This window comes from Arachis ipaensis, chromosome B7 (assembly GCF_059453495.1).
Source record: "Arachis ipaensis isolate K30076 ecotype BB chromosome B7, ASM5945349v1, whole genome shotgun sequence".
Classification (NCBI taxonomy): Eukaryota; Viridiplantae; Streptophyta; class Magnoliopsida; order Fabales; family Fabaceae; genus Arachis; species Arachis ipaensis.
Window position 1 is genome coordinate 82272672 of NC_142442.1, and position 72089 is coordinate 82344760.

General features: G+C 38.0%; 2 protein-coding genes across 2 annotated transcripts; both read left to right on the forward strand.

The window, feature by feature from the left end:
• The first annotated feature begins 3967 nt into the window (after window positions 1-3967).
• Window positions 3968-16074, forward strand: LOC148553170 (uncharacterized). The gene is made up of 6 exons (XM_088494777.1): window positions 3968-8073; window positions 8180-8320; window positions 11547-15569; window positions 15637-15699; window positions 15787-15801; window positions 15985-16074. Exons 3-6 carry the CDS (start codon window positions 15501-15503, stop codon window positions 16072-16074), a joined length of 237 nt encoding a protein of 78 aa, XP_088350903.1. The 5' UTR covers window positions 3968-8073; window positions 8180-8320; window positions 11547-15500.
• A 1169-nt stretch (window positions 16075-17243) lies between these two features.
• On the forward strand, window positions 17244-34746 carry LOC107646741 (uncharacterized). Its single transcript, XM_088494778.1, has 18 exons — window positions 17244-17303; window positions 17395-17497; window positions 28556-28925; window positions 29229-29289; window positions 29396-29518; window positions 29597-29705; window positions 29795-29938; window positions 30034-30266; window positions 30337-30511; window positions 30787-30848; window positions 30928-30984; window positions 31107-31232; window positions 31608-31690; window positions 32721-32831; window positions 32923-32968; window positions 33824-33909; window positions 33984-34066; window positions 34402-34746. Exons 1-7 carry the CDS (start codon window positions 17244-17246, stop codon window positions 29803-29805), a joined length of 837 nt encoding a protein of 278 aa, XP_088350904.1. The 3' UTR covers window positions 29806-29938; window positions 30034-30266; window positions 30337-30511; window positions 30787-30848; window positions 30928-30984; window positions 31107-31232; window positions 31608-31690; window positions 32721-32831; window positions 32923-32968; window positions 33824-33909; window positions 33984-34066; window positions 34402-34746.
• Window positions 34747-72089: the final 37343 nt, after the last annotated feature.

The window sequence follows — 72089 nt, forward strand, 5'->3', positions numbered from 1 at the left end:
GTGATCCTCAGTTCGTGGGCGTCCCCGAGATCATTTCACAAACAAAACAGAGATCTTCAGTTCGTGGGTTATACCCGAGATCAATACACAATAACATAGCGATCTTCAGTTCGTGGGTTATACTCGAGATCAATACACAGCAAACAATGATCTTCAGTTCATGGGCTATACCCGAGATCAACATACAACAATTCATGGGTTATTCCCGTAATCAATGATTATCAGTCCGTGGGTTTTTCCCGCATATAAAACAAATAACAATCTATAGGTTTCCCCGAGATCAATGATCATTCAGTTCGTGGGTACTTCCCGATTTTAACCAATTATCAATTCGTGGGCTTTTCCCCGTAGTTAAACAACTAACAGTTCGTGGGGTTTTTCCGCCTTTTATCACTTTTCATTATCCTTTCTAAAACGCAACAATTCACATATCAATTCGTCATTCTCTTTTTCCCTTTGAGTTCTTAATATTTTTCTTTAAACCTTTCTTAACTTTCTCAGGCATTTATCCATAAAAATCTTAACCATCAAGCCAGTCATAATCTCTACTTTAGCAATCTTGACTCAAGCCAACTTTAAAGCTATTTTTCAATTTGGTTCTCTATCGAAAGACTCAAGAAAAATCATTTATTTTAAATTCATTAAACACTTTTCAAAACATAACCTCTCTTTGAAAATAATCGAATAGAACTCTTTCTCAAGTTCACTAACTTCACAAAGATTCAAAAATCATCTCTCTTACTATTCAAATTCAAATATTATTATTTCACCAAATTTCTAAAAAGGTAATCCTTTATTTCAAGTCCAAAACATAACTCTTTCTATATTGAATCAAATTCAAAACATAATTTCTTTCTTAAATAATTCAAGTTCGAAACATAATTCCTTTCCTTGGTAAATTGAACTCAAAATATTTTAATTCTTTTCTAAACTAAATAAAGCTCAAGTAATATAATTTTCCACATTCAAAGCTTCTAAAATAACTTTTCAAATGAAACCTCAGGTTTTTATAAAATTTTGGCAGCACCTCCCCTAAAACTCGGACTTAACCACCCTTACGGGTTCCCTCTTTCTCAACAAGTCTCCCCCTTTCCTCAACAACTACCAAATAAGAGGTTCTCAAATCAGTCAGAAAATTCACAATTTATAATAGCCAACAGTTCGGTCATAACCCACAATTCCCACATAACCCCTCAATTCAACTTTCACCTCATCAATTCGTAACTAACTTTCACTTATCATAGGATTCTTTCAAAATTAAACTCAATAAACTAGTATTCCAAGAAACTTGGTGTTGAGGTAATTTGGTCACAATAAAAACTTGTACCATCTCTCTTAAAATTCTGTTATTGTTTCCTAAGAAAATGCAGAAAAATAGCAGCAAGTAGTAAGTTTGATAAATTCCTTAAAAATCCAGTTTTCACCCAATGCCTTTCAAAACTCACGACCTCAAACAAGACTCTTTTAGCTTTTTATTGAATCAAATTCCAGATTAATACCATGTCATATGAAAAAGTTATAAAGTGAGAAACACAGCCAGGCCTTTTAGAATTCGGTTTCCAAAATCCAGTGAGTTATCCATACTCTTTTCAACATATCTACTTGGTTAAATAGGATATTGACATGAAATTTAAAATAAAGATTGTGGACACAGGAAGCTTGAAAATGCCGTTGGTTTCAGCTCAAATACTTACCAGAATTGAAAGTTAAGTGAGTTGGAAGTTGGTGCTTCTGCAGTAAAGAAACAGAATTTTCTGCAGAAACCATCAATCTTCAAAAATTCATTTCTCTCAAAATACTCATCAATAAATACTGAATTTTTCATGAGATGCTCAAAACACAGTAAAGTTTCATGCAAAAATAGTTTCATTCAAGTACATGACCTGGGATGCTCCCAGAAATTGATTCTTTCTACTGTCATGTATGCAGAAATTCTGCCTTAAGCATTTTCAACAACCTTACTTATCAAAAACCACATTTGAACTTATAACCCTTCCAAAATCACACGTTTAACCTCTTTCCAGTTATTCAAAATTGTCTTCATTGTCAACACAGTCCAAGAATCCAGAATCAATAATTCACACGATGTCAAGTACTTAAGCATCATCAAACCTTTTTCTTTTCTACACTATGCCAAGCATAATTTTTCATGTACACTCATCATCATTCAAACACACAATAACTCATCAATTCACACCAGCAAGCTCAGCAACAAAAGTAACACCATTTATTCTATCCCTTACACATTCAGTACGCACAATCATCAAATCAATCACCAACTACAGTTATAATTCAACTCAATTCCATCCATATCAGAGAAAACAATATCAATTACAACTTCAAACACTCACAACAAAGCCCAAAGACATTCGCAGCCTTAACCTGAATTCAATAATCCAATTGAAGCACTAATAAAACATCATCAAACTTACTACAAATTTCACAACCTCAAACCAAACTTATTTCTATCAATTAGTCTCTCATAACAACAAAACTAATTACATTCACAGCAATAATCAAAACTCAATTCATCAGTTATCCATACCACAGCTTTTCAATAATTAACTCGGCATATTTCAATTTAATAAATTATACTAAATTAATCATTAAACACAGCAGCATCTAAATTCAATCACAGCTCAAAATCATCACAACAATTAACTAACTTCAAACCCATTTCAAGCCATTCATGTCAACTAAGATATTATTAACCATTGTTAACTTTGTATAACTATGCTTCATTGCATACTCTGAGTATCTGTCATGCTTTGTGACTTGTTCTGGTAACAAGAGTTTGTGTTTTATATGCATGATTGTTTGATGATTAACGCTGTTAGTTTACCATTTCATACTTCATGGTATTAGGTCTGGCCAACTTAATACTAATGATTTATGTATATGGGAACACTAATAGTTTATCATAGACGAAATAGAAGTTATAAGTGATGCGATTAACGGGGTTTGGGTGCGATAGAATTTATGAAGTTAGTTTCGATTCAACGTATAATCTTTATTCGTGCCACATGAACTCGTGCCATCTTTTTCTTAGTTGCTTTCATTAGAATTCTCTAGTTTGAATTTCCTCCTTAGAATGTGGTTTGATTCTTTCCCAACCATACCTTGTCATTCTTGTATACCTTTGCTTGCTTATAATCTACTTGTTTACCTGATTCTTCTTGAATCTTCATTTTTGCTCATGCCTATACTTTGTCCATATATTCTGCTTTCTTTGATTTCAGTTTGAACTTATTTTATTTTAGCAATTTTCGAGGGCGAAAATTTTTCGAAGGTGGGTAGAATGTAACAACCCTAGTTTTTGAAAATCAAATAAATAGTTATTTGTGATTTATTTTATTTGTTGATAATTTTATTTTAAGAAAATTATTTTACTAAAGGTAATTAAATGGAGTTTCATGATAATTGGAGTTTAAATTAATTAGAATTTTTATATAATCTTTATTAGATATTTGGTATAATTGAAATTATAATTTTGATAATTGAAAAATAAGAAGATTTGTATAATTTAATTTAAATAAATTCTATTTTGAATGAATTATGTTATTAATTTGAACTCCTAGAAAATGATTATATTGATATTTATAAATACTTTAAGTTTAAGTCAATTAATGTTTGTGTACAATTTTTATTATAATTCATTATTTTATAAATTGAAATTAAAGTTTCAGAGATAGAAAAATAATAGAGATTTGTATGATTTAATCTAGAAAATTGATATTTGAATTTAAATTGTACTTTACAAAATATAATTAACTTGTTCATTTTATAATGTAAATTAGAAATAATTGATTAAACTTAGCCATATGTTGATAAATAATGTTTCTAAATATTTTTGATAAAGTATATTTGATTTTAAAATTACTCTACCTTTAATTTTATCAAAATATCTATTCATACTTATCTTTATTATTTTATAAAATCCTAATTTCTAACCCTAATTCCCAAATTGAATCAGAAACCTAATTTTCCAAATTGGAAATCCTAACCCTAGAGACCCCATCCCTCACCCACGGAAACCTCACAGCAAGAAAAAGGGGGAAAATGGAAATAGGGGAAGATGGGAATCAGAGAGGAAGGGACGGCGCTGGCTGGGGGGCCTCGCCGCCGTCGCCGTCGAGCTGAGGGAAAGAGAGGGAGCTTCACCACACCGTCATCCAACCGGTCGAGTCTGCTGCCTCACCGCCGCCTCCTCCATCGCGCGCTACTGCCGGCCTGGAACCGCTACCACCGCGCCTTGCTGTCACGATCTAACCACGTCGCCGCCGACCCGTGATGCTGCCTCCAGAACCACGCGGACAGAGGGAGGAGAGAGAGAGAGTTCGCGTCGGAGGAGAGAAGGAGCTCGTGCCTCACCGCGGTCACCCATGGAGCCACGAGCTGCGCCGATCGCCGCCGCGTCGCGTCGGAGAGGAAGCCCGAGACTGAGCGCCGCTGGGAGAGAGGAAGACGCGGGCTGGAGGAGCTGCATCCAGTCGCCGCTGACGCGCCACTGACCACCGCCGTTTCGCCGTCGCCGATGTCGCCGCTACATCGCCGGACATCATCGCTGGAGGACCGAATGGAGAAGCTCACCAGTTCTGCTTCTGCTTCTAGTTTCTGGAATCTGAGAAGAAGCCACTGCCACCGCTGGAACTGTTGGTTTTGTTGCTCTGCCCTTGCTCTAGATCCATTCTGATCCGTTACCATCGCCGTTTGGCTGACACTGAAGCTTCCCACTGCCAATGGAGCTGCCCGGAAACCCTGCTGTTGCTGCTCCGATAATTTATTGTAAGCTATCTGTAGTTTCAATTTTATTGAACTCATTTCCATTTCTGACTCCATTGAATTTGAACTCTATTTTGTTGCCACCGTGGTTACTACTGCGAGAGTGAAGAATGAATCGGAAATAATGCTGCTGCCGTTGATCGGAGATGCCAAACTGTTGCTGCTACTACTTTGAGATGATATGGCTGCTATTAAGGTTGTTGTTCATGAGTGCAGCATTCCCAATTTCTATGGATTTCGACACTTTGAGGTAGGGGATTTAACGTTTTTAATTTAGAATGCTTACAAAGTTATTTGGATAAGTGCAAATGGTTAACAATGGTTAAGAATCTCTTAGTTGACATGAATGACTTGAAATAGGTTTGAAGTTAGTTAATTGTTGTGATGATTTTGAGCTGTGATTGAATTTAGATGCTGCTGTGTTTAATGATTAATTTAGTATAATTTATTAAATTGAAATATGCCAAGTTAATTATTGAAAAGCTGTGGTATGGATAACTGATGAATTGAGTTTTGATTATTGCTGTGAATGTAATTAGTTTTGTTGTTATGAGAGACTAATTGATAGAAATAAGCTTGGTTTGAGGTTGTGAAATTTGTAGTAAGTTTGATGATGTTTTATTAGTGCTTCAATTGGATTATTGAATTCAGGTTAAGGCTGCGAATGTCTTTGGGCTTTGTTGTGAGTGTTTGAAGTTGTAATTGATATTGTTTTCTCTGATATGGATGGAATTGAGTTGAATTATAACTGTAGTTGGTGATTGATTTGATGATTGTGCTTACTGAATGTGTAAGGAATAGAATAAATGGTGTTACTTTTGTTGCTGAGCTTGCTGGTGTGAATTGATGAGTTATTGTGTGTTTGAATGATGATGAGTGTACATGGAAAATTATGCTTGGCATAGTGTAGAAAAGAAAAGGTTTGATGATGCTTAAGTACTTGACATCGTGTGAATTATTGATTCTGGGTTCTTGGGCTGTGTTGGCAATGAAGACAATTTTGAATAACTGGAAAGAGGTTAAACGTGTGATTTTGGAAGGGTTATAAGTTCAAATGTGGTTTTTGATAAGTAAGGTTGTTGAAAATGCTTAAGGCAGAATTTCTGCATACATGACAGTAGAAAGAATCAATTTCTGGGAGCATCCCAGGTCATATACTTGAATGAAACTATTTTTGCATGAAACTTTACTGTGTTTTGAGCATCTCATAAAAAATTCAGAATTTATTGATGAGTATTTTGAGAGAAATGAACTTTTTGAAGATTGATGGTTTCTGCAGAAAATTCTGTTTCTTTACTGCAGAAGCACCAACTTCCAACTCACTTAACTTTCAATTCTGGTAAGTATTTGAGCTGAAACTAACGGCATTTTCAAGCTTCCTGTGTCCACAATCTTCATTTTAAATTTCATGTCAATATCCTATTTAACCAAGTAGATATGTTGAAAAGAGTATGGATAACTCACTGGATTTTGGAAACCGAATTCTAAAAGGCCTGGCTGTGTTTCTCACTTTATAACTTTTTCATATCACATGGTATTAATCTGGAATTTGATTCAATAAAAAGCTAAAAGAGTCTTGTTTGAGGTCGTGAATTTTGAAAGGCATTGGGTGAAAACTGGATTTTTAAGGAATTTATCAAACTTACTACTTGCTGCTGTTTTTCTGCATTTTCTTAGGAAACAATAACAGAATTTTAAGAGAGATGGTACAAGTTTTTATTGTGACCAAATTACCTCAACACCAAGTTTCTTGGAATACTAGTTTATTGAGTTTAATTTTGAAAGAATCCTATGATAAGTGAAAGTTAGTTACGAATTGATGAGGTGAAAGTTGAATTGAGGGGTTATGTGGGAATTGTGGGTTATGACCGAACTGTTGGCTATTGTAAATTGTGAATTTTCTGACTGATTTGAGAACCTCTTATTTGGTAGTTGTTGAGGAAAGGGGGAGACTTGTTGAGAAAGAGGGAACCCGTAAGGGTGGTTAAGTCCGAGTTTTAGGGGAGGTGCTGTCGAAATTTTATAAAAACCTGAGGTTTCATTTGAAAAGTTATTTTAGATGCTTTGAATGTTGAAAATTATATTACTTGAGCTTTATTTAGTTTAGAAAAGAATTAAAATATTTTGAGTTCAATTTACCAAGGAAAGGAATTATGTTTCGAACTTGAATTATTTAAGAAAGAAATTATGTTTTGAATTTGATTCAATATAGAAAGAGTTATGTTTTGGGCTTGAAATAAAGGATTACCTTTTTAGAAATTTGGTGAAATAATAATATTTGAATTTGAATAGTAAGAGAGATGATTTTTGAATCTTTGTGAAGTTAGTGAACTTGAGAAAGAGTTCTATTCGATTATTTTCAAAGAGAGGTTATGTTTTGAAAAGTGTTTAATGAATTTAAAATAAATGATTTTTCTTGAGTCTTTCGATAGAGAACCAAATTGAAAAATAGTTTTAAAGTTGGCTTGAGTCAAGATTGCTAAAGTAGAGATTATGACTGGCTTGATGGTTAAGATTTTTATGGATAAATGCCTGAGAAAGTTAAGAAAGGTTTAAAGAAAAATGTTAAGAACTCAAAGGGAAAAAGAGAATGACGAATTGATATGTGAATTGTTGCGTTTTAGAAAGGATAATGAAAAGTGATAAAAGGCGAAAAAACCCCACGAACTGTTAGTTGTTTAACTACGGGGAAAAGCCCACGAATTGATAATTGGTTAAAATCGGGAAGTACCCACGAACTGAATGATCATTGATCTCGGGGAAACCTATAGATTGTTATTTGTTTTATATGCGGGAAAAACCCACGGACTGAGGGAAGGACAGAGGGAGGAGAGAGAGAGAGTTTGCGTCGGAGGAGAGAAGGAGCTCGTGCCTCACCGCGGTCACCCATGGAGCCACGAGCTGCGCCGATCGCCGCCGCGTCGCGTCGGAGAGGAAGCCCGAGACTGAGCGCCGCTGGGAGAGTGGAAGACGCGGGCTGGAGGAGCTGCATCCAGTAGCCGCTGACGCGCCACTGACCACCGCCGTTTCGCCGTCGCCGATGTCGCCGCTACATCGCCGGACATCATCGCTGGAGGACCGAATGGAGAAGCTCGCCAGTTCTACTTCTGCATCTAGTTTCTGGAATCTGAGAAGAAGCCACTGCCACTGCTGGAACTGTTGGTTTTGTTGCTCTGCCCTTGCTCTAGATCCATTCTGATCCGTTACCATCGCCGTTTGGCTGACACTGAAGCTTCCCACTGCCACTGGAGCTGCCTGGAAACCTTGTTGTTGCTGCTCCGATAATTTATTGTAAGCTATCTGTAGTTTTAATTTTATTGAACTCATTTCCATTTCCGACTCCATTGAATTTGAACTCTATTTTGTTGCCACCGTGGTTACTACTGCGAGAGTGAAGAATGAATCGGAAATAATGCTGCTGCCGTTGATCGGAGATGCCAAACTGTTGCTGCTACTACTTTGAGATGATATGGCTGCTATTAAGGTTGTTGTTCATGAGTGCAGCATTCCCAATTTCTATGGATTTCGACACTTTGAGGTAGGGGATTTAACGTTTTTAATTTAGAATGCTTACAAAGTTATTTGGATAAGTGCAAATGGTTAACAATGGTTAAGAATCTCTTAGTTGACATGAATGGCTTGAAATGGGTTTGAAGTTAGTTAATTGTTGTGATGATTTTGAGTTGTGATTGAATTTAGATGCTGCTGTGTTTAATGATTAATTTAGTATAATTTATTAAATTGAAATATGCCGAGTTAATTATTGAAAAGCTGTGGTATGGATAACTGATGAATTGAGTTTTGATTATTGCTGTGAATGTAATTAGTTTCGTTGTTATGAGAGACTAATTGATAGAAATAAGCTTGGTTTGAGGTTGTGAAATTTGGAGTAAGTTTGATGATGTTTTATTAGTGCTTCAATTGGATTATTGAATTCAGGTTTGGGCTTTGTTGTGAGTGTTTGAAGTTGTAATTGATATTGTTTTCTCTGATATGGATGGAATTGAGTTGAATTATAACTGTAGTTGGTGATTGATTTGATGATTGTGCGTACTGAATGTGTAAGGGATAGAATAAATGGTGTTACTTTTGTTGCTGAGCTTGCTGGTGTGAATTGATGAGTTATTGTGTGTTTGAATGATGATGAGTGTACATGAAAAATTATGCTTGGCATAGTGTAGAAAAGAAAAAGGTTTGATGATGCTTAAGTACTTGACATCGTGTGAATTATTGATTCTGGATTCTTGGACTGTGTTGACAATGAAGACAATTTTGAATAACTGGAAAGAGGTTAAACGTGTGATTTTGGAAGGGTTATAAGTTCAAATGTGGTTTTTGATAAGTAAGGTTGTTGAAAATGCTTAAGGCAGAATTTCTGCATACATGACAGTAGAAAGAATCAATTTCTGGGAGCATCCCAGGTCATGTACTTGAATGAAACTATTTTTGCATGAAACTTTACTGTGTTTTGAGCATCTCATGAAAAATTCAGTATTTATTGATGAGTATTTTGAGAGAAATGAATTTTTGAAGATTGATGGTTTCTGCAGAAAATTCTGTTTCTTTACTGCAGAAGCACCAACTTCCAACTCACTTAACTTTCAATTCTGGTAAGTATTTGAGCTGAAACCAACGGCATTTTCAAGCTTCCTGTGTCCACAATCTTTATTTTAAATTTCATGTCAATATCCTATTTAACCAAGTAGATATGTTGAAAAGAGTATGGATAACTCACTGGATTTTGGAAACCGAATTCTAAAAGGCCTGGCTGTGTTTCTCACTTTATAACTTTTTCATATGACATTGTATTAATCTGGAATTTGATTCAATAAAAAGCTAAAAGAGTCTTGTTTGAGGTCGTGAATTTTGAAAGGCATTGGGTGAAAACTTGATGCAGCTCCTCCAGCCCGTGTCTTCCTCTCTCCCAGCGGCGCTCAGTCTTGGGCTTCCTCTCCGACGCGACGCGGCGGCGATCGGCGCAGCTCGTGGCTCCATGGGTGACCGCAGTGAGGCACGAGCTCCTTCTCTCCTCCGACGAGAACTCTCTCTCTCTCTCCTCCCTCTGTCCTTCGCGCGGTTCTGGAGGCAGCGTCACGGGTCGGCGGCGACGTGGTTAGATCGTGACAGCAAGGCGCGGTGGTAGCGGTTCCAGGCCGGCAGTAGCGCGCGATGGAGGAGGCGGCGGTGAGGCAGCAGACTCGACCGGTTGGATGACGGCGCGGTGAAGCTCCCTCTCTTTCCCTCAGCTCGACGGCGACTGCGGCGAGGCCCCCCAGCCAGCGCCGTCCCTTCCTCTCTGATTCCCATCTTCCCCTATTTCCATTTTCCCCCTTTTTCTTGCTGAGGTTTCCGTGGGTGAGGGATGGGGTCTCTAGGGTTAGGATTTCCAATTTGGGAAATTAGGGTTTCTGATTCAATTTGGGAATTAGGGTTAGAAATTAGGATTTTATAAAATAATAAAGATAGGTATGAATAGATATTTTGATAAAATTGAAGGGTAGAGTAATTTTAAAATCAAATATACTCTATCAAAAATATTTAGGAACATTATTTATCAACATATGGCTAGGTTCAATCAATTATTTCTAATTTACATTATAAAATGAACAAGTTAATTATATTTTGTAAAGTACAATTTAAATTCAAATATCAATTTTTTAGATTAAATCATACAAATCTCTATTATTTTTCTATCTCTGAAACTTTAATTTCAATTTATAAAGTAATGAATTATAATAAAAATTGTACACAAACATTAATTGACTTAAACTTAAAGTATTTATAAATATCAATCTAATCATTTTTAATAAAATCATTTTCTAGGAGTTCAAATTAATAACATAATTCATTCAAAATAGAATTTATTTAAATTAAATTATACAAATCTTCTTATTTTTCAATTATCAAAATTATAATTTCAATTATACCAAATATCTAATAAAGATTATATAAAAATTCTAATTAATTTAAACTCCAATTATCATGAAACTCCATTTAATTACCTTTAGTAAAATAATTTTCTTAAAATAAAATTATCAACAAATAAAATAAATCACAAATAACTATTTATTTGATTTTCAAAAACTAGGGTTGTTACATCCCTAACCATGTGCTTGTGGCGTGAAGGTGTCAAGTGAAAACTTGAGACTGAGCGGTTAAAGTCAAGGTCCAAAGAAAAAAGAAGAGTGTGCTTAAGAACCCTGGACACCTCTAATTGGGGGCTCTAGCAAAGTTGAGTCACAATCTGAAAAGATTCATCCAATTATGTGTCTGTGGCATTTATGTATCCGGTGGTAATACTGAAAAACAAAGTGCTTAGGGCCACGGCCAAGACTCATAAAGTAGCTGTGTTCAAGAATCAATATACTGAACTAGGAGAATCAATATCACTATCTGAATTCTGAGTTCCTATAGATGCCAATCACTCTGAACTTCAATGGATAAAGTGAGATGCCAAAACTGTTCATAAGCAAAAAGCTACTAGTCCCGCTCATCTAATTAGAATCTGAGCTTCACTCAAAAACTCTGAGATATTATTGCTTCTTAAATTATTTTTATTCTATTTTATTTATCTAGTTGCTTGAGAACAAGCAACAGTTTAAGTTTGGTGTTGTGATGAGCGGATATTTTATACGCTTTTGGGGTTAATTTCATATAGTTTTTAGGGTGTTTTAGTTAGTTTTTAGTTTATTTTCAGTAGTTTCTAGGCAAAATTCATATTTCTAGACTTTACTATGGGTTTGTGTGTTTTTTTATGATTTCAGGTATTTTCTGGCTGAAATTGAGGGAGCTGAGCAAAAATCTGATTCAGGCTGAAAAAGGACTGCTGATGCTGTTGGATTCTGACCTCCCTGCACTCAAAGTGGATTTTCTGGAGCTACAGAACTTCAAATGGCGCGCTTCCAATTGCGTTAGAAAGTAGACATCCAGGGCTTTCCAGCAATATATAATAGTTCATACTTTGCTTAAGGATAGATGACGTAAACTGGCGTTCAACGCCAGTTTCATGTTGCTGTCTGGCGTCCAGCGCCAGAAACAAGTTACAAGTTGGAGTTCAACGCCAAAAAAGGATCCAAAGCTGGCGTTGAACGCCCAAAACAGCCCTATGCACGTGATTAGCTTAAGTCTCAGCCCCAGCACACACCAAGTGGGCCCCAGAAGTGGATTTCTCCACTATCTATCATAGTTTACTCATTTTCTGTAAACCTAGGTTACTAGTTGAGTATTTAAACAACTTTTAGATCTTTATTTCGGATCTCATGACATTTTAGATCTGAACTTTGTACCTTTTGACGGCATGAGTCTCTAAACTCCATTGTTGGGGGTGAGGAGCTCTGCTGTGCCTCGATGAATTAATGCCAGTATTTCTGTTTTCTATTCAATCACGCTTGTTCCTATCTAAGATGTTCATTTGCGCCTTATTATGATGAATGTGATGATCCGTGACACTCATCACCATTCTCAACCTATGAACATGTGCCTGACAACCACCTCCGTTCTACATTAGATCGAATGAGTATCTCTTAGATTCCTTAATCGGAATCTCCGTGGTATAAGTTAGAATCCATTGGCAGCATTCTTGAGAATCCGGAAAGTCTAAACCTTGTCTATGGTATTCCTAGTAGGATTTTGGGATTGGATGACTATGACGAGCTTCAAACTCGCGAGTGTTGGGCGTAGTGACAGACGCAAAAGGATAGTGAATCCTATTCTGGTATGATCGAGAACCTACAGATGATTAACCGTGCGGTGACAGCGCACCTGGACCATTTTCACTGAAAGGAAGGATGGTAGCCATTGACAACGGTGATCCTCCAACACACAGCTTGCCATAGGAGGGATGTGCGTGCGTGAAGAAGATAGGGAGAAAACAGAGATTTAAAAGGCAAAGCATCTCCAAAACTGCAACATATTCTCTTTTACTGCATAACAAGTAACCCTTAATTCATGCTCTCTTGTTCATTTGCAAGTCAATTGATAACCACTAATTAATATCCTGACTAAGAGTTGCAAGATAACCATAGTTTGCTTCAAGCCAACAATCTCCGTGGGATCGACCCTTACTCACGTAAGGTATTACTTGGACGACCCAGTGCACTTGCTGGTTAGTGGTACGAGTTGTAAAAAGTGTAATTTACAATTCGTGCACCACATGCTTTCTTCCTTTTTTGCTCCAAACTCTGCCAAATTGCTCCGAATCTCACCTAAAATCATAAAAATACTAAAACAACTCAAAGTAGCATCGAAAGAGAATTTTTGCACTAAAATCAAGTAAAACTAAATAAAATCTAACTAAAAACAACTAGAAAATGATAGGAAAAAAGGTATCAGATGCTCACGCATCATCCACCGGAGGCTTCTCGGGCGGGGCGTCAACGGAGGGCTGTGACTCCCCCTGGTCCTCGACAACGACCTAGCCATATCTCTCTCCGACGATAGCACTAGGACCCCCCAAGTGGGTCGCTGAGGAGTCCTCTTCACTGTCATCAGTAGAAAGGAAGTGGGACATCAAGTCCGTCATGGTAGTCTTTCCATCAGCCATGGAAACTATAGGGAATAAACACAAGTAAATATATCAGGAAACCAGGAATTCGAAACGAAGGCAAGATTAACCAAGGAAGTGGAAGAAAAACAGCTTATCTACATGGGCTTGACCAATATCCCGATCCCCCATCACCATATGAAGGTTAAAATTTCTAGTGCCAAAGATAGCCAACAAAATGTCGGATATTCGGCAGTCTTCTTCAGTCAACCCCTCATAAGTCACATTTATCATATAAGCAGAGCTAGCCCCAAAGCTCCAATAGGTCAGGATTCGTCGTTCCCCTTCCAGGGTTAGCCAGAAGGGATGATGGCCCTGAATTAGCCTAACTTTAAAGAAAGTGATTTTAAAGCCGTGAAAGGAGTCCTCGCAAAGTCCAAAGATCCTGCAGCCCTGAACGGCTCGAAAAGACATGTATCCCTTCTTTGTCTTACCCTCCCGAGAGGGGTTCGTTAGCAAGAAGAGATAGAGGAACACGTTGACGGAGGCCGGGAGCTCCAAATATTCGCAGACCAGCTCGAAACAGCGGATGGCGGTCCAGCTATTGAGATGAAGCTATGAAGGGGCGACATCGCAACGATTTAACAATGACATGACGAAGGGAGAGATGGAAGTCGGATACTAGCGTGGTGAACATCGGTTATACATCCACAACCAGTCGACTACTCGAGGTGTTGCCATATTTTTGTGGCAGACATGCTCCCTCTCGCCTGGGACAAAGACCTGGTAATTGGCTTCCTCTGGAACCCCCTCTGCACAGGGAACCAAAATCCCGAAGTGCCTATAGATCTTCTCGAGTAATCCGGGATGCCGTATCTTTTACATCTGTAGTGACCCAAATGTAGCGATCGACAACATTTGGAGCTGTCGGGCACTGAGCCATACCTACAGTAGGGGCAGCACTAAAGTCAACCCGGGAGGTCGAAAACTCAGTAAGAATGAAAGAAGAAAATGGAACTACATTTTACGCATTACTCCCTAATATTCGCACCAGTTTAAAGCCTAAATCCAAAAAGCAAATGCCTAATGGTATCCCTTAAAGACTATCTAATAGAAGCTATGCTAATCCAGGCAAAAATGCAAGCTACGTTAATCCAAGCAAACATGCAACGATTCACAAAGAAAGCGAGAGTGGCAGATATGAAAGCCAATGAAAAATGCTTACTAGAAGATGCAGGAAGTGTAGCAGGGAAGAGACAAATAGAAGACGCGCACACCTAATCTCACAGAAAAACCAAGAATGTAAAGGAAGAGGAGGGTTCTGACAAAAGTGTAGGGAAGAGAATACTGAAGGAAGAAAAGAAATGAGAAAGAGGGAGTTCTGGAAATAAAAAGAAGAAAGAAACGTAGAATAGTAACCGTCAGGGAGAGTGCGAAAAGGCAGGGGCATAGTGGTCTTCCCTGACTTTCAAATCAATCATAATGAGTATTAAATGTTCGACGCGAAAACCAAGGCAATGTTCCCAATAACGGACGGGGGAAACTTGCGCGTTAGGGGCACGGACTCCATCAATGGAGTCCCGAACCCAAGAGGATTCAATCGAGGAGAAAGGCGAGTAAATCAAAGGCGTCAACCACGAGTTTCTATTCTCACAGTTGATACGCTGGAGCACTGTTCCGAGCCAGCTCGCTAAAAATCCGGGTTCGGTTGCGAGCCACCGACCAGACGATTCCGTCGACCCAAACCAAGAGGAGACCTGCGCGGCACCTTCTTTTCCCTAGGAACCTGGACCGTGGATGGAAGCTTCTAGACGAGTGAGCCTGCTCACTAGAGATCTACTCAAATGAAGAGTATAAAAGGGAGGAACCTACTCCTCCCAAGAGTATGTCACCTTTTCTAACCCTAATTAACCGCCTCCTAGTACGGGCAATGACTTTGACATTGAAGTGTCCGGCCCACCCACCGCCCAATCAACTTTGCAGCCAGGCTCCGTCCTCCAGCTCGTGCTCAGGTCCCACTCCCCTTCGCACCTGCTCGGACACCACTTCAACACGACCGGTGAAGAACCCTAGCAGACGAACAATATTCATCCTCCACTTTGACGACCTGAAACTCAAGCGCTAGGATTTTTTATCCCGGCATCTAATCCAACCCGCCGATTTTCCACTCTAGCACCGTAATGGCTATTCCTTCTCCATTTTTTTTGGCTATCTGAGTTAATTGTAGTTTTGTAATATGATTCAGGTTTGCTTGTTGCCCCTCTTCCTTCTTCCCATCATCGACATACTCTTCTATTATGTCATGGTAAGTTCTTATTATCTCCCTCCTTGGCTTTTCCGAATTCCCAATTTGATTTAGCATTACAATATAGGAAATCTTTGTTCAGAAAGAAGGGTATGCCATGGCCCATGGAGCACACAGACATGATTCCGCGGTAATAATAAAATCAATTTTTCATTTACTGTTGAAAACTTCATGATTATCACTATTAGTGTATAAGCCATTCTACTGTTATGTGTAGAACCATGCTGGTTTATAGTTAACTGAATTCAGACATTAACAAGGTTGGAACTCCCCAGGATTTCAAATTTCCATAAATGAGATCATTTGTGCAAATCTGTGAGAGGGAAAACCTAGCTGAATTTGTTGCCATTGCAAACTCTTTCTCTTGGTTTCTGAAATGTAAACTTGATAAAATTTTCAGGGTAAAGTCTATTAGCTTTTCGGTTGGGAGTACAGGAAACCAGACAGGGCTTCACTGGCTTGTCCATATAACCCTATAGCCAAAACGGATGGTAAGGAAAAGTAATTGAATGTCTAATATTGTTTTCACAATTAATGAATATTAAGCATATTATGTTCATTTCAATAAAGTTTTTCTTTTTCAAATAAATCTTCCATTCTCAAGCTCTAAATTTATAAAAACCTCCAGGAAATGTAAGGTGTAGAATAGTATGTAACTTTACAAAACAAAGGGAGTCAGAATAGTACATGGGAGTGCTAGGCAAACAAATATCGTGAACCACAATATTCGTCGAAAGAGGGGGAAAAAATAAGAAAAGGAATAAAGAAAGAAATCAACTCAATGTTTTTAACTGTGAAAAGGAACTCTCACATTTGGAAAGATATGAACAGGAAGTGGTGGTAACAGGGGTATCACTAAACTCATCTAGAAGCAAAGTTGTATCAGCAGCAAACTATGATCTCCTCACTCCTGAGGACCTACTTTGATATCCTTTAATAATGTGAATAAGAATGGGCATGAATGGTTCCCATGCTTAACACCTTATTGTCTTATAAACCAAGTATTAGCCTCATCATTTACAACCACAGGAATATGGCACTTCAAACTTGAGAGGCATTATATCCTATCAATCGAGCACTTTCTTTGAGAAACCATGCCTTACATGCGCGCCTTTGCTCTATTTTATTGAATAGGCTTTGTACAATATCTTTGCAGGGTGGTTGTGTATTAAGAGATTACCAAAAAAATTTGCCAAGGGGAAACTTGTCCCATGCCATAATTGTTAATCACATATATCTGGTTTAACTAATCACAGCTCGTACCCGCTGCCGATCATCCTAAATCCTAAATTCTATACTCTAAATTGGTTTTACTTTGTTTCACTTTCAAAAATATTTTTTAGTTGAGTTTTGGATGCTTTTATTGTTTTTAGTTTTGAATGTTTCTTTTTAATAATCAATTGTTGGCTCCCCATACTTTCTCTACTATCACCCTTTAGACCCTAGATACAAGAGAATTTTGCCAGTTAATCTGCCTTTTGTTGTTTCACTTGTTTGTCCGAATAATGTATAGCTTAGTTTTTGTTCTGCTTATCCTGTATTTCATCAAATCGACACTTGAAAATTTTCTGTGTTCTCGGCTTCCCAGTTAAGCATGCCAATGTCCATTTCTGGAGTTGGAGTGTCTCTTTAGTTTTACTTCTCAGGTGTATCTGCTTCATAAGACCCTCGATGATGTGTTCTGCTTTGCATGTCTGCATTGTGTACTCCTGCATAATGTGTGCCTCAACACTTGTGACTCTTACAAAACCATGTTGATCGTTTGATGTTTCAAACTGCATTCATATATAAATACTAAGTAGCATAAATGCTAATTTTTTAGCAGGTTGAGGTAGATTCTATGCTTGGTCATGTAGAACCTGTTAAGCCTGGAGGAGCAGATGTCAAGAGGACTAATCTGAGAATATGGGAAAAGTATGATCCAAATGGTTTGTGTAATTGCGTCCACAAGTTCTATTACCATTATCACGACACTCCTTCCACTTCAAAATAAATATTAATTTGAACAAAGTGACACATTAAAATATCAGTGTACCCAGATAAGATCAATGATGTTTTAAAGTGTCATTTACATCTGAATTAACAGAGATTTTGAAACGAACGGAATAAAAATATATGAAGTGTCGGCTATAATGTTATTTGTAAATATGACATTATTGATGGGAATCCAAAGTTCTATGTATCTTGAAAATGAAAAACTTTGCCCTGTATGAAGTAAATAATGAATATGAATATGCAATCTCCAAAAAAGTTTCTGTGCAGAAAGTGCTGCATGAGAAGCAGCAATGTCAATCTTGTCTTGATGATAAAAGAGTATATATATGTGTGTGCGCGCGCGTGTTAAAGATTGAAGAGCAAGATGGAAATGAGGGCACGTGGATAATTAGAGTTGCGAAGTGATGTTGATGATCGATCATGTATGGTAGCAACAAGCGCTGCGCTGTCCTGAGAATTGAGATAGATGGTGGCCCCATTGAAGGGTTCTTTTCAGTTACCATTCCCTATTAATCTTGTGATGCCATGCATGTGATTTTCATGGGACCCTCTAACTTAAACTCGTGATTGATGTCATCATCACCAACAGCTATCTTAGCACACATAATCTAATGTTTGTGTTAATGTTAAATTTAAGCTTCTGAAGAAAATAGCCATTTCTTGCAGGTTGAATGCTCCCAGCTACTACAATGACCGAGTCAATGACCTGGTTGCCTCCCTCCTTGGCATGCAAATAGTTCTTTCTACAGTAAACCTTTTTTTCCCTTTTTTTTTAGAGATGGGACACAATATGATCTTCGTGAGGATCTCGATTCAATTTTTGGAAGGACACTGCTTGGGAAAACAATTTTGTTATGATTAAAGAAAAGTAGATAATTTAAGAGAAACTCTATGACCAAGCAAAATAGCTAACCAAGTCCAACCAAATTCTTAATGTGTTTTACATCCCGTACGTGCACTCTTTTGCCTTTTTTTCTTTTTACGTATGTCCATGCTCCTTTTTTCTCCTCCTCCTCCTCCTTTTTACTCATTGATAAACCACTATTTTATGATTTATATTGTGTTTAATTGAGTGATTTTTATCAAGCCATTACCTACTTATTAATATGAATTGCATGATTTTATAATTCCTTCCTAGTATTGTTTATGGTTGAAAACTTGCTTCCTAGAAACCTTTAATTAGTACATTTTAACTCTCCTTTATACCATTCGATGCTGTGATCCGTGTGTTAAGTGTTTCAGGCTTCATAAGGCAGGAATGACTCAGAGAATGGAGAGGAAGCTTGCAAAAATGGAAGGAACATAAGAAACTAAGGAGATGACCAGCGAACACTGACGCGAGCGCATGGCTCACGCGAGCGCGCGAAATGAAGAAATCGCAGCGACGCGATCGCGTGCCTGACACGAACGCGTGCCTGACGCGTACGCGTGGATTGAAGTCTACACGAATGACGCGAACGCGTGGACGACGCGCTCGCGTGACAAGGAAAATCGCTAAATGATGCGAACGCGTGGACGATGCGTACGCGTGACCTGCGCGATCTGCAGAAATAACAGAATATGCTGGAGGCGATTTCGGGCCGCGTTTTGACCCTGTTTTCGGCCCAGAAACACAGACTAAAGTTAGGGAACATGCAGAGACTCAACAGGCATCCACACACATTCAGATACATTGATATTAGGATTATTTTTAGTTTTAGATCTGAATCTAGATTAGCATTACATTGATAGTTTATGCTTTTGCTTTGGATTTTGGATGCTGAAGAGTCATTACCTCCGTTGAAGACATTACTTTAGTTTATTTCCCTATTCCTTTACTCTTTTCAGTTGATCATTGACCCTATTCAGATAAGTATGTTGCATTTTGAATTTATTAATATATAGAGTTACCTTTACGTTTAATTAATTATTAATTCTCTATTTTATTTTATTTAATTTACTATGTCTTCTTATATTTTTATGAGTATTATATCCATGTCAATGGAGTAGTTTTCTACTTGACATAGGGGTTGATTAAGATGAGACACTTGAGTTGGAAGGCTTAAGTGTCGGTTAAATTGAACGTTGTTGGCTAGTTCTGTATATACTAACGCTAGACCTTCCTAAGGGAGAGGATTAGGATTTGCGAATAAGGGTTAGCTTAATCACTTGACTTTCCTTTATTTAGTAAGGGTTAACTAAGTGAAGATAATAATTTTTTTTAATACTACACTTAAGAGACCCCAAAAGGATAGAACTTCCAATTAATCATTCCCCCAGTCAAGGCTTTTTATTTAGAATACCAATAATTATTCTTAGTTTATTTTTATTGCTCTAATTTATAATTATTCAATTGTTCATCATTATTCAACTTTCAAACTTTCGGAAAATTCCTAGTTAATAAAATAGCACCCTCTCCTGCAACTCATTGGGAGACAACCTGGGACTCATATTCCCAGTATTTTTATTTCTAAAATTTGTGACAACTTTTCTAAATTGATAAGGCGGACCTTAGCTGATTAAGAACTATACTCACAACGTATTCTATAAGTTATTTCTTAATTATCCGACTTCTGCCTGCTGTTCACTCATCTTTTTCTTTTATTATCGATTTTTCTTTTATTATCGATGTTGTCGTGACCACCACCACCTTCTTTTCGTCCTCCTCATTGTCCTTTATATTTCTCTTTTGTTATTTTCATCACCATCACCACACCTCTACCACCTCCCATCTCCTCCTCCTCTTTCTTTTTTCATTTGAATTTCTTTGATCTCCTACTTCTATTTTCTCCTTTTCCTCCTCCATCATCATCATTATTATCATCAACATTATCGTTATCGTTATTATCATCATCATTGTCGTCTTATTATATGTATAACAGTTCAAATCCAGAATACACCAAAATTCCTTAATGATAACGACACACAAACAAACTCAATTCAAAACAAGTTTAGACAAAAATGTACCTTATTTAAATCTAGAATGCACCAAAATTACTTAATGATGATGACACACAAACAAAATCAGTTCAAAACAAGCACAGATCAAGTGCATCCTATTTAAATCCAGAATTCACTGAAATTACTTAATGATAACTCAAAACTCCTCCTCCCCCTTCTCCTTCTTCTTAATTATCATCATCGCCTTTTTCTTCTTTTTTTGTTCATCTTCTCTTTCTTGTTTTACCTTCTCATGATTTTTTTTGTTTAACTTTTTTAACAAGAATAAAAACAAGAAAAAATAAATAAAGAAGAAGAAACACATAATGCTACAAAATCAATAGGAAGAGGAAGAACCCAGCAACATTTATTCAACTAAATAAGATTGCAATACAGTACATACATGTTCATTCAAGTCTAATATGGGAAGCAATGTTCCTAAAAGAAGAAATAAGAATAACAGAAAAAAAAAAGAAAGAAAGAAGAATAAAAAGCAGAAAACAATGTAGCATTAAAAAAAGATATTTTTGTACTTTTGTAGCAAAATTTTGGTGTTAATACTAGGAAATTTATGTGTTATTGTTAAGAAGTTTCGGTGTTATTTTTTCTGATAAATTCTGCATAATTTAAAGCTCTTCCTCTTCCTCTTCCTCTTCCTCACGACCTCATCTTCTGCTGTTGCTTCCTTTTTTCATCTTTTTTTCTTCATCATCTTCTTCTTATTTTATTTTCTCGTAATTCTTCTTGTTTCACTCTCTTAAGAGCAATAATAAAACTAAAAAAAAAAAAACAAGCAAAGAAGAATAAATAACTGCAATATCACATAAGAAAGAGGAGGAAAAGAAGAAACAAAAATAAAACGCAGCCACAGCAACAGCAATAGAAGAAGGAAGAGGAGGCACACAAAGAAACACGAAGAAGAACGGCGTGATTTCATGTGCATATTGTGTGAGTGAGTTTTGTTGGATTTGGATCAACTTGGTTGGACTTGATTGTCAAAAAGATTTGAATGTATAAATTTAAATTTGTTTTAATAAGGAAGACATATACTCTTAAAAACACCAAGGATTGAATTTAAACTATGCCTTTAGAACTGCATTACTTGGCTAAAATGGTACTAAGCTCATTATAAAGCTATGATGGACGGACACGGATACAGACACAGAACATGACACGCGGAACATGAATTTAAAATTCTTAAAAGATACAGGGACACATCATATATATAAATGTAATGTATTTTTTTAGATAAATTGTAATGATATTTTAGTATTTTATTGACATTAAAATATCAATTAATTTTTAATTATTTTTATTATTTTTTAATTATTTAAAGTATTTAAAATATTTTTTTGTTGTAATAATTAATAATATATGCTATTTCTAAATCCATTTTAAGAATACATGTTAAGAATAAGAATGGACATGCTGACATGTGATGGTATTTAGGTATGTCTGAGAGTGTCCGAAAAAGAATTTTTTATTTTTTATTAAGACATAGTTGGACACAGAAGACATGCATGTCGGACGAGTGTCGATAAGTGTCGTGTCCGAAATGTCTCCGACACGTGGATACGACAAATAAAAAAAGTGTCAGTGCTTCATAGTTATAGAACGATATAAAGTCACACGCTCTTCAAATAGTTCTATTCTTTTTTTTTTGACATGTTCAAATAGTTCTTTTCTACCCAGGTTTGTGTTTCGGATCTAATAATTACAACCCAGGAAGAATCTTGGGTCCCATTAAATAAGCCAACCCAAGTTTCGAAGGACAAACAAGGTGCATGGCTTAGTGCACTTGAGCAGTCACAAGATTGGGCTCTATGACCCGGGTTTGACTAAACTTGAAGAGCAAGTAATAACTCTCTCTCTCTCTCTCTCTCTCTCCCTCTCTCTCTCTCCACTATTTCAATTATCATCTTTATGGGAATAATCAACTCAGTATGGAGTAACTTCGCACTCAGTAAGGAAAGAAACTATTTACTAACTTCAGATAAGATCATTTCAATAGATGACTAAGTCATCATTTCTTTTTATAAATATCCAACACCTCAGGTATATTTCATCCATTCTACACTTATTTTGTTTAAATCCCAAAAACATAGTCAGGCCCAAAAGGAATAAAGCCCACTTAAGAGGTATGATCCTATCAACACCTACTCGACCTCATAAAGGTTGGACACGGCGACATGAGTCTAGCCCTACTTATCTTAATAAGTAACTAACTCCTAAGATATCTCCTATTAATCTAGAAGGGAGATCTCAACAACCTCCCTAACAAAAGGGAACAATTATCCATCATCAAAGGAGGAATTACTCTAAAAGATGGTTATTGACTCTATATCTATACTTATAAATACCCTGACATCCTCAGGTATTCTTAGAACCTAATCTACTAAAAACCCGCTTAAAACCCTTGCTAACTTAAGCATTAGAGTCCCTTGTAGGTACCACCCCCACCTCCTCACGAGGATCTCGGATGGCGGCATCTCGATACCAGCAGGCATCGGAAGTTGCCCCAAAAAAGAGTCTGGACCTCACGTCTAGGCCCAAAGCAACCCAGTTTCAAGTAACCCTCAAAACATTGGCGCCGTTGTCAGGGACCTGGAAGTCTACACCCAACTATGGCTGATGATCAACTGAAGATGATCATATGGCATCCAAATCTGAGCCAGAATATCACAATGACTACCGAGAACTTATGATGCTTCGGTGACAAGATAGGACAGATGGCCATAATAGAGAGCGGACTTCGCGAGACCCTCAACCTAGAAGGATAAACTCAAAAGTCTACTAACCCGAGGATGTGATAAATTGGAATTCAACAGAGCTCATGGGTCTGGTACATGGACATCATGGCTAACTAGAGCAACTCGAGCAAGAGATAGAGCGATAGAGAAAAGCTGAAAGAGACCTAAGAAGGGAGGTGCGTCGACGAAGAGAATTGGAAGAAAAGCTCTTGAAATTAGAAGCCGACCTTTGAGGTCGGGACAATCATGCAGATCGTGAAGAAACCCCTTTCGAAGGAGAAGATCCATTCATTTAAGAGATCATACGGGTTAGGGTTTCCCGAAACTTTAAAAGCTCCAACATGGACCTCTGTGATGGGATGACCAGCCCAAGACACCATTTAAGTAACTTCAAAAGTTAGATGTGTCGGGTTCTGGTAAAGTAACTAACATTTGAGCTTAGGCTAGTAGGACAGGTGATGCCAGGGCATCTTGGCTAGTTTCACAAGCTATTTTTGTATGTTTTAGGGTAGTTTCATGCAATTTCTTAGATAATAAGCAAGTATTTGGTTGAATATGCGTTCATACTTTGATTCAAGCAAACATTGTGAATTCTATACATTTTTCATGAGAATAGTGCAAGAGTTGAATGAAAGAATGAATAATGCATCATCTCATGATTAGAACAAGACTTTGATACACCTTGCTTGGTTGATTTTAGGTAACCAGAAGCAGAGACCCACGTTAGTGGTCACATTAGTGCCACTAACGTGGGAACTTACGTGGAAGAGTGGAAGGCTTGGAAAAGTTAGTGCAAAAGTGAACGCCACTAACTTCAGCGAAGGGCAAGGAGACCCACGTTAGTGCCACTAACGTGGGCACTAACGTAGAAGAGAAGGGCAGCTTCAAAAGTTGGTACAAAAGTTGGTCTCATTAACTTGTTCGAAGCAAGGAATACCCACGTTAGTGGCCACATTATTGCCACTAACGTGGGCATTAACGTAGAAGAAAGGGGCACAATGAAAAGTTAGTGGCACTAACTTGTTCGAAACTAAGGATGAAAAGTTAGTGCCACTAACTTGTTCAAAACCAAGGAGACCCACATTAGTGCTACTAACGTGAGCCACTAACATGGAGATGGGAGCTGCATGAAAAGTTAGTGGAAAAGTTAGTTCCACTAACTTTGGTAGGCCAAGAAAGCCCACGTTAGTGGCTACGTTAATGCCACTAATGTGGGGACTAACATGAGTACCGGCCAATCTCAACCCTTCCAGCAAGCTGAGCAAAGCCCAATGAGTTAGTTAACTGCTTCAACTGAGGCCAAGGGCCCACATCCAGAGACTTGCAAACTCAACTGAGGATCAAAGTAGTAGTATAAATAGAAGTAGTTTTTAACTAGAATGAGAATGAGCACCTGGGGGGATCCAGGACTGTAAACACTCTGTATTTTACATTTTCTATAATTTAGTTTACTTTTGGAATGCACTTTTCATTTTCAATTTCCATTCACAGAGATATGAACAACTAAATCCCTCTTCATTGGGTTAGGGAGCTCTGTTGTAATTTAATGGATCAATTGTAGTTTTCATTCTTCTTCTTCTTTCCATTCTCTTGATTTGCTTGAAAGCTTTCGATCTTCATCCAATTGAGCAACTGTCTTAGAAGAGAAATTGCTCATACTTGAATTTTCTCTGAACCTTGGAAGAGGAATGAGGAAATCATGCTAGAAATACTTTCTCATGTTGGACTGGGTTGGGGGTTGGATGGATACGGTGACATATAATCCCACCAATACTTTGATCTAGAAAAACATGTGGTATAATCAGTGATCGTACTTCATCTCTTTTCATAAGCAATTAGATCAAGGAATTGGGCAATTGTTCAAGTTTAGAGAGATTGAATTGCAAAGGAATTGGGATTCAATCACCTAAGATTGCCAAGAGATCAATGAATGCATGGACTGAGGAAGAGATGAGAATAAACTTGATCCGGAGAATGCAACATCTCCTAATCCCAATGAGCTCCCCCACTTCTGATCTTCCCCATTCTTTACATTCTGCTATTTACATTATTGTTTATCATTCCCATTCCTATTTAAGTTTCTGCAATTTACTTTTTACACTTTATATTCTGCAATTTACTTTCCATTATTTACATTTGTTGTTATTTACATTTCCCGCTATTTTACTTTCTGCAATTCTCAAACCAACTTTGCTTAGTTCAACTAGAAAACTCCTCTATTTAAAGTTGCTCAACCAATCAATCCCTGTGGGATTCGACCTCACTCTACTGTGAGTTTTTATTTGACGACAATTTGGTATACTTGCTGAAGAAAATTTGTTGAGAGACAGATTTCTGTACATCAACAGGCATGCATCATTTGCATTTGTGTGTATTGTTTGGGTGTGCATCTTGTATTTGGCTTGTCTATTTGAATAATTGTACCTATATGCTAACTAAACTATTTGCCTTAACTGTCATCTCCGTTTATGTATTTCTTGTATTATTTTGTTTATGCTTGAACAACTAGGAGATTCCTTATAATGGCAGTGGTGATGTTGGGGGTTGTTTTTGATGTTGGTACTGGCTATAATTGTTCTTTGATTGTATTTGCCTTGTATCATTTGATGCCGGTAATTGATTCTATTTTGAGCCTGAGTTTTGATGGTGATTTGATTTGATTTGGATTGGAGGCTGTAACGAGATTTGATTATATTTTGGGACGGAGACTGTAATCGATTATGTTATGAAATATTAATTGAGTTTTGAAATTCTTTTAACTAAAGAAATGAGCTTTAAATTTTGGATAATTAATTGTTAATGATTCATAAGATGAGCAATAATCACTGCAGTTGAAATCAGTTCTTTATTTTATACGTATCCTCTTATGATAATTAATTGTGTGTATATTATAGTTTTTTCTCGCCTTTATCATTATATTTTTGTAAGAGGGATATGAGTTGTAATGATATGTATACTTATATTATTTATAAGTTACTTGTATACAAAATCTGGTATGTTTATATATATATATATATATATGAAGATTGTAATTGAATTTGGTTAGATATGTATGTTTGATTAAGAAAAAGTATCTTCTAGTTTTTCAAAGAAAACAACGATACGATTTCGAATCTGAAAGCGTGACATTCTGATAATAAGGGTGTTACAACTACTATCATCACTATCATTGTTTTTTTCATCGTCATTGTTATAATTATTACCTCACTATTTCAATTATGCAATCATATCTTGTCATCATGATTATCTCATCTACCACCATCAACATCACGATTCTCTTCTCTCATTTTTTATGTGACGTAATTTTTTCTTTTTAAAATGTTTTTGTATTGTAATTACCTTTTCTTCTTGTGACATAATTTCTGACAATAGTCCTTCTTTACATAATCACTATTAGTGAAGGATTTTTTTTAAAAAAATTATTAATAGTTTGTGGGGATTTAAAATTTCCACAAATTACAAATAAAATCTCACAAAACTGATTTTTGATTCGTTACTATTTAATAGATTTTTTAACAAAAAAATCGTGTTTTCCTAAAATAATTTTACTAGGGACCATAGTATTTTTTTTAATAGGAATTACTTTATCTTTTGAAAAAGTTGACCGAAATCAAATTGAGTGTTTACTCTAAATTTAAAAAAAAAAACTAAAATGTAGTTAACAAAATTGATATTATCCAATTGCATTATTTTTTAATTACCGTGAAAGTCAGTCAACCAACAATAAACAAAATAATTGCTTTTGAAAAGAGGTAATAAGTTAAAGAGCTTACTTGAGAGATGGATACAAATTAGAGAGTTGATGACAAATAAATAAGTTAGAAAGGAACCGCTACTAGCTTCCAAAAACGCTTAATGGAAGAATAGAAGAGTTTATAAAAGTAGAACCTTCAATAAATTATTTTGATTCAAATCAAAATATATAATAAAACTTTATTAATTTTTTTTGGTGCTTAAAATATTGTTTTATTTACTTTTCTTTTTTGAATCTTTAACATTAGAGGATGATAATTTGAGTCATTTAGGTGCACCTTAAAAAATTCTGCTTTGCCTTTTGATGGAAAGGCACGTGACACAAAATTAAGAGACTCCCAAATTTCTTTAATTTCACATAGTGCAACATAGTAGAGTTAAGAAAAACAATAGGTAATATACATGCATTGTAATTTAAAATTCAATATGAATTGTTAAGTAAAGTAAAAGGAGATAAGATGTAGTTTAGTTTAGAAATAAATTAACTTTTACTAACAAGGGTCTTAAAAAGTTCGATAAATTTAATAGGATGCAAACAAGGGAAGAGTCACAATAAGAGAGGTGTGGCATTTGTTTAAGACGACTTTAATGTTCTTCCAACTTTATCTGTTTGCATAATATTGTGCTATCCGACAAAGTAACTCGCCCCTAGGATTCTTATCATTCTATAATTATTTTCGGCGAAAAGATTCTAATTACAATTGAATATTCATTCTTAATGTTATTTCCTTTTAAGAGTGGAAAATTATTTAACAAGACAAACGTCCATGGTGTTTATTTTTTATAGTTTATTCCTCCCCAGTGAGAAGTAGATGCATGCGATGTTTACATTTATGATCTTATCCGTCCGTCTTACTTAAAATACAAGGGAATGATGATCACACCAATGAGATCTGCTTTTTACGATAATTTAATTGCACAATTGTGTACTTTATCGCTTCAATTAGGACAGGATGAATAATTTATACGAATTTCTAATTAAACCTGGACCACGATCGAATGTTCATCAAACATGGATCCCAAACAGTAACATAATATATTTATTTTAAAGTGAATTTTCAATTTGATCCCATTTATTTTTCCATTGGACAACTATACGGCTCCTAACGAGAAAAAGAAAGGCATACATCTCAAGTGATGGATTTAAAATTTTTTTTACAAATAGGGACAAAATATATAACATAATTTTTATATAAAAATATTATGTATATATTAAAATCAGCTATCACATTATTATTAATTATTATATATATATATATATATATATGACCGTTATGCATCAGTTACAGAACTATAATTCGACTATGAAAACTATCACTACTAGAAAATTAGTTATTACAGACGGATATTTCCGACGGATTTTATCCCACGGAAATACAGACAGAATTTTAGAGAGATTTTTTGTCGGAAAACAAAGAAAATGAATTAACATAAATTACAGACGGAAAAGAGAATTTGTCGATAATTCTATCGGAAAAATTAATTTTTTTTCGTGGAAAATAGTTACAGACGAAAAATTCGTCTGTAATTAAATAGACAGAAAGCTTCAATTTTATTAAATTATTACAGACGGAAAATCCGTCTGTAATTTAAAATTTTCCGTCGGAAATATTAAAATAAAGTTTTGGAATCACGTTCTTCTCTCCGTTTCAGTTCCCACTTCCGCGCTCTACACTCATCCCTCTAAATGCTCCATCGGCGGCGCTATCAGCCTTGCACCGCCGTCGTACCGAACCTCCATTACACTGAACTTCCATTGCACCGAGGCTCTGTCGCACCCCTTACCTGTTCTTCTCTATCGCACCCCCTCCGTCGGCCTTGCTCGCGTTGCTCCCTTACGAACCCTAATGTGCGTGTCTCTCTTTGATCTCGCCACTAGTGCTTGCTCTTCTCCGTGTGTTGCTGCGTTTCTCTCTTCGATCTTGCCTCAGCTGTGCAGGTAACCCTAATCTCCTTTCTCTTTCATCGCTGTTTTATTTCATTCAATTCCATCGCTAACTCTAATTATATTATCCTATGTTCTATCGCTAGCTCTAATTCTATTTCCTATTCTATGGTAAGAACTTGTAACGGTTACAGTTCTTTATTTTGTGTTCTTATAAACTTGTTTGTGAAATCAAGGTTCCTGAATGCATTGACTAGTTTCATTTTGGTTGAATTTTTTGGGGTTTAGGTTTTTATTGATTCACAGTGTCTCAGTGATTAAAGACTTGTGTCCATGTTAACTTGGTCTTCCATATAGGACTGAGAATCAAGATGATATAGATGCCGTAATTGTTGGTGTGCTTGTTGATCCAAAGGAGGTAAATATATTCCCAAATTGATTTTTCAATATAAGAAATTAAAAGGGAAAAAATATATGTTGAATTTAAAGGTAAGAATTTCTAAATCTTAATGTAAATTTTGCAGGCAAGAGCTGGAATCAGGGAGGTCCATTTTTTCCCTTTCAATCCTGGAGACAAGAGGACTGCTCTAACTTACATTGAATCTGATGGAAATTGGCATATATCCAGCAAAGGTGCTCCAGAGCAGGTAAAATTATTCTGCTATTGGCACCAGCTGATTATGTTTGTGCAGGGGACTTAACAATATTCTTTTCTTCCGGTTTAGATATTGAACCTCTGCAACTACAAAGAGGATGTGAAGAGAAAGGCTATGCAACTATTGTTAAGTTTGCTGAGCGTGGGCTCTGATCTTTGGGGGTTGCTAGACAGCTTCGGTAAAAAAAGGATATTAACATTTATAGTTTACAACTTGGTTGAATGAGTTTTTATTCATAATTGCTGCTTGAATATCTTTATATAACAGGAAGTACCTGAGAAATCAAAAGATGCTCATGGTGCACTATGGCAATTTCTTGCGCTGCTACCACTATTTGATCCTCCCAGGCATGATAGCACTGAAACCATCACAAGAGACCTGAACCTTGGTGTTAATGTAAAAATGATTACTGTAAGATTTGTGGTGTTATTTTTCTTTTTTTTTTTTCATACCATTAACTCAAATCATGTTGCTTAGAAATTTCTTTTGGGTTTCTTTTTCTCTAGGTGATCAGCTTGCTATTGCCAAGGAAACTGGAAGAAGGCTTGGCATGGGAACAAACTTGTACCCTTCATCCTCATTGCTTGGTCAAAGCAAGGATGCTGCACGGTTTCTGTTTTGGAAATTTATTCTTCAATTTATCAACTTGTTTGTAGGCTTTTGCAGCTTCCTGCTTAGCATCCATAGCCCACTTCTAGAAATTACCACAAGAGTTTGGTTCAAACAGCAACAATGCAATGTAAACTTAGACTCTGCTGTATTTTTTATTTCCTTTTCTATTTTAGCTTTTAATGCTGTAATTTATGCAGCTAAGGCATTTATGAACTTAGACTCTGGACCTCTTTTACCCCTACTTTGAAAGCTGCTTTCTTGACATCATCTATTCCATCCTGGATCTTTTCTATGCCTTTCAAGCAATTCTACATGTTGCTTTTCCAGATCTGCATATTGTTCTAGAAGTCGTGCATGGCTTTCTATTAAAAGGTAATACTTTGACTTCAAATTGATTGTGACTATCTTGCTGCTTCTTGTCACTTTTGTCAATTAAGCATCAAGATTCTAGACGGCATGAAAAATCATCTCATGTTAAGACTGACAGGGATATGGAGTTTCTGTATTTCATTTACTTTTGTATTCATAATGTGTTATACCTGATATAAAAATTTAGGCAATATTCTTTGTGTGAGTTGTTATACTGGTTACATGCTTTATTATTTTTTCACTGCTTGCTAAAGTTTTAAGTCTTTTTTCTTATGTAGATACCAGCCTCCTCTTCCAGCTGATCAAGTAAAATCTTTAAATGAATATGATGAGGAAGGAGGTAAACTATAATTCTTCTGGCAATTATTTTGATAGATTAATATGGTTGTTATTCTGACTCGATTCGATTGATACAGAAGCCTCACGAAGGGTGCGAGGAAGAGGACATGGTGGAAGGGGGAGGGGAAGAGGAAGGGGTAGAGGCATTGCTGACCACTTATTATTTTTATTTTTTGATCAGAAGATTCCTTATACTTTTTGTTTTGGTTTCTTCGGGAATATGAAAAATACTTACTTGGACACAATCTGTTTCACATAGGAAATTACGATGGAGGTATGGAATACAGTAATGGTTGGGATGGTGGCAGATGACGAGGCCGTGGTGTAACTTCTTCCTTTTGCTGATTTGTGGAACTGATTTTAACTATCATAAAATTTCTCTCAGGTAATGATCGCACAAAGGGGTAACTTCTTTCTTTTGCTGATTTGTGGAGCTGATTTTAACTATCATAAAATTTCTCTCAGGTAATGATCGCACAAAGCGGTAACTTCTTCCTTTTGTTGTCATGCTATTTTACTTTTATTTCTTTCCATTTTTTATAACTGATTAATTATTCTTCCCACCCATTATTTCTTTCCATTTCTTACAACTAATTATTTCTTACAACTAATTATTTCTTACAACTTTTATTTCTCTTTTGTTGTCATGCTACTGTCTCAGGTAATGTTTGTGCTTCTTCAATTTTTACATTTTGTTGAGTTGTTTAGCAAACTTATCTCCAGGGAACTAATTTGTATTCATTTTTCCCCCTTTCTGAAGAGATGTTTCACTTTTATTGGATCAAGGATTCAAGACACAGATGCACTGCTTCTTTCACCCATTGTCAAATGACATGTCCATATGTAAGTCTTATGTAAAAAATTATAACTAGTTTCCTTAGGGCAACCTCTTATGCTTTGTTACTATTTGAAACCTTTAGAAAATCAAGACCCATTTGGTGGGAAAGTCTGGTGTTACCCCCAATGTTGCAACCTCGCTTCAGTATTGTTATGCTTGCCATGTGTTTGATGAATTTCCTGAGAGAGATGGAAAAGAGCGGAACTTGTTTTCTGTGTTTCCTTTTCTCAATTCACAAGATTTAGGTACTTTTCCTCTTGGATTGCTTATGAAATTGGTAGTATTTTTCCTTGCTTGAAGTTGTTAGTTATTATTAAACCACTGTTTTGTGCCTAATATAATTGATGAGTACTACTTGTATGTACTACTTCATGACCAATAATTATTTTGGTTTTTATTTTGTATGAAGTATAAGCAAACTAAAAGCCTTCATGACCAATATTTTAGTTTTGCTTCTCCTTGTTTAATTCAATGTGAACCAGAGATGGCCTTTCAATATAGTACCTTAAGCAATAACTTATTTCATATATTGATTGCTTCTAAAAGTAACAGAGAGCATTATGAATACAAAGAAAATTGGACAATTAAACATCTATTTTCTTTCGGTTTAAATAAAAATGATTCTTTGGTTATTAGAAAAATAAGAAAATAAGAAACTGATCATAAGGTTGAATCATTTATTTATTTATTTATTTATTAAGACTAAAATATTTTCCCGATTGAACATCTATTTTAATTTTTAGGTAGTTGAAGAGGTGTCTATTACAATTCTTGTTCTTAATTATTAGTCCACCAATTTCTGTTGGTTAGTCTTCCATTCTTGTTCTTAATTATTAGTCCACGTCATCTTGTTTGATATGTGATAATCAATGAAGAAGTCTGATTGTAGTGTATTAGGTGATTCAGCTAGATGTTGATTTTCCTTTTAAATAAACTCTTTTTCTTTTTCCCTAGCAACCTATGTTTTCGTTATGATCTCATTGTTCTGTTAATTTGAAGGAAGCAATAATAAGATGCTATTTTTTTCATTATTAGAACTTGTTATGTTGGTTGTGCAATTGGGAATGTGATAAGGATACTGTTAGAGAGGGCGAACATGTTTTTGGTGTTGCTCACATTTTTGCATCATTCAATGACACCTTTATTGTGAGTAAACTATGTTCATCTTTTTTCCTTGTTCTTATTTTATTTGAATTTGCTGAATCGATGGTTTTGATTGGGTGAAGTCTCATTGCAGCATGTGACTGATTTGTCTAGAAAGGAAACCCTTGTCTGCATCACTGGTAAGTGTGTTTCTCTTCCCATTGCATTAAGCTATAAACAAAGATTCTTATTACATGGATACTTTATTCTATAACAGTTCTATAGCCAATTTCAATTTTTTTGGGGTATTTGAAACTCCTGCCATATATTTTTTACTTTTTCTAAGATTATGATTGGACTGAATGGCTGATGATCTCCTATTTTATGAAACTGTTTCAAAATACTAAAAATATTTATTTCTGTGATAAAAGAGTAGAAATAGGATTATATAGGAAGCTAAAACTACTACTGGATAAGTTTGCACCAAAAGAACAACAAAGGTAAAGGAAAACAGAAAATGAAAATCCCCATATACTGATACAGACTTAATCTTGGGGTATTTGTGATACTCAAGGCATTGTTTGAAATTTGGGGAAAGAAAGATGGGCCTCACGGTAATATTTCTCATGGACTAATGATTCTGTATTTGACTGATTGGGTTATGTCAAACTTGATCGATTTCCAGTTTTTGGATAAAGTGCATATTTTTCTCCTAGAAACTTTTGGAACCTCTAAGGAAAACTACACTCCGTTTGTTGTTTTCATGGCTGCGGCTGGAGTTGAGAGCTGCAAATAGGTCTACATCAAGTGGTGTGAAATTGGACATTGTGTCTCGAATCGGAACTTCTGCAGTTGTTTGTATGGAAGCTTTAGTTAGTGATTTGGTTTCCCAGGCATTGAGATTCAAAGAGTTGAGATTGATGATACATTGTTATGCATGTGTTGATTGATGATACATGACAAGTTCATTGTGGAACCTAAAACCCGGTGGAACATGACAAGTTCCTTAAAAATGATTTTCTCTCCTGATATATGTATTAATACTTGTATTTCAGACTGCATCTCAAGTTCATGGGGGACAGTTGGCAGCTGGTTTTGTAGATGGTTCTGTTAGACTTTATGACATCAGGACACCTAAAATGTATGCATCTCCGGTGAATTTCTTCCAAGTTTTGATCTACTTAGTTGATGGCTACTGACAATGTTGCTTCTTAGGCTTATCTGTGGATTACGGCCACATACACAGAGTAGAAAAGGTGGTGGGGATTGGCTTTCAACCTGGACTAGACCCAAGAAAGGTAAGATGATCTTTACTAATTTTTGCTTTCTTTTTCATATAATGTTGTCTGTCTTGGTAGGAATTCAATAACAATCTATGGATTTGATATGAAAAGGATGATTAAATTATGTTGTACTTAAATAAAGAAACCTAAATTGCACTTAGCTTCTCTTTACCAACTTCACATGGATAACGTACTAGAAACATAAAAAAGGTGGTGTACCATGCATCTTTATTAGTTCTTTAGTCTTTACCTTTTTTTTGGTCGGTATTTAATTTGGTAATAAAGAAGAAATTGTATATTGTGATTTAAATAAAATCGCTCATGCACTATATCTTATTCTGTTATTTTAGTTTGGGTGTTTGAGCTGTGTTTGTAACATCCCAAAATTGGGGGAAGAAGTACAAGCTGAGAAAAGAGCCAAGGAAGGAGGATCTAAGGTTCTCGGCCAAGTTCTGCTGCAAACTAGCCACATTCTCCCTTAAAGCTTCATTTTTCAGCTTCAAAAAAGTAGGATATTCTTGTTTAATTTATTTAGTTGAATGCATGTGACTGTAAGCTAATTAGCAAGTAGGCTTGGTTTTGGTTGGGTAGGAAGATCATTGATTCTTTGTTCTTGTAGCTTGAATTAGAAATACACTTTGTTTGTGATGAATTATAGTTGATGTATTAATACACTTTGTTTATGTTTTGAATTATATTAACTTGTTTGTTTATAGTACTTTTCTTTTAGTTTGATAATACGATGAATTTGTTTATTTTTTGAATTATTATAAATATTTGAATACAAAATAGATAAAAAAATTGTATTTATTAAATTTATATTTATTTTGTATGAAAATAGGTTTATTTTTGTAATAGAAAAATCTAAGAAAAAATTATTTTACCTTACCGACGGATTTACAGACAGATTTTCTGTTTGTAATTAGAGTGTAAGATGGTTTTTCAAGATTCAAATTACAGATAGAAAATCTGTCGAAAAATCTGTCTGTAATATTTGTAATTACAGACGGAAAATCAGTCGAAAAATTCGTCTGTAATTACAGATGGAAAATTCGTCGGAAAATCCGTCTGTATCCGTCTGTAATTACAGACGGAAAATCTGTCGGAAAATCCGTCGAAAAATTCGTCGTCTTAGGAAAATGGATAGAGAATTTACAGAGGGAAAATCCGTCGGTAATTGGTAAAAATCCGTCGGTAATTTTCCGACGGAAAAAAATCCGTCGGTAAATAATTTCCGACGAGGCTTTTATAGAGGGACAAAATTCGTCGGTAACCAAAAATCCGTCTGTAATAAAGACTAAATCTGTCTGTAAATCTGTCTGTATTAATTTATTTTCTAGTTGTGTATAGTTTGGCTACGAACGTTATAAGATCAAAATACAATTATTCGAAAATGCAGCGGTTATTCCTGACCTCTTAGTATAAGGAAACAGTAAGAAGTTTTGTTCAGGTCATAATTTAAAAAAAAAAAGAACTTATTACTCACTCACTTACTTGAGCGTTGGAGAGCTTGCCGACATTTACTGGAGGACGAGCTATACATCGGTAGAATCAGGCAAGAACAATTGGTGCCCACCGTGGGGCCGAAGATATAAAATTTTTCCTTACCCCTTTCATTGGCATCAAAACTTTCTTTATCCATCCATGGCTGATCTACCTCCACCAACACCCTCTGAACTCCTTCAGATGGTAATTGAGCTGCAATAAGCAAGTCAACACATGGCGGAGAAAAATCAAAGGATGGCGAACCAGATAGCCGAGCTAACTAATGCTCGGATTGAAAACAATGGTGATCGTACCAAACGAGTGGAGAATGAAGAGAACGAATCCGATCCAACACGTTTTTGAAACTCCTCAGCACGAGGAAGCTCGGCGAGAAAACGAAGACAATGAACCCGACAACGCTATAGGGCCGTTCACTGCTGACATCATGAATTTTCAAGAGTAAAGTATCGTTTTTGTCCCCAACGTTTAGGGTAAATCCTATTTGTGTCTCTAACGTTTAAATCGTCCTATTTGTATCCCTAACGTTTGTAAAAGTGATTCAATGTTATCCTGCCATCAATTATACATCATGAGCGCTTTAGTTTGAGTTTTAAAAAATCTCTTCTTGAAGTTAGAATACAAATGTCTGGAATAGAATTGATGATCTACTTCGAAAAATAACTCATCAAATGTTGAAACTAATTCCTACAACATTTACATAATTCACTTTTCTAAGGATATAATTAAATCTAAACACAAATAATGAGTATAATATTAAAATCGAATATATCCAAGTGAGACCTAATTGAGAATGAATACATCCAAGTGAGAATAATTAAAAAATATAATCTGATTTGTTAGTATAATTGATAGTAGGATAACATTAAATCACTTTTATAAACGTTAAGAATACAAATAGGACGATTTAAACGTTAGGGACACAAATAAGACTTACCCCAAACGTTGAGAACAAAAACGATACTTTACTCAATTTTCAAATACCCAGAAGATTCACTTTGTTGACGACCCTAACTCCTTATGATGGGTTAGGAGATCCAAAGAAGCACGTCAAGAAATTCCGATCAATAATGATAGTAAACGGTGCTTTTGACCCTGTGTTATGTCGTTGCTTTCCTACTTTTTTAGATAGTTTTGCACTTGATTGGTTTTGTTCTTTGCCTGCAAATTCTATCTCGCGCTTTCAGGAGCTTCCCAAGTAATTCGAAGATCGCTTCGCTGCATCTTCAATCTACCTTCACGATTTCGAATATTTAAACGCCATTAAGTAAGGACAGCATGAGAGTCTGAAGGATATGTTACTCGTTTCGCCAAGGTAGCGATGACCATTCTAGACCTCCAGGATATGATCACAGTTGCCAAACCAAAAACCTTCGCCGAGTTTCAAGAAAAGGCTAAAGGCCAAATGAAAATTGAAGAATTAAGACAAGCCAGGAAATCTGACAAAAACTCGGCCAATAAAGAAGATGACAAAGGATGTGACAGCAAGAGGCCTCCACGATTAATGTCGTGATGCGATTCATATACACAGTTCAACACTAAATGGGAGGACATCATCAAAGAAATTATGAACTCCAAATTATTCAAACCTTCTCGGAAGGCTGGAACCTACCCAGAGGCAAAGAATATTGACGAAACCAAGTACTGCACTTTCTACCAGAAGCACGGACATACAATTGATGTATGTGTCATAGACAAAGATTTGCTTCAGCGATTAGCTCGGCAAGGATATCTCGACAAGTATATTGGAGGCCACATCCAGAAGCGAAGCACACAGAACTTTGACTTATCCCCTGCAGGTCAATCTTCTTGAGACAAAGACAAAGCTCATATAACTCAACCTAATCAACCCCGTGGAGTGATCAATTGCATCTTCGGAGGTTTCGCTAGAGGGGGACAAATGAGCTCTGCTTGAAAGCACACATACCGGGCCATGCTTGTAGTGGAGAGTGCAACCAGTGATCATCAACCAATGCTGAACATACTAGAGATGACTTTCCAACCATCCGACTTTAATTCAACCGAGCTTAATTTGGACGACCCAGTCATTATTTTCTTCAACTGGGAGACCTAATAGTTCGGAAGGTACTGTTAGACCCTAAAAGCAGTGCTAATGTCCTATTTTATTCTAAATTCCAGAAGATGAAGTTAAGTGACAACATACTCCAACCATCCACTAGCGACCTCGTCGGTTTCCCAGGCGAACGAGTACCTGTGCTAGGTTCAGTGTGGTTACAGACCACACTCGGTGAGCACCCTCTATCTAAAATACAAGATATCCAGTATCTTGTGGTAGACTGTTTTAGTCTGTATATTCTCATACTTGTTGCTACAGTTCATCTTTTTGTGAAGTTCCATGTGCAGGACAATCTTGTTGCTACAGTTTATAGTGACTACCGTGAAGCTCGGCATTGTTATAACATAAGTCTAAAGCTACCTGATGGAGGAAAAATGTCGGTAAAGAATTTCATAAAAATATTGCGTTGCAAGTATAGTTATGAACCAACAAATTATCCTCGGTCAACGTTTAGATTGTTGTCACTTAAGCAAACCCAATTAAATTAACTGAAGTATTTAAACCTCGGATCGTCTCTCAAGGAATTGCAGGGAAGTGTATTTATTATTGGTTAAGAAAAATTATATTTTTGGGTTTTGTAATAAGAAACAAGAAAGTAAAATGGCGAGAAAATAAACTAATAACTAAGAAAGCTCTTAGCAAGGAAAGAGAATTAGAAGTTGGTGCACGGAATTGTGATCACACTTTTCACAACTCTGATACAACTAACCAGCAAGTGCACTGGGTCGTCCAAGTAATACCTTACATGAGCAAGGGTCGATCCCACGGAGATTGCCGGCTTGAAGCAAGCTATGGTTATCCTGTAAATCTTAGTCAGGAGATTCAAATGATATGAATGATTTTGTTTATGAAAAGTAAATAACATGAAATAAATGATACTTGTGATTCAGTAATGAGGAACAGGTTGAGGTTCCGGAGATGCTTTGTCGTCTGAATCTCTGCTTTCCTACTGTCTTCTTCTCCAAACACGCATGGCTTCTTCTATGGCCGGATGTATGTTGGTAGATCACCGTTGTCAATGGCTACCATCCTTCCTCTCAGTGAAAATGGTCCAAGCACGGCTTCTGTACGGCTAATCATCTGTCAAATCTCTCGTCTTGGATGAAAAATACTAGGCACAGCTAACGCACAGCTAATTGAAGAACGGAATGATTGATGGTTTAGAATTCAGAATAAATTCCCGTTGCAAGTATAGTTTCTAAACCAAGCAATCATCCTTTCTTACAAACGTTTTAGTTGTCACAAGTAACAAACCCCTTTGAAATTGATAACCGAAGTATTTAACCTCAGGTCGTCTTCTCAAGGAATTACAGGGAGGTATGTTCTTATTATTGGTTATGAGTCTTGTAAATTTGGGGTTTTGAAAGTAAGGAACAGGCAATTTAAATGACAAGTAAAATAAATTAACAATAATAAAATCTCTTGGCAAGGTATGAAAATTCGGAAGTCCTATCCTAGTTATCCTTATGAGAATTGAGTTTAATCCCACTTAGTTAACCTTTACGAAAGCAAGGGAAAGTCAAGTGGACTAATTAGTTAGATCCCCAAGTCCTAGCCAACTCCTAAGGAAAGACTAGAGTTAGTGGAATTCAATTCAATTAGCAGACATAACAATCAATCACGATAAGTTTGATAACTCAAGAGCCTCCAGTTAATCAATTAAAGCCAAGAATATAAAAAAAACTAAATAAGAATCAATAATTTGAAATACCTCAATTTATATTAAATAAAGAAAATCCTAACATGAATAGTTCATAAGCCAATTTGGCAACATAAATCAGATACGAATAAAAGCATTAGAGTAAATAGAAATATAAAAGGAGTATTGAACCTGAGAAGAAGTTGAAATAATAAAGTTGAAATAATAAGAAATCCTAATTCCTTTAAGAGGAATCCTAATCCTAAATCCTAAGAGAGAGGAGAGAACATCTCTCTCTAAAAACTACATCTAAAACTAAAAATTTTGAATTATGAGCTGATGATGATGAATGGATGCATTCCCCCACTTTATAGCCTCTAATCTGTATTTTCTAGGCCAAAAACTGGGTCAAAAACAACCCATAAATCACCCCAGCGATTTCTGTTACGTTCAGGTCGCAGCAAAGTGACGCGGAGGCGTCGTGCACGTGTTTGCGTGGATTGCATTTTTGCCAGGTCACGCGTCCGCGTGATTCACGCGTTCGTGTCGCCTGGCGTCGGGGCAGCTATAGAAAATTATATATCGTTGCGAAGCCCCGGACGTTAGCTTTCCAACGCAACTGGAACCATCTCATTTGGACCTCTGTAGCTCAAGTTATGACCGTTTGAGTGCGAAGAGGTCAGGCTGGACAGCTTAGCAATTTCTTCAACTTCTTGTATTCCTTCCACTTTTGCATGCTTTCTTTCCATTCTCTGAGCCATTCCTACCCTGTAATCTCTGAAAACACTCAACACATATATCAAGGCATCTAATGGTAATAAGAGAAGATTAATAATTAGCAAATATAAGATCAAAGAAGCATGTTTTCAATCATAGCACAAAATCAGGAAGGAAAAAATAAAACCATGCAAATAGTATGAATAAGTGGGTAAAGAGTTGATAAAAAGCACTCAATTGAGCATAAGATAAACCATAAAATAGTGGTTTATCACTAATCATCTGTCGGTTCTCACTCGTGTCGGAATAAGACCTCTCTGTCCTTTTGCACACTGTCACTGCGCCCAAAATTTGTGAGTTTGAGGCTCATTTGTTCTAGCCTTCACCACGAAGGTTCTGATCTGATGGGTTTGAATGCTCTATTGTCAGGAGATTCAAGTCAAACTCGTGGATTAGAAACCCAAGAGATACGCACTCAAGCTGTCGCCCAATGACTACGTTGAGCTCAGATAGAACGGGAGTGGTTGTCAAGTACGCGTTCATAAATTTGAGAATGATGATGAGTGTCACGGATCATCATATTCTTTATATTGAAGTATGAGTGAGTATCTTAGAATAGAATGAAGCGTGATTGAATAGAAAATAATAGTAATTGCATTAATCCATTGAGACACAGCAGAGCTCCTCACCCCCACCTATGGGATTTAGAGACTCATGCCGTAGAAGATACAATATGAGATGTAAAATGTCATTAGTTCAAAATGAATCTCTAAAAGTAGTTTATATACTAAACTAGTAACTTAGGTTTACAGAAAATGAGTAACTAAGTGCAGATAGTGCAGAAATCTACTTCCAGGCCCACTTGGTGAGTGTTTGGGCTGAGCTTTGGAGCATTCACGTTCATAGGCCATTCTTGGAGTTAAACGTCAGCTTGGGTGCCAGTTTGGGCGTTCAACTCCAGTTTTGGTGCCAGTTCCGGCATTTTACGCCAGAAAAGGGTCTCTAGCTGGCGTTTAACGCCAGTTTGGGCCATCAAATCTCGAGAAAAGTATGGACAATTATACATTTATCGAAAGCCCAGGATGTTAGCTTTCCAGCCCAATTGAGAACGCGCCAATTGAACTTCTGTAGCTCCAGAAAAATGCGTTTGAGTGCAGGGAGGTCAGAATCCAACAACATCTGCAGTTCTTTCTCAGCCTCTGAATCAAATTTTTGCTCAGATCCCTCAATTTCAGCCAGAAAATACCTGAAATTATAGAAAAACACACAAACTCATAGTAAAGTCCAGAAATGTGATTTTTGCATAAAAACTAATAAAAATAATAAAAAGTAACTAAAACATACTAAAAACTACCTAAAAATAATGCCAAAAAGCGTATAAATTATCCGCTCATCACAACACCAAACTTAAATTGTTGCTTTTCCCCAAGAAACTAAAAACAAAATAAGATAAAAAGAAGAGAAAATACAATAAATTTCATAATATCAATGAAGCTTAGTTCCAATTAGATGAGCGGGACTAGTAACTTTTTGCTTCTGAACAGTTTTGGCATCTCACTTTATCCTTTGAAGTTCAGAATGATTGGCATCCATAGGAACTCAGAATTCAGATAGTGTTATTAATTCTCCTAGTTTAGTATGTTGATTCTTGAACACAGCTACTTTATGAGTCGTGGCCGTGACCCTTAGCATTTTGTTTTCCAGTATTACCACCAGATACATAAATGCCACGGACACATAACTGGGTGAACATTTTCAGATTGTGACTCAGTTTTGCTAGAGTCCCCAGTTAGAGGTGCCCAGAGTTCTTAAGCACACTCTTTTTGCTTTGGATAACGGCTTTTACCACTCAGTCTCAAGCTTTTCACTTGGACCTTCATGACACAAGCACATGGTTAGGGACAGCTTGATTTAGCCGCTTAGGCCAGGATTTTATTCCTTTGGGCCCTCCTATCTATTAATGCTCAAAGCCTTGGATCTTTTTTACCCTTGCCTTTTAGTTTAAAGGGTTATTGGCTTTTTGCTCTTGCCTTTTGGTTTAAAGAGCTATTGGCTTTTTCTGCTTGCTTTTTCTTTATTTTTCGCCATTTTTTTCGCAAGCTTTGTGTTTTTCACTACTTTTTCTTGCTTCAAGAATCAATTTTATGATTTTTCAGATTATCAATAACATTTCTCTTTTTTCATTATTCTTTCAAGAGCCAACAATTTTAACATTCATAAATTTCACTATCTAAAATATGCACTGTTCAAGCATTCATTTAGAAAACAAAAAAGTATTGCCACCACATCAAAATAATTAAACTATTTTCAAGATAGAGTTCGAAATTCATGTACTTCTTTTTCTTTTTCAGAAAATATTTTTTCATTTAAGAAAGGTGAAAGATTCATGGAACATTAATAGCTTTAAGACATAGACACTAAACACTAATGATCATGTAATAAAAACAAGACTTAGCCAGAAAATAAACATAAAAACAGACAAATAACAATAAAAGCAAGAAAATTAAGGAGCGGGTCCACCTTAGTGACAGCGGCTACTTCTTCCTCTTGATGGTCCAATGGAGTGCTTGAACTCCTCTAGTTTGCTCCATCCTCTTTCTTAGTGATGGGCTTTGGTGATGAATTTCTCCATCTCCCAAGGTTCGGAGGTAGAAGCAATTGCCTTCCCTTTCCTCTTTCTAGAGGATTCTCTGACTTTGGGTGCCATAAGTGGTAATGGAAAGCAAAAAGCAGAACTTTTTCACACCAAACTTAAAAGCTTTGCTCGTCCTCGAGCAAAATAAGATAGAAGGGAGTAGAAGAAGAATGAGGTAATTAATTTTGAAAAACTTGTTAATGTTAAAAAAATTAAAAGGATTTGAAAAGAATTTGAGAAGATATGTAAGTTTGGAAAAAAGATATGGACAAAAATTAAAAAGAATTAAAAAAGAATTAAAAAGAATTTAAAGGATTATTAGTTTTTGAAAATAGAAATTGAAAGATGAACATTTGAAATATTTTTTATGCAAAACAATTATGAATTAAAACATGAAAAATTGAAAAAAATCGAATTGGAAACAAAATTACCTCCCCTTTGCTGTTCTGGCGTTAAACGCCCAGAATGATAGCCATTCTAGCATTTAACGCCCATCTGGCAGCCATTGGGAGTTTAATGCCTAGCCAGGTATCCTGGCTAGCGTTAAACGCCAGAATTTCTTTGTTACTAGGCTTTTTTTCTGAACGCCCAGGATGCTGCTGTTTCTGGCATTAAACGCCCAGAATGCTACCCATTCTGGCATTTAACGCACATAATGATAGCCTTACTGGCGTTAAACGCCTAGAATGATAGCCATTCTGGCGTTTAATGCCCAAAATGCCCCTTTATTGGCGTTTTGACGCCAGTGAGGTCTTTTTCTCTTTGATTCCTCTGCTTTTTGTCCTGAACCTTCATTTCTCTGACTTATTCACTGAAATCCATTAACGAACATGAATAACAAAATTAAATAGACTCATATAATTGTTATAAACATCTAATTTTTGATAATGGCTGGGTTGCCTCCCAGCAAGCGCTTCTTTACTGTCTTTAGCTGGACTTTACTGAGCTTTTAATTTAGTCTCAGTTTTGAGTACTCTTGCTCAACATTGCCTTCAAGATAATGTTTGACTCTCTGTCAATTAACAATGAACTTTTTGTCAGAGTCAATATCCTGAAGCTCTACATATCCATATGGTGACTGACGTGGCAGAAATTGGTGAGTTAAGAAATTAATATAAGAGATACGTTGCAAGTACAGTTCTTAACCAACCAGAAATCCGCTTATCAATTTAGAAGGTTGTCACACAATTTTTATTAAAATATTGGGAGTATGAGTCCCAAGTCATCTCCCAACGAGTTGCAGAAAGGTGTGCTATTTTATTAATCAGATGTTTTCAAAAAAATGGTTTGAGTTGAATAACAGGAAATTAAATTAGAGAATTTGTGTAATTTTAAATAAAAGCCTTGGCTGGGAGTAGATTAGTTGGAAGCCCTATTCTTGTTGGAGTACTCTCAAGATTAATTGATAATTGAGGGTTGTTCTGTTTAGTTATCCCTTACTAGGTAAGGGAAAGTCAAACAAGTTGGAAAGCTATTTCTATTCACAAGTCCCAATCCGCTCAATTGAAAAGGATTGGTGTCGGTGACTAGAGGGCAAACCAACAATAAACTCAATTACAATTTTTCTTTTAAGCATTCCAACTCAAGGTCTTCCTTTCAATCAACTCCCATCCAAGTTATGGAACTACTCACTCATTGTGAATGTAGAATTCATAACATAGGAAAGGGAAATATAGAAAGACATGATAAACAATAATCAAAGGGATCAATTAAAAATAAAAATAGTTCTTGTATTAATAAACTCTAAAAATAATTCAATAATAATTCTAAATAAACAAAGGACATGGAAGAGTAAGAGACAGGTAAAGAAAACAAACTAGAATGACGAAGTCTTGCTGAGGTAATAGCTCTTCTCAATATCCCAATGCGAAAAGCAATAAAAAATAAAATCCTAAGAACTATGAATGTGTAGAGAGAAACCTAGAGGAGGAGAAAACTAGATCTAAAACTGAGAATTGTCTATAATGAATTGTTGTTTTCGTTTCTGCATGTTCCTTGGCTCTAGTCTCCTTTTCTGGGCCGAAAATTGGGTCAAAACAGGGCCCAAAATCGCCTCCAGCGAATTCTGCAGATTCTGCAGATCGCGCATGTCACGCGATCGCGTCATTCATGCGGATGCGTCATTCGGCGTTTTGCCTTGCCACGCGTGCATGTCGTCCACGCCTCTGCGTCACTTGTGCAGTTCCAATCCGCGCGGTCGCGTGAGCCATGTGTCCGTGTCACTGTGATTTCCTCTATGTCGCGCGGTCGCGTGAACCATGCGTCCGCGTCACTTCTCGCTGCTCATCTCCTCAATTTCTTGTGTTCCTTCCATTTTTGCAAGCTTCCTTTCCAATCTCCAAGTCATTCATGCCCTATAAAGCCTGAAACACTTAACACATAGATCACGGCATCTAATGGAATGAAGGAGAATTAAGATACATAATTAAAAGTCTTTAGGAAGCAAATATTCAATCATGTAATAATTTTAGGAAGGAAATATAAATGCATGCCAATCATATGAATAAGTGGGTAAAGAATTGATAAAACCATACAATTAAGCACAATATAAACCATGAAATAGTGGTTTATCAACCTCCCCACACTTAAACATCAGCAAGTCCTCATGCTTAGTTGAGGGAGATAAAATAAATGAGTAGGAACATGTAAAACTCATGTAATGCAATGCAACCTATGTATATGAATGCAACTATATGATTCTTGTCTACTTGATCAAAAGTAAACAGGTTCTTCGAGACAATCACAAATCAAACTCCACTAATTCAATTCTTATATAGTAAGAACAGATAAAAATGCAAGAAGGTAGCTCATGAAAGCAGGAACATAGAATTTAAGCATTGAACCCTCACTGATGATGTATGTACACTCTAATCTCTCTAGTGTATAGGGCAATCACTCTATCCTTCTCTAATCATGCTTTTTAATTTTTGTTCTTCACCTAACCAATCAACAACATTTAATATATTAATGCAAACATCATGAGGTCTTTTCAAGGTTGTAATGGGGCCAAGGTAAGGGTAAGGATACATATATGGCTAAGTAAGATTATAAATTGAATCTTTACTTAACCCAAGCTTCAACCCAACATATATATATTCAATATAACTTAAAATTTACACCCAGCTACCCAAAATTTTTCTTTCACATTCCATACTCATGTATCAATTTTTTTTATTTTAATTTTATCATACATGCATTGATCTTTGAATTCTTAACTTAGCATTGGGGTAATTTTGTCCCCTTAATTATTTATTGAATATTTTTGGATTTTTTTTTCAACATAAACTAAAAATAAACATAGCTAATCAATGCACATAGATTTTTAATTCTTATAGTTTCACATGAGTAGGTACCCAAATTTCCATTGTATTATCATGACACATTTCCTTATTATCTTTTGTTCCCACAATTTTCCATACTTAATTAACACACACAATTCTATCTTAAGCTAACCAAAGATTCAATTGGGGTATAAAATTGTTTTTCTGCTTAAGGCTAGTAATGTGGTAAAATACAGAACAAATGGGATTTAAAGGCTCAAAGTGGCTAACAAAGGTAATTGAAAGGGTAGGCTTAATTTGGATAAGTGAGTTTAAACAAGTAATGGCCTCAATCATATGCAAACATATAAATATATTAAACATTGGACATATAGGATGAAACAAAATTTAGATTACAATCAAAGAGAAGTAAACACACAAGAATAAAATAATTATGGTTAAATAATGTAACCATACATTTGGGCTCAAATCTCACAGGTTGTGTGTTCTTTAGCTCAAAAATCATGTTCCAAATACAACTTCAAGCAATTTTAACATAAAAGTTTTGATTAAAATTAGTGAAATTTTGTTCTAAAGATAGGGTCTTAGAAGAAACTTATTGTCTTTTCAATAAAGTAGAACATGCATGCAACTAATCTATTACTATGCAATTTATCCTATTCTACAAAAGAAAAACTAACTAAATATCCTAATTTATTGGTGTTAGGGAAGAGAAATTACCTCCGAAAGTCAGGTACTGACCGACCTCCCCACATTTAAGGCTTTGCACCGTCCTCGGTGCCATCTATCAGGAACAAAGGTGGGCTGGTAGCAGTATCTCCACAGTCGGGACCGTCATGGCTCCCTGTGCTGGTAAAAGAAGTGGAGTCCGGGGTGTCTGAGTCCTTAAATTTTCCCATAATCAGCTCCTTAAGGTATGTGAATCGGCGGTTGTTACGGCGCTCTCTCAGCTTAGCTTTCTGTTCCTGCCGATCCAACTTTTCAAGTATCTGATAGAGCAGTTGGGTTGTTGTAGGTGCTTGTGGTGTGGAAGGAGGAATGTCCTCAGCCAGTTCGGTAGGCTGGCTTGTAGTGGCTGCTGGAAGTCTAATATATTTCCCGTTAGGGACGTATTGATCATCCCGTGGAAGCATGGCTTTGGTGTCCCCAGCTCTGTAGGAGACTCCGACTGCTGAGACGAGATCTGAGACCAAGGCGGAAAAAGGTAAGTTGCCCGTAATCTGTACGTGTCCCATGGCATTCCGGATGTGTCTTGGTAAGTTCAGAGGCTGGTCTGTAAGGATGCACCATAGTAGAACGGCCATGTCTGCAGTGAAAGAGGACTCGTGAGTGTTCGGAAAGACGTAATGGGGCATGATCTGTGCCCATACGTGAGCCTCCAAGGTAAGTGCTGAAGCCGATATTCCCTTAGGGCGGGAACGATGGTATCCGTAGATCCATCTGCTGCCAGGTAGTGTGATAACTCTGAGAACGGCGTCCCAATCAATTGGTACATCTGGCGCTTGAGTGCGGCTTCTTGAAAGGCATCCAATGCTTCTGGAGCAGGGGGAAGATCTATAGCTCGTTGAATGGCCTCTTCTGTAATGGGGACTTGCTTCTGACGTACATAGACAGACTGCAGGGTTGGCAGGTGGAAATTAGAGTAGAACTCAACTACCCAAGAAAGATTAGCCTGCCTTGGCTGTCTCTGTAGGAAACCCCATTGTCTTCGTTCAATTTGCGGCTCAACAAAGGTAGCAATATTGGGCGGGAGGATAAGAAGGTATTCGTTGTTGTAACTTCGTTCCGCCAGGATAGGGAACATCTGCTCACAGTAGCGATTGGGAAATCGCGCAGTGTCCTTTGCTGGTAAGGCTTTCTCCTTTTCATCAACCTTTATAATCCTCTTAATTCTCTTTGTTGAGGGTTTGACTGCAGTTGAAGAAGGCTCTTCCACTAATGCTCTTTTTGTTCCTCTTCTTGCTGGTGGTTTAGGAGTAGCTTTCTCTTTTCCTTTCTTTGTGGCCATCCTGAAAAGGGAAAAAGAAAGTAACATGAATTCAAAGGGACAGAGCAAGGAAGAGGATGGTATAAGTGATAATCAATGCACGGTAAAGAGGATGTCGTTAACACATGGTCATAACTACATGTGAAAAGTTCACCAATGGAAATATAGAAAGTGCATTTGATGACAATTAAATGCAAGGTGTTTATTGGCATGCAGGAAAAGGCATGAGTAGCATAGATCAAGCATTTAATTTGTTAAATATGTTATCACTCGTAACAAACTAACCATCACGTTTGTATTGACAATTAAATTAAATTAATAAAATAGTAAAGGGAATTGATGAAAAGCAAGCATTGAATAGTAGAATAGAATAATGTAGAAAATGCATAATGCCATATGGGATTTTTTACAAACACGTAGCATGCATGATGAATAAACTATTGAAAATAATAATTTGAACATGCAAGCAATCCTTTAAAAAGTAATATATAATTGCCAAACAATTTTTGCAACAATCCACAAGCGTATAATGAGAAATAATGACTCAATTAAATTTCTAACACCAATTAAAAGAAAAAAAAGAAAGAAAAAGAAAATATGGATAATGAAAGTAAAAAGAAAAGAAAAGAAGAAAACATAGAAATAGGAAAGATAATGGAAAAGTAAGGAAATAAGAAGAAAAACCTTGTTAATGGTGGTGAGAAAGTAGAAAGTGAGAAAGAAGGAAGAAGGAAGAAGGAAGAAATAAGGAAGGAAAAGAGAAAATAGGATTTGGGGAAAAGAAAGATAAGATATTTTGGCAATTTAGGGTAAGCTGTGCGGCGCAAGCGACGCGGACGCGTGGGTGACGCGTTCGCGCGAATTGCGCTTATTCAAATTGACGCGGTCACGTCGGTCATGTGGTCGCGTGACACGGTTTATGCTACTGGCGCGAGGGCAGCCTCGCGCTCGCACAACTCTCTGTTCAAAATCTTATTGTGCCAAATTTTGGGTGACACGATCGCATGGGTCATGCGACCGCGTGAGTGGCCACTATTGGGATATGACGCGGACACGTGGGGCACACGTTCGCGTGGTAAGGGCTGTGCGTCTAGCGCTAGTCCAGCACCACTCCAGCATAACTTTTGGCTATTCATCATTTTCACGTCGATTTTCATGTCACGCAGCCGCGTGGGTGACGCGGTCGCGTGGGAGGCCAATTTTTTCCACCTGACGCGGATGCGTGGGGCGATTTGTGCCAAAGGCACGTCTCCAGCCACGCTCCTGCATGACTTTCTGTTCGCTTTCTTATTCTTTCTGAGCCACCTGCGACGCGGACGCGTCATTGATGCGGTCGCGTTGCGTGAATTTTTTTTTAAATAAAAACATGCAAATGCAGATGAAAGCTAAATGTGCGAATAAGGAGAAGAGTTATCGAAAAAGAAAACTGTGAATAAAGAAAAGAACGATCATACCATGGTGGGTTGTCTCCCACCTAGCACTTTGCTTTAACGTCCGTAAGTTGGACGCTCCACTAACTCAGTCTTCGGCTATGTGTGGATCTTCCAAGAGGAAGATCTTGAGCTCCTTGTTTTTCTTCAACTTCTCATCATGGTACAGCTTTAAACGATGTCCATTAAATTTAATGAGTTCAGAGCTTGAAGGATGACTTAGGTGAAAAACTCCGTACGGCTCAGCCTTCTCTACTCTGTATGGACCTTCCCATCTTGATCTCAACTTGCCTGGCATGAGCCTCAGTCTAGATTTGTAAAGGAGGACTAAGTCCCCAGGTTGGAACTCTTTCCTGTTGATGTGCTGATCATGTACAGCCTTCATCTTTTCCTTGTACAACCTTGAGTTCTCATAAGCTTCCAGGCGAAGGCTTTCTAATTCTTGCAGTTGTAATTTCCTTTCAGCTCCAGCTATTTCAAATCCCATGTTGCACTCTTTTACTGCCCAAAAGGCTTTGTGCTCTACTTCAACTAGGAGATGACAGGCTTTTCCATAAACTAAGCAGAAAGGACTCATCCCAATGGGTGTCTTGTATGCTGTTCTGTATGCCCAAAGTGCATCTTGTAGCCTGGTGCTCCAGTCTCTCCTATGAGGTTTGACTATCTTCTGCAATATACGCTTTATCTCTCTGTTTGACACCTCGGCTTGCCCATTAGTCTGAGGATGGTAGGCTGTTGCAATTTTATGAATTATCCCATGCTTCTTCATTAATCCTGTTAGTCCCCTGTTACAAAAATGGGTGCCTTGATCGCTCACGATTGCTCGTGGGGATCCAAAGCGACAAATAATGTGGTTTCTAACAAAGGAAACAACAGTGTTAGCATCATTAGTGGGTAGGAATTGCTTCCACCCATTTGGAAACGTAATCCACAGCTAACAATATATAAAAATAACCAATAGAATTTGGAAATGGACCCATGAAGTCAATGTCCCAAACATCAAAAACTTCACAGAAAAGCACAATTTGTTGAGGCATCTTATCCCTCTTGGATATATTACCAAATTTTTGGCATGGGAAACAAGATTTATAAAATTCAGCAGCGTCTCTAAAAAGAGTAGGCCACCAGAATCCACAGTCTAGGATTTTTCTAGCTGTTCTTTGAGGGCCAAAATGTCCTCCACTCTCAAATGAGAGGCAGGCCTCTAAGATGGACTGGAATTCTGATTGAGGCACACACCGTCTAATTACCTGGTCAGCGCCACATCTCCATAAATATGGGTCATCCCATATATAATATTTAGACTCGCTTTTCAGCTTGTCTCTTTGATGCTTAGTAAAGTTTGGAGGAAAAGTGCGGCTAACTAGATAATTAGCTACAGGTGCATACCAAGGGACTACTTCAGATACTGCTTGCAGGTTATCAAATGGGAAATTATCAGCTATAGGAGTGGAGTCATGCTTAATGTGCTCAAGGCGACTCAAGTGGTCTGCCACTAGATTCTGGTTACCACTCCTATCCTTAATTTCTAAATCAAATTCTTGTAGTAGCAGTATCCAACGTATAAGCCTTGGTTTGGATTCCTTTTTAGCTAATAGATACTTTAGAGCTGCGTGATCTGAGTACACTACTACTTTTGTACCAAGTAAATAGGCTCGAAATTTATCCAGAGTTAAAACAATAGCAAGAAGCTCTTTCTCAGTAGTAGTATAATTAGACTGAGTGGCATCTAAAGTTTTAGACGCATAAGCAATTACAAAGGGGTCCTTACCTTCATGCTGAGCCAGTGCTGCACCTACTGCATGGTTGGAAGCATCACACATTATTTCAAATGGCTGGCTCCAGTCTGGTCCTCTCACAATTGGAGCTTGAGTCAGGGCGGTCTTCAGCTTATCAAACGCTTGTTTGCAATCCTCACTGAACTCGAACTCAATATCTTTCTGCAGTAGTCTAGATAAGGGAAGAGCTACCTTACTGAAGTCCTTAATGAATCTCCTGTAAAAACCTGCATGGCCAAGGAACGAACAGACTTCCCTCACAGAAGAGGGGTAAGGTAAACTAGAAATAACATCCACCTTTGTTGGATCTACAAAAATACCAGTATTAGACACAACATGTCCTAGTACAATCCCTTGTTTGACCATAAAGTGACATTTTTCAAAATTCAATACAAGGTTTGTACTGACACAACTATCTAACACTCTAGATAAACTATCCAAGCAAAGAGTAAAGGAGTCACCATATACACTAAAATCATCCATAAAACCTCCATACAGTCCTTAATAAGATCAGAGAAAATACTCATCATGCACCTTTGGAAAGTAGCTGGTGCATTACACAAGCCAAGGGGCATTCTTTTGTAAGCATAAGTCCCAAAAGGACATGTAAAAGTGGTCTTTTCCTGATCTTCAGGAGCTATATGAATCTAGAAATAGCCTGTGTAACCATCTAAGAAACAATAATGTGATTTACCTGACAAGCGATCCAGCATTTGATCAATGAATGGAAGAGGATAGTGATCCTTACGAGTGGCCTGGTTTAGGCGTCTGTAGTCAATGCAGACCCTCCAGGCGTTCTGAACTCTGGTTACCATGAGCTCTCCATGCTCATTCTTCACTGTAGTGACTCCAGACTTCTTGGGCACCACTTGTACTGGACTTACCCATTCACTGTCTGAGATGGGGTAGATGATATCTGTCTCCAGTAGTCTGGTCACTTCCTTTTTGACAACCTCTAAGATAGTGGGGTTTAGTCTTCTCTGGGGTTGATGGACAGGCTTTGCTCCCTCTTCTAAAAATATTCTGTGCTCACAAACTTGAGGGTTGATGCCTACTATGTCTGCCAAACTCCAACCAATTTCCTTCTTGTGCCTTCTCAGCACACTAAGTAGCTGCTCTTCTTGTGGAGAAGTGAGTTCCCTTGCAATAATAACTGGAAACTTCTGCTTGTCCTCAAGGTAAGCATATTTGAGGTGTGGAGGGAGGGGTTTCAATTCTAATTTCTGCTCATGGTCAGGCTCTGGGGTGTCTGGAGCTGGTAACAATGGTAAAGCACTTTCATTGTCCTTTGAGAATGTCCCCACACTTGGACCTTGTCCTATGTACCTCTCTTCAAATTCCTCCTGGTGAACTTTAGCCACAGTTTCATCTGTGATGTCACACTGGAGGATAGAATGATCCTCTGGAGGATGCTTCATAGCTCCATTCAGATTGAAGATTACTACTCGGCCATCTATTTCAAAAGAGTATGTTACTGAAAAAGCATCCAACTTGAACTTTGAGGTCTTCAGGAATGGTCTTCCGAGTAGGATTGATGATGGCTTTTCTGAGTCATTTTGGGGCATCTCCAGGATATAAAAATCAATGGGAAAGGTGAGCCCCTTAATGCCCACTAATACATCTTCAGCAACTCCAGCCACTGTAATAATGCTTCTATCTGCTAACACAAAATGAGCTGCCAACCTTTTTAAGGGAGGGAGCCTCAAATTATCATATATAGACAAATGCATTATACTAACACATGCTCCTAAATCACACATGCAGTCAGAAAATATCACACCACCAATAACACAATTAACCATACATGGACCTGGATCACTACACTTTTCAGGTATACCTCCCATTAAAGCAGATATAGAACTACCTAAAGGAATAGTTTCTAATTCATTAATTTTGTCTTTATGTATACATAAATCTTTTAGAAACTTTACGTACTTAGGTACCTACTGAATAACATCAAAAAGGGGAACAGTTACCTCAACCTTTTTGAATATTTCTACCATTTTGGGATCAGGTTCCAGCTGCTTCCTGGGCTTCCTTGCAAGTTGTGGAAATGGAATGGGAATGGTGTCCTTCAGAGCTTCAGCATCCTCTGGTGCTTCTTCCCGTGGTTGAACTTCTTCTTCATCAACCATGTCCTGTATGTCCTCTTCCTCTTCAACATCTTCTACTTCCACTACCTCTTCAGCTGAGGCGTGTTCTGGTGGGTTTGGCTCCTCCTGATTCCTCTCCTATAGTGTGGTTCTGGACCTTAGGGTGATGGCATTGATGCCACCCTTTGGATTGGGTAATGGTTGAGAGGGGATTCCACTAGAGCTCAAAGGCTGGTTATTGGAGTTATTCATTGATCCAATCTGTGAGATAAGAGCTTGCAAGGTAGAGTTCAGACCATTTAGAGTAGAATTAAGGTTATTTTCCATGGCCTGTTGTCTCTGATCAATAGATTGTAGTAACTCATCATTAGCAGATGAAGAAGGATAAGTGATCTGAGAGGTCTGCTGTTGGTTATTCAGTGGTCCTTGGGATTGCCTCAGGTGAGGTGCTCTGTATGGCTGGTTCTGGTTCTGCTGCCTGTTGTTGTTATTATTCCACCTCTGATTTCCCTAATTGTCTCTGCCTCCTCTGTTATTGTTGTCCCTCCAATTCTGGTTAGAATTGTCCTGCCATCCATGGTTGTAACTGCCACCTTGATTGTACCCTTGGTTGGGGCGGTCATAGAAGTTATGAGTGGCTGCCACGGTATTATCTTCCTGCTGGAGCTGCGGACATTCATCAGTATAATGGCTATAATCAGCACAGATTTCACAAACTCTTTGTGGGACTAACTGTTGGCTTTGCTGTGGTGGAGAAGGTTGAGCTTGCTAACTTTGTTGTTGATTCAATTGCATCTGCTTTAGTAAGTTGGTCATTTCACAGATACTCTGAGTTAGAGCAGCAGTCTCTCTGCTAGAGGATACTTCTGCAACAGCTTTTGAATGGCCTTGTTTTTGCCTGTGATTCCGAGTAGATTCAGCTAAATCGCTGTTCAATTGCCATGCCTCATCAGTGGTCTTGTACTTTTTCATGGACCCATTGCTAGTACTTTCCAATGTGGTCTTATCTTGGGGGCTCATACCCTGAGTGACGTAGCCGAGCAACACTATCTTGTCAATCATATGGTGGGGGCATGCTTCCAGAAGGTTGTTGAAGCGCTTCCAGTATTCATAGAGAGTCTCGAATTCATCCTGAACAATCATGGAGATGTGTTTCCTCAGTTTATCAGTAACTTCAGCTGGAAAGAATTTTTCTAAAAATTATCTTCTAAGTGTATCCCAGTCGGATACAGTTCCTGCGGGTTGAGTGTAGTACCATTCTCTCGCCTTTCCCTCAATAGAGAATAGGAAGGCTTTTAACAAAATTGAAGTTTCATCTGCACCATCACGCCTGACAGTAGAACAGGCTGCTTGGAAGTCTCTAAGGTGCTTGATAGGTTCTTGAGCAAGTAAGCCATGAAACTTGGGCATCAAATTGAGCAGTGCTGTTTTTATTTCAAAGTTCGTAGCCACCGCTGGGTGATGCGCTTGAAACGGTTGCATTGAAAAATAAGGGGCTCCAGCCTCCTGGATAGTAATTCTCCTAAGTGCTGTCATGTCACCTGCACGTAAATCAACCGAATCAGCAGAAAGGCAGCCTGTTTCTTCCTCAAGTGACGTTTCAGATCCGCCCTCAGAGAGGACTAACCGACGCCGAGCTTGCCTTATTCGTAAAATAGTTCTTTTAATCTCAGGATCGAATACTGGCAAGCTTGGATCAGGAAGTGAACGCGTCATCTAACCAAAGAAACATGCAGCTCATAGTAGCAAAATAAAATAAAATGCAAATAAATAAATTCAAATTAATAACTTTAGCACTCTATTGCAACTCCCTGGCAACGGCGCCAAAAATTGACGTGGCGGAAATTGGTGAGTTAAGAAATTAATATAAGAGATACGTTGCAAGTACAGTTCTTAACCAACCAGAAATCCGCTTATCAATTTAGAAGGTTGTCACACAATTTTTATTAAAATACTGGGAGTATGAGTCCCAGGTCGTCTCCTAACGAGTTGCAGAAAGGTGTGCTATTTTATTAATTAGATGTTTTCAAAAAAATGGTTTGAGTTGAATAACAAGAAAATAAATTAGAGAATTTGTGTAATTTTAAATAAAAGCCTCGGCTGGGAGTAGATTAGTTGGAAGCCCTATTCTTGTTGGAGTATTCTCAAGATTAATTGATAATTGAGGGTTGTTCTGTTTAGTTATCCCTTACTAGGTAAGAGAAAGTCAAACAAGTTGGAAAGCTATTTCTATTCACAAGTCCCAATCCACTCAATTGAAAAGGATTGGTGTCGGTGACTAAAGGGCAAACCAACAATAAATCCAATTACAATTTTTCTTTTAAGCATTCCAACTCAAGGTCTTCCTTTCAATCAACTCCCATCCAAGTTATAGAACTACTCACTCATTATGAATGTAGAATTCATAACATAGGTGGTGCACGAAATTACAATCACACTTTTGTAACTCCGCACAACTAACCAGCAAGTGCACTGGGTCGTCCAGGTAATACCTTACGTGAGTAAGGGTCGATCCCACGGAGATTATCGGCTTGAAGCAAGCTATGGTTATCTTGTAACTCTTAGTCAGGATATCAGTAATTCTCATATTTAATTGTAAAAAGTAAAAAAACATGAAATAAATACTTGTTATGCAGTAATGAAGAACAGGTTGAGGCTTTGGAGATGCTTTGTCTTCTGAACCTCTGCTTTCCTACTGTCTTCTTCTTCATGCACGAAAGACTCCTTCCATGGCAAGCTTTATGTTGGGCATCACCGTTGTCAATGGCTACATCCCGTCCTCTCAGTAAAAATGTTCCAAATGCACTGTCACCGCACGGCTAATCATCTGTCAGTTCTCGATCATGTCGGAATAGGATCCATTGATCCTTTTGCGTCTGTCACTACGCCCAACACTCGCGAGTTTGAAGCTCGTCACAGTCATCCCTTCCCAGATCCTACTCAGAATACCACAGACAAGGTTTAGACGTTCCGGATCTCAGGAATGACCGCCAATGATTCTAGCTTATACCACGAAGACTCTGATTTGAATCATGAGGCTAAGAGATATGCATTCAATCTAAGGTAGAACGGAGGTGGTTGTCAGGCACGCGTTCATAGGTGAGAATGATGATGATTGTCACGGATCATCACATTCATCAGGTTGAAGTGCGAATGAATATCTTAGAATGGAAGCAAGCGTGATAGAATGGAAAACAGTAGTAATTGCATTAATTCATGAAGAACAGCAGAGCTCCTCACCCCCAACAATGGGGTTTAGAGACTCATGCCGTAGAGAACACTACAAGAAACGTGTAAAAGTGTCATGAGGTACAAGATGAATCACTGAAAGTAGTATTTATAGTAAACTAGTGACCTAGGGTTACAGAAAATGAGTAAGCTATGGTGTTTATTGTAAAATTCCACTTTCGGGGCCCACTTGGTGTGTGCTTGGGCTGAGCATTGAAGCTTTCATGTGTAGAGACATTTCCTAGAGTTAAACGCCAGTTTTTATGCCAGTTTGGGCGTTTAACTCTAGCTTTTGTGCCAGTTCTGGAGTTAAACGCCAGAATTCTTGAGCTGACTTGGAACGCCTGTTTGTGCCATCAAATCTCGGGAAAAATATGGGCTATTATATATTGCCGAAAAGCCCATGATGTCTACTTTCCAACGCAATTGAGAGCGTGCCAATTGGGCTTCTGTAGCTCCAGAAAATCCACTTTGAGTACAGGGAGGTCAGAATCCAACAACATCTGCAATCCTTTTTCAGCCTCTGAATAAGATTTTTGCTCAGGTCCCTCAATTTCAGCCAGAAAATACCTGAAATCACAGAAAAACACACAAACTCATAGTAAAGCCCACAAAAGTGATTTTTATTTAAAAACTAATAAAAACATAATAAAAACTAACTAAAACATACTAAAAACATACTAAAAACAATGCCAAAAAGCGTATGAATTATCCGCTCATCCCAACACCAAACTTAAATTGTTGCTTGTCCCCAAGCAACTAAAAATAAAATAGGATAAAAAGAAGAGAATATACAATGAATTCCAAAAACATCTATGAAGATCAGTATTAATTAGATGAGTGGGGCTTTTAGCTTTTTGCCTCTGAACAGTTTTGGCATCTCACTTTATCCTTTGAAGTTCAGAATGATTGGCTTCTATAGGAACTCAGAATCCAGATAGTATTATTGATTCTCCTAGTTACATATGTTGATTCTTGAACACAGTTACTTTATGAGTCTTGGCTGTGACCCTAAGCACTTTGTTTTCCAGTATTACCACCGAATACATAAATGCCACAGACACATAACTGGGTGAACCTTTTCAGATTGTGACTCGGCTTTGCCCAAGTCCCCAATTAGAGGTGTCCAAAGCTCTTAAGAACACTCTTTTTTTGCTTTGGACCACGACTTTAACCGCTCAGTCTCAAGTTTTCACTTGACACCTTCACGCCACAAGCACATGGTTAGGGACAGCTTGGTTTAGCCGCTTAGGCCAGGATTTTATTCCTTTAGGCCCTCCTATCCACTGATGCTCAAAGCCTTGGATCCTTTGCTTGAAATTTTGTGCCCAAGGACAATTCCTTCAGTCACCATAAAGTGACATTTTTCCCAGTTCAAGACCAGGTTAGTTTCTTGGCACCTTTTCAGGACAAGTGCTAGATGATCAAGACAGGAGTTGAATGAGTCTCCAAATACTGAGAAGTCATCCATGAAGACTTCCAAGAATTTCTCTACCATATCAGAGAAAATAGAGAGCATGCACCTCTGAAAGGTTGCAGGTGCATTACAGAGACCAAAAGGCATTCTTCTGTAAGCAAATACTCCAGATGGACATTTGAATGCTATTTTCTCTTGGTCTTAAGGATCCACTACAATTTGGTTGTAGCCTGAATAGCCATCCAAAAAGCAGTAGTATTCATGACCTGCTAGTCTCTCTAGCATTTGGTCTATGAATAGTAAAGGAAAATGATCCTTTCTGGTGGCTGTATTGAGCCTTCTGTAATCAATACACATACGCCACCCTGTAACTGTTCTTGTGGGAACTAGTTCATTCTTTTCATTATGGACCACTGTCATGCCTCCCTTCTTGGGGACAACTTGGACAGGACTCACCCAGGGGCTATCAGAAATAGGATAAATAATCCCAACCTCTAGTAACTTAGTGACCTCTTTTTGCACCACTTCTTCATGGCTGGATTTAGCCGCCTCTGTGGTTGAACCACTGGCTTAGCATCATCCTCTAGTAGGATCTTGTGCATACATCTTGTTGGGCTAATGCCCTTAAGGTCACTTATTGACCACCCAAGAGCTGTCTTGTGTGTCCTTAGCACTTGAATTAGTGCTTTCTCTTCCTGTGGATTTAAAGCAGAGCTTATGATCACTTGAAAAGTGTCACCCTCTCCCAAAAATGCATATTTCAGGGATGGTGGTAGTGGTTTGAGCTCAGGTTTAGGAGGTTTCTCCTCTTCCTGAGGGATTTTCAGAGGTACTTTTATTTCCTCTGATTCCTTCAGATCAGGCTGAACATCTTTAAAGATGTCTTCTAGCTCTGATTCAAGACTCTCAGTCATATTGATCTCTTCCACTAAAGAGTCAATAATATCAGTGCTCATGCAGTCATTTGATGTGTCTGGATGCTGCATAGCTTTGACAGCATTTAACTTGAACTCATCCTCATTGACTCTCAGGGTCACTTCCCCTTTTTGTACATCAATAAGAGTTCGTCCAGTTGCTAGGAAAGGTCTTCCTTGAATGAGAGTTGCACTCTTGTGCTCCTCCATTTCCAGCACTACAAAGTCAGTGGAAAGGCAAATGGCCCAACCTTGACAATCATGTCTTCAATGATGCCTGATGGATATTTAATGGAGCCATCAGCAAGTTAAAGACATATCCGGGTTGGTTTGACTTCTTCAGTCAATCCAAGCTTTCTGATAGTGGATGCAGGTATTAGATTGATACTTGCTCTAAGGTCACATAGGGCTGTCTTGGTACAGGCACCCTCTAATGTGCATGGTATCATAAAGCTTCCTGGATCTTGAAGCTTCTCTGGTAAGCTTTTCAGAATGACTGCACTGCATTCTTCAGTGAGAAACACTCTTTCAGTTTCTCTCCAATCCTTCTTATGACTTAAGATATCTTTCATGAACTTAGCATAAAAGGGCATTTGCTCAAGTGCCTATGCAAATGGAATCTTTATTTCAAGAGTCCTGAGATAGTCTGCAAAATGGGAAAATTGTTTATCCTGTTCCACTTGGCGGAGTTTCTGAGGGTAAGGCATCTTGGCTTTATATTCTTCAACCTTAGTTGCTGCAGGTTTATTCCCTACAGAAGTGGTTGGAGAAGCCTTCTTAGAGGGGTTACTATCAGCACTTGCAGGTGTCTGATCCCTCATTGGCGTTTGAACGCCAGGATTGGGTGCTGGATGGGTGGTGCACGAAATCACAATCACACTTTTGTAATTCTGCACAACTAACCAGCAAGTGCACTGGTCGTCCAAGTAATACCTTACGTGAGTAAGGGTCGATCCCACGGAGATTGTTTGCTTAAAGCAAGCTATGGTTATCTCGTAACTCTTAGTCAGGATATCAATAACTCTGAGATTTAATTGTAAAAAGTAAAAGAACATGAAATAAATACTTGTTTTGTAGTAATGGAGAACAGGTTGAGGTTTTGGAGATGCTCCATCTTCTGAATCTCTGCTTTCCTACTGTCTTCTTCTTCAAGCACGCAAGGCTCCTTCCAAGGCAAGCTGTTTGTTGGGTTTCACCGTTGTCAATGGCTACCTCCCGTCCTCTCAGTGAAAATGTTCAACGCGCTCTGTCACAGCACGGCTAATCATCTGTCGGTTCTCGATCATGTCGGAATAGAATCCAGTGATTCTTTTGCGTCTGTCACTAACGCCCAACACTCGCGAGTTTGAAGCTCGTCACAGTCATTCAATCCTTGAATCCTACTCAGAATACCACAGACAAGGTTTAGACCTTCCGGATTCTCAAGAATGGCCGCCAATGGATTCTAGCTTATACCACGAGGATTCTGATTAAGGAATCCAAGAGATACACACTCAATCGAAGGTAGAACGGAGGTGGTTGTTAGGCACACGTTCATAGGTGAGAATGGTGATGAGTGTCATGGATCATCACATTCATCAGGTTGAAGAACAAGTGGTATCTTGGAATAGAACAAGCATGATTGAATGGGAAAAACAGTAGTAATTGCATTAATCCATCAAGACACAGCAGAGCTCCTCACCCCCAACCATGGGGTTTAGAGACTCATGCCGTAGAAGATACAAAATGAAACGTGTAATGTGTCATGAGGTAAAGATACAATAGCAAAAAGGTCTTATTTATAGAGAACTGGTAGCCTAGGGTTTACAGAAATGAGTAAATGACGTAAATATCCACTTCTGGGACCACTTGATGTGTGCTTGGGCTGAGCATTGAAGCATTTTCGTGTAGAGACTTCTCTTGGAGTTAAACGCCTGCTTTTGTGCCAGTTTGGGCGTTTAACTCCCACTTTTGTGCCAGTTCCAGCGTTTAACGCCGGGAATTCTGGTGCTCACTTTGAACGCCAGTTTGGGCCATCAAATCTTGGACAAAGTATGGACTATTATATATTGCTGGAACGCCCTGGATGTCTACTTTCCAACGCAATTGAGAGCGCACTAATTGGGCTTATGTAGCTTCAGAAAATCCACTTCGAGTGCAGGGAGGTCAGAATCCAACAGCATCTGCAGTCCTTTTTCAGCCTCTGAATCAGATTTTTGCTCAGGTCCCTCAATTTCAGCCAGAAATTACCTGAAATCACAAAAAAACACACAAACTCATAGTGAAGTCCAGAAAAGTGAATTTTAAATAAAAACTACTAAAAATATAACGAAAACTAATTAAAACCTACTAAAAACATACTAAAAACAATGCCAAAAAGCGTATAAATTATCCCCTCATCACAACACCAAACTTAAATTGTTGCTTGTCCCCTAGCAACTGAAAATCAAATAGGATAAAAAGAAGAGAATATACTATAGACTCCAAAATATCAATGAAACTTAGCTCCAATTAGATGAGCAGGACTAGTAGCTTTTTGCCTCTGAATAGTTTTGGCATCTCACTTTATCCTTTGAGGTTCAGAATGATTGGCATCTATAGGAACTCAGAATTCAGATAGTGTTATTGATTCTCCTAGTTTAAGTATGTTGATTCTTGAACACAGCTACTTTATGAGTCTTGGCCGTGGCCCAAAGCACTCTGTTTTCCAGTATTACCACCGGATACATCCATGCCACAGACACATAACTGGGTGAACCTTTTCAGATTGTGACTCAGCTTTGCTAGAGTCCCGAATTAGAGGTGTCCAGGGTTCTTAAGCACACTCTTTTTGCTTTGGATCACGACTTTAACCGCTCAGTCTCAAGTTTTCACTTGACACCCTCACGCCACAAGCACATGGTTAGGGACAGCTTGGTTTAGCCACTTAGGCCAGGATATTATTCTTGTAGGCCCTCCTATCCACTGATGCTCAAAGCCTTGGATCCTTTTTATTTTTACCCTTGCCTTTTGGTTTAAAGGGCTATTGGCTTTTTCTGCTTCTTTTTTTTTTTGTATTCATTGCTTTTTCTTGCTTCAAGAATCAAATTGATGATTTTTCAGATCCTCAATAACATTTCTCCTTTTGCATCATTCTTTTAAGAGGCAACAAATTTAATATTCTTTAAACAACAAATTCAAAAGACATATGCACTGTTCAAGCATTCATTCAGAAAGCAAAAAGTATTGTCACCACATCAAACTAATTCAACTAGTTTCAAAGATGAATTCGAAACCTTGTACTTATTGTTCTTTTGTGATTAAAGCATTTTTCATTTAAGAGAGGTGATGGATTCATAGGACATTCATAACTTTAAGACATAAACTTTAAATTTTATTAATCATGGAATAAAGACAAGACTCAAAAATAAATATAAGAGAAGACCAATAATAATAGAAGACAGAAAACTAAAAATAGAAATTTAAATGACTCTAAAATAGGTTCCTACTAATAAAGGTTATCACAGAGTTAGGACTCAACAACCTTGATTTTGAAAAGTAGATGCTCCCTCAATTTGTGGGGTGTTTGACCCTTCAAGGGAGAGCTTCTGGCACTTTAGCTCCTGTAGCTCACGCCCCTGCTTCTCTTGTTCCTTCAGCAATTTGCAGAGTATGCAGTTTTGATTATCTTGTTCTTCCTTGATTCATTCCATGGCTTCTTGCAGCTTGGCAACAGATGCTTCTAGGAAGGCCCAGTAGTCAATTTCAGGAAGTTCAGAGAGGAATTCCTGCGCCCTCCTCTTGATAGAGTTGTCTTGCATTTGTCCTTCCATTGACTTCTTGGTGATTGGATGATCAATTGGGATGAATTCATCTACTCCCATCCTCACCCCAGCATCTTTACATAGAAGAGAGATTAAGCTTGGGTAAGCCAGTTTGGCTTCAGTGGAGTTCTTGTTTGCAATTGTGTAAATCTCACAAGAAATCAGATGATGAACCTCCACTTCTTTTCCCAGCATAATGCAGTGAATCATCACTGCCCTCTTGACAGTGACCTTAGAACGGTTGCTAGTGGGCAATATAGAACGCCCAATGAAGTCTAGCCAACCTCTTGCAACTGGTTTGAGATCTCCCCTCTTGAGTTGGTTTGGGACACCTTTTGAATTGGTTATCCACTTAGTTCCAGGGAGGCATATATCCTCTAGAACTTGGTCCAACCCCTTATCTGCTCTCACCATTCTCCTGTTAAAGGAGTCAGGATCATCTTGTAGTTGAGGTAGTTTGAAGACCTCTCTTATTTTGTCCAGATGGAAGTAAATAGTTCTCCCTCTGACCATGGTCCTATAGGTATGGAAAGCAGTTCTAGTCATTCTCTGCTTATCTGTCAGCCACAGATTTGAGTAGAATTCCTGAACCATATTTCTTCCAACCCTTGTCTCAGGATTGGCTAGAATTTCCCATCCTCTGTTTCGAATTTGCTCTTGGATCTCCGGATATTCGTCTTCTTTCAGATCGAATTTAACTTTCGGGATCACTGACCTTAGACCCATTATTTTGAGGTAATGGTCCACATGTTCTTTGGTTAAGAACCTCTCTTGACTCTAAAAATTCTTTGGAGTATTCTCTTTCTTGCCTCTTGAATTGGATTGTTTTCCCTTAGGAGCCATGATCTTGATTAGCCTTAGCTTAGTGATCACGGAAAAGCACACCAAACTTAGAGGTTTGCTTGCCCTCAAGCAAAAGAAAGGAAAGGGGAGAGAGAGGAGGAGAAGCAAATTCGAATGGTGAAGAGAGGGGGATGGCCGAATGTGTATTTATAAGGGAGGGGGAGGGATTTCGCAAGTTTTGGAAGAGATTTGAGAAGATATGGAAAGAATTTGAGAAAATACTTGAGTTTTTGAAGAAGATTTGGAAAGGATTTGAAAGAGATTTGAAAAATAATTGAGGAAATTGTTGAATTTTTGAAATGTGAGGGTGAATGATGAAAATTTGTAACATGTTTATGTAGGAAATTATGGGTCAAAACATGAAAGTGTGAAAAAATTTGAAGTGGAAAGCAAAATCTCCTTCCCCTACCTTTTTGGCGTTAAACGCCCAGAATGATATCCATTCTGGCGTTTAACGCTCATTTGGTGCCCATTATGGGCGTTTAACGCCCAGCCAGGTGCCCTGGCTGGCGTTAAATGCCAGAAACCCCTTTATCACTGGGCATTTTGCTGAACGCCCAGGATGCTACAATTCTGGCGTTAAACGCCCAGAATGGTACCCATTCTGGCGTTTAACGCCCAAAATGGTGCCTTTACTGGCGTTAAACGCCCAGAGTGCCCCTTACTGGCATTTTCCTGCCAGCAAGCTTCTTTTCTCTTTAGCTGGACCTCTGCTGAGACTCATTCAAGCCTCAGCTTTGAGCATTCCTGCTCAAAATTGCTTTCAAGATAATGTTTGATCCTCTGTCCATTAACAATGAACTTTTTGTCAGAATCAATATCTTGAAGCTCAATATATCCATATGGTGACACTCCTGTAATCACATACAGACCCCTCCATCGGGATTTCAGTTTTCCTGGGAATAGTCTGAGGCTAGAGTTGAAGAGCAGAAGTTTTTGTCCTGGCTCAAAGACTCTGGATGACAACTTCTTGTCATGCCACTGCTTTGCCTTTTCCTTATAGATTTTGGCATTTTCAAAGGCACTGAGTCTGAATTCCTCTAGCTCATTTAGCTGGAGCAATCTTTTTTCACCAGCTAACTTAGCATCCAGGTTTAGGAATCTGGTTGCCCAGTAGGCTTTATGCTCCAGTTCCACGGGCAGATGACAGGCCTTGCCATACACAAGTTGGTATGGAGAGGTTCCTATAGGGGTCTTGAATGCTGTTCTATATGCCCATAGAGCATCATCCAAGCTCCTTGCCCAATCCTTTCTGCGGGCAATTACAGTCCATTCCAGGATTCTTTTTAGCTCTCTATTAGAGACTTCAGCTTGCCCATTTGTCTGTGGATGATACGGAGTTGCCACTTTGTGGTTAATCCCATATCTGACCATAGCAGAGGACATCTGTTTATTGCAGAAATGAGTGCCCCCATCACTGATTAGTACTCTGGGAACACCGAACCTGCTGAAGATGTGTTTCTGGAGGAATTTCAGCACGGTCTTAGTATCATTATTGGGTGTGGCAATTGCTTCTACCCATTTAGATACATAGTCTACTGCCACCAGAATATAAATGTTTGAGTATGATGGTGGGAAAGGACCCATGAAGTCAATACCCCATACATCAAACAACTCAATCTCTAAGATCCCTTGTTGAGGCATGGTGTAACCATGAGGCAAGTTACCAGCTCTTTGGCAACTGTCACAGTTACGCACAAACTCTCGGGCATCCCTATAGAGTGTAGGACAGTAGAAACCACATTGGAGGACCTTAGTGGCTGTTCGCTCACTTCCGAAATATCCCCCATACTGTGATCCATGGCAATGCCATAGGATCTTTTGTGCTTCCTCTCTAGGTACACATCTTCGAATCATTCCGTCTGCACATCTCTTAAAGAGATATGGCTCATCCCATAGGTAGTACTTGGCATCTGAAATTAATTTTTTCTTTGCACCCTGCTGTACTCCTGGGGTATGAACCTCACAGCTTTATAGTTTGCAATGTCTGCAAACCATGATGTTTCCTGAATGGCAAAGAGTTGCTCATCTGGAAAGGTCTCTGAGATCTCAGTAGAGGGGAGGGACGCCCCAGCTACTGGTTCTATCCGGGACAAGTGATTAGCTACCTGGTTCTCTGTCCCTTTTCTGTCTCTTATTTCTATATCAAACTCTTGCAGAAGCAACACCCATCTTATGAGCCTGGGTTTTGAATCCTGCTTTGTGAGTAAGTATTTAAGAGCAGCATGATCAGTGTACACAATCACTTTTGATCCTACTAAATAGGATCTAAACTTGTCAATGGCATAAACTACTGCAAGTAACTCTTTTTCTGTGGTTGTGTAATTCTTCTGTGCGTCATTTAGAACACGACTAGCATAATAAATGGCGTGCAGAAGCTTGTTGTGCGTCTGTCCCAACACTGCACCAATGGCATGGTCACTGGCATCACACATTAGTTCGAATGGTAATGTCCAGTTTGGTGCAGAGATGACTGGTGCTGTGACCAGTTTGGCTTTCAGGGCCTCAAACGCCTGTAGACACTCTGTGTCAAACACAAATGGTGTGTCAGCAGCTAGCAGGTTACTCAGAGGTTTTGCAATTTTTGAAAAATCCTTTATAAACCTTCTGTAGAATGCTGCATGCCCCAGGAAGCTTCTGATTACCTTAACATTGGCAGGTGGTGGTAATTTTTCAATTACCTCTACCTTTGCTTGATCCACCTCTATTCCCTTGCTTGAAATTTTGTGCCCAAGGACGATTCCTTCAGTCACCATAAAGTGACATTTCTCCCAGTTTAAGACCAGGTTAGTCTCTTGGCACCTTTTCAGGAGAAGTGCTAGATGATCAAGACAGGAGCTGAATGAGTCTCCAAATACTGAAAAGTCATCCATGAAGACTTCCAGGAACTTCTCTACCATATCAGAGAAGATGGAGAGCATGCACCTCTGAAAAGTTGCAGGTGCATTGCATAGACCAAAAGGCATTCTTCTGTAGGCAAATACGCCAGAAGGACAGGTGAATGCTGTTTTCTCTTGATCTTTAGGGTCCACTGCAATTTGATTATAGCCTGAATAGCCATCTAAAAAGCAGTAATAATCATGACCCGCTAGTCTTTCTAGCATTTGGTCTATGAATGGTAGAGGAAAATGATCATTCCTGGTGGCTGTATTGAGCCTTCTGTAGTCAATACACATACGCCACCCTGTAACTGTTCTTGTAGGAACCAGTTCATTCTTTTCATTATGAACCACTGTCATGCCTCCCTTCTTGGGGACAACTTGGACAGGGCTCACCCAGGGGCTATCAGAAATGGGATAAATAATCCCAGCCTCTAGTAACTTAGTGACCTCTTTCTGCACCACCTCCTTCATGGCTGGATTTAGCCGCCTCTGTGGTTGAACCACTGGCTTGGCATTATCTTCCAATAGGATTTTGTGCATGCATCTTGCTGGGCTAATGCCCTTAAGATCACTTATGGACCACCCAAGAGCTGTCTTGTGTGTCCTCAGCACTTGAATCAGTGCTTCCTCTTCTTGTGAATTTAAAGCAGAGCTTATGATCACTGGAAAAGTGTCACCTTCTCCCAGAAATGCGTACTTCAGGGATGGTGGTAGTGGCTTGAGCTCGGGTTTAGGAGGCTTATCCTCTTCCTGAGGAATTTTCAGAGGTTCTTTTATTTCCTCTGGTTCCTCCAGGTCAGGCTGAACATCTTTAAAGATATCCTCTAGCTCTGATTCGAGACTCTCAGTCATATTGATCTCTTCCACCAAAGAGTCAATAATATCAGTGCTCATGCAGTCATTTGATGTGTCTGGATGCTGCATAGCTTTGACAGCATTCAACTTGAACTCATCCTCATTGACTCTCAGGGTTACTTCCCCTTTTTGTACATCAACAAGAGTTCGTCCAGTTGCTAGGAAAGGTCTTCCTAGGATGAGAGTTGCACTCTTGTGCTCCTCTATCTCCAGCACTACAAAGTCAGTGAGAAAGGCAAATGGCCCAACCTTGACAATTATGTCCTCAATCATGCCTGATGGATATTTAATGGAGCCATCAGCAAGTTGGAGACATATCCGTGTTGGTTTGACTTCTTCAGTCAACCCAAGCTTTCTGATAGTGGATGCAGGTATTAGGTTGATACTTGCTCCAAGGTCACATAGGGCTGTCTTGGTACAAGCGCCCTCTAATGTGCATGTATCATAAAGCTTCCTGGATCTTGAAGCTTCTCTGGTAAGCTTTTCAGAATGACTGCACTGCATTCTTCAGTGAGAAACACCTTTTCAGTTTCTCTCCAATCCTTCTTATGACTTAAGATCTCTTTCATGAACTTAGCATAAGAAGGTATTTGCTCAAGTGCCTCTGCAAACAAAATCTTTATTTCAAGAGTCCTGAGATAGTCTGCAAAGCAAGCAAATTGTTTATCCTGTTCCGCTTGGCGGAGTTTCTGAGGATAAGGCATCTTGGCTTTATATTCTTCAACCTTAGTTGCTGCAGGTTTATTCCCTACAGAGGTGGTTGGAGAAGCCTTCTTAGAGGGGTTATTATCAGCACTCTCAGGTGTCTGATTCCTCATTGGTGTTTGAACGCCAGGATTGGGTACAGAATGGGCGTTTAACGCCAGCTTTTCCCCCTTTTCTGGCATTTGAACGCCAGAAGTATAGGGGGTTGAATGCTGGGGGTATGGCGTGGCTGGGGTGATGTGGAATGGGGAGGGGATGGGGTACTGAGGTGGAAGGAGGAGAGTGGTGAGATTGGGGGGAGGTGGGGTGGGCTGCAGGTCTGGGGTGTTCATGAGAGTGGGTGAAGTGTGGTGCATGTGAGAGTCGTAGTGAGACTGCGTGGGACGCGTTCTGAGTTGGATAGGAGGGAAGTGTTGGTGTGAGGGTCGAAGCTGTGGGAGTCGGGAGTAGTTTTGGGGAGCATTTTAGTTTCTTGGACTCTCTTTGAATTCGGCTAACTGTTTTGTCATCAGGAGTAATTGTTGTTTAAGTTCAACAATCTGTTCTTGAGGATTAGGATCAGTAGTTACTGCCATGGCTTCTTCTTTTATAGAGGACTCACTGCTTGAGTATAGATGTTGATTTCTAGCAACTGTATCTATGAGCTCTAGAGCCTCTTCAATCGTTTTCCTCATGTGTATAGATCCACCTGCTGAGTGGTCTAGAGACATCTGAGCTTTTTCTGTAAGCCCATAGTAGAAGATGTCTAACTGTACCCACTCTGAAAACATTTCAGAGGGGCATTTCCTTAGCATACCTCTGTACCTCTCCCAGGCATTATAAAGGGATTCATGATCCTCTTGTTTAAAGCCTTGGATGTCCAGCCTTAGAGTGTCATCCTTTTTGGAGGGTAAAATTGATTCAGGAATTTGTCTAATAACTGTCTCCATGTTTTTATGCTTGCTGTGGGTTGGTTATTCAACCACCTCTTAGCTTGATCTTTTACAGCAAATGGAAACAGTAATAATCTGTAGACATCCTGATCCACCTCTTTATCACGTACTGTGTCAGCAATTTGTAAGAACTGTGCCAGAAACTCAGTAGGTTCTTCCTGTGGAAGACCGGAATACTGGCAATTTTGCTGCACCATGATAATGAGTTAAGAATTTAGCTCAAAGCTGCTTGCTTTAATGGGGGGTATACAGATGCTACTCCCATATGCAGCTGTAATGGGGTTGGCATATGACCCCAGAGTCCTTCTGGACTGCTCATTCCCACTTAGGTCCATGATGGAGAAAGGGAGATGATGTTGATATTATTTTTTTGTTTTTATTTTATTTTAATTAAAAGTAACCGAAATTAATAAAATAAAATAAATGGAAAATAAAATAAAATTTCAAAAACTAAAAGAAAATAAAATCAAAGCAAATTAAAAACTAAATTAATTAATTGATTAAGAAGATTTTGAAAAGAGCAATAAAAAAAGATATGATTGAAAATTATTTTGAAAAAGATTTGATTGAAAAGATATGATTGAAGAAATTAAAAAGATTTGATTTTTTTGAAAAAGATTTGAAAAAAAATCAATTTTTTTTTGAAATTAGAATTTTGACTTGACTAAAAAATATGATTTTGAAAATCTTTGACTAAATTAATGCAAAAATTCGAAAATTATGAGTAAAAAAGGAAAGGATATTTTTTTTTTTTGAATTTTAATGAGGAAAGAGAAAAACAACAAAATGACACCAAACTTAGAAATTTTGAATCAATATAGAGAAAACAAACAAGAAAACTTTGAATGTCAAGATGAACACCAAGAACACTTTGAAGTTCAAGATGAACACCAAGAACAAATTTTCAAAAAATTTTTAAGTAAATAAAAGCACAAAAGACACCAAACTTGAAATTTTTAGAAAATCAAACACAAATTTTCGAAAAATTAAAGGAAAACACAAAGAAGACACCAAACTTAGAATTTTTTTAAGGTAAAGAAACAACTAAGATTATGCAAATTCGAAAAACTAAGAGAAAGTAAAAGCATGCAATTGACACCAAACTTAAAATATGAAACTAGACTCAAATAAAAGACTCTAAACCAACAAAAATAAAATATTCCTAATCTAAGCAACAAGATAAGCCGTCAGTTGTCCAAACTCGACAATCCCCGGCAACGGAGCCAAAAACTTGGTGCACAAAATCACAATCACACTTTTGTAATTCCGCACAACTAACCAGCAAGTGCACTGAGTCGTCCAAGTAATACCTTACGTGAGTAAGGGTCGATCCCACGGAGATTGTCGGCTTGAAGCAAGCTATGGTTATCTCGTAACTCTTAGTCAGGATATCAATAACTCTGAGATTTAATTGTAAAAAGTAAAAGAACATGAAATAAATACTTGTTTTGCAGTAATGGAGAACATGTTGAGGTTTTGGAGATGCTCCATCTTCTGAATCTCTGCTTTCCTACTGTCTTCTTCTTCAAGCACGCAAGGCTCCTTCCATGGCAAGCTGTATGTTGGGTTTCACCGTTGTCAATGGCTACCTCCTGTCCTCTCAGTGAAAATGTTCGACGCGCTCTGTCACAGCACGGCTAATCATCTGTCGGTTCTCGATCATGTCGGAATAGAATCCAGTGATTCTTTTGCGTCTGTCACTAACACCCAACACTCGCGAGTTTGAAGCTCGTCACAGTCATTCAATCATTGAATCCTACTCAGAATACCACAGACAAGGTTTAGACCTTCCAGATTCTCAAGAATGGCCGCCAATGGATTCTAGCTTATACCACGAGGATTCTGATTAAGGAATCCAAGAGATACACACTCAATCGAAGGTAGAACGGAGGTGGTTGTCAGGCACACGTTCATAGGTGAGAATGGTGATGAGTGTCACGGATCATCACATTCATCAGGTTGAAGAACAAGTGGTATATTGGAATAGAACAAGCATGATTAAATGGGAAAAACAGTAGTAATTACATTAATCCATCAAGACACAGCAGAGCTCCTCACCCCTAACCATGGGGTTTAGAGACTCATGCCGTAAAAGATACAAAATGAAACGTGTAATGTGTCATGAGGTAAAGATACAATAGCAAAAAGGTCTTATTTATAGAGAACTAGTAGCCTAGGGTTTACAGAAATGTGTAAATGACGTAAATATCCACTTCTGGGCCCACTTGATGTGTGCTTGGGCTGAGCATTGAAGCATCTTCGTGTAGAGACTTCTCTTGGAGTTAAACGCCAGCTTTTGTGCCAGTTTGGGCGTTTAACTCCCACTTTTGTGCCAGTTTCGGCGTTTAACGCCGGGAATTCTGGTGCTGACTTTGAACGCCGGTTTGGCCCATTAAATCTTGGGCAAAGTATGAACTATTATATATTGCTGGAAAGCCTTGGATGTCTACTTTCCAACGCAATTAAGAGCGCGCCAATTGGGTTTTTTTAGCTCCAGAAAATCCACTTCGAGTAAAGGGAGGTCAGAATCCAACAGCATCTGCAGTCCTTTTTCAGCCTCTGAATCAGATTTTTGCTCAGGTCCCTCAATTTCAGCCAGAAATTACCTGAAATCACAAAAAAACACACAAACTCATAGTGAAGTCCAGAAAAGTGAATTTTAAATAAAAACTACTAAAAATATAACGAAAACTAATTAAAACCTACTAAAAATATACTAAAAATAATGCCAAAAAGCGTATAAATTATCCGCTTATCAATGGGCGTTTAACGCCAACTTTTCCCCCTTTTCTGGCGTTTGAACGCCAGAGTTATTCCTCTCTGGGCTCTTGATGTCCTCAGAGGGATTTTGGGTAGTGGTTTGGTCATCCTCTGTCATTTGTTCCTTTCTTCACTTTTTGCTACTTTGAGCTAAGTTATTCAATGTCTTCCCGCTCCTTAGTTGGACAGCTTGGCATTCTTCTGTTATCTATTTAGATAGCTGCTGTCTTGTCTGATTCAATTGTGCTTCTATATTCTTGTTAACATTTTTAGTGTCTTGGAGCATCTCTTTGAATTCTGCTAATTGTTTTGTCATAAGAAGTAATTGCTGATTAAGTTCCACAATCTGTTCTTTAGGATTGGGATCAGTAGTTACTGCCATAGCCTCTTCTTTTATGGAGGACTCACTGTTTGAGTATAGATGTTGATTTCTAGCAACTGTATCTATGAGTTCTTGAGCCTCTTCAATTGTTTTTCTCATGTATATAGATCCACCAGCTGAGTGGTCTAGAGACATCTGAGCTTTTTCTGTAAGTCCATAGTAGAAGATGTCTAACTGTACCCACTCTGAAAACATTTC

Coding starts and splice junctions, on each gene's coding strand:
- LOC148553170 (XM_088494777.1), top strand. CDS start 15,501: ATGATTCAGGTTTGCTTGTTGCCCCTCTTCCTTCTTCCCATCATCGAC. Junction 15,570..15,636: donor TACTCTTCTATTATGTCATG/GTAAGTTCTTAT, acceptor ATTACAATATAG/GAAATCTTTGTTCAGAAAGA.
- LOC107646741 (XM_088494778.1), top strand. CDS start 17,244: ATGTGTTCTGCTTTGCATGTCTGCATTGTGTACTCCTGCATAATGTGT. Junction 28,926..29,228: donor ATCTTGCCTCAGCTGTGCAG/GTAACCCTAATC, acceptor TCTTCCATATAG/GACTGAGAATCAAGATGATA. Junction 29,290..29,395: donor TGCTTGTTGATCCAAAGGAG/GTAAATATATTC, acceptor TAAATTTTGCAG/GCAAGAGCTGGAATCAGGGA.